Below are 72089 nucleotides of genomic sequence, written 5' to 3' on the forward strand. Positions count from 1 at the left end.
TCCATTGGGGTTACAGTGCTCAGCCCAATGGTTGGCTGCGTATATCCACATCTGTATTTGTCAGACTTTGGCAAAGCATCTCAGTAGACAGCTACATCAGACTCCAGTTAGCAAGCACTTATTGGCATCCACAATAGTGTTTGGGTTTGGTGACTATATATGGGATCGATGCCCAGGTGGAGCAGTCTCTGGATGGTCTTTCCTTCAGTCTCTGCTCCACATTTTGTCTCTGTATTTCTGCCTGTGAGTATTTTGTTCCCCCCTCTAAGAAGAACTGAAGCATCCACACTTTGGTCTTCCTTGTTCTTGAGATTCATGTGGCCTGTAAATTGTATCTTGGGTATTCCAAGATTTTGTACTAATATCCAATTATCAGGGAATGAAAACCATCTATGTTCTTTTGTAACTGAGTTACCTAACTCAGGATGATATTTTCTAATTCCATCCATCTGCCTAAGAATTTCATGAAGTCATTGTTTTAATAACTGAGTTGAACTCCATTGTATAAATGTACCACATTTTCTGTATTCATTCTTCTCTTGAAGGACATTTGGGTTCTTTCCAGCTTCTGGCTATTATAAATAAGGCTGCTCTGAACATAGTGGAGCATAGCTTCTTGATATATGTTGGAGCTTCTTTTGTGTATATACTCAGGAGGAGTATAACTGGGTCCTTAGGTAGTACTATGTCCAATTTTCTGAGGAACAGCCAGACTGATCTCCAGAGTGGTTGTACCAGCTTGCAATACCACCAACAATGGAGGAATGTTTCTCTTTCTCCACATCCTTGCCAGCATATGCTGTCAACTGAATGTTTGATCTTAGCCATTCTGAGTGGTGTGAGGTGGAATCCAGGTATGTTTTGATTTGCATTTCCCTGATGACTGAGGAAGTTGAACATTTCTTTAGGTGCTTCTCAGCCATTTGGTATTCTGCAGGTGAGAATTGTTTAAATCTGTACTTCATTTTTAAATAGGATTATTTGGTTCTCTGGAGTCTAACTTCATGAGTTCTTTGTATATATTAGATAGTAGCCCTGTATTGGGTGTAGGACTGTTAAAGATCTTTCCCCAATCTGTTGGTTGCCATTTTGTTCTTTGCCTTACAGAAGCTTTGCAGTTTTATGAGGCCCTATTTGTCAATTGTTGATCTTTAAGCATAAACCATTGATGTTCTGTTCAGGAAAATTTTCCCAGTGCTCATGTATTTGAGGCTTTTCTCCACTTTCTCTTCTATTAGTTTCAGTGTATCTGGTTTTATGTGGAAGTCATTCATCCTAATGGACTTAAGCTTTGTACAAGTCAATAAGAATGGATTGATTTGCATTCTTCTACATGCTGATTCCAGTTGAACTTACACCATCTATGGAAAATGCTGACAGTGGATGGTTTTAACTCCTTTGTCAAATATCAAGAGACCATAGATGTATGGATTCATTTCTGGGTCTTCAAGTCTATTCCATTGATCTAACTGTCTGTCTCTGTACTGATATCAGGCAATTTTTCTCATGGTTGTTGTAATACAGCTTGATGTCAGGGATGGTGATTTTCCCAGAAGTTTTTTTTTTTTATTGTTGAGGATAGATTTTGCTGTCCTGGGTTGCTTTCTTGTTTTGCTATTCCAGATGAACTAGCAAATGCTCTTTCTAACTCTATGAAGAATTCAGTTGGAATTTTGATAGAGATTGCATTCAATCTGTAGATTGCTTTTGACAAAATGGCCATTTTTACTACATTAATCCTGCCAATCCATGAGCATGGGAAGTCATTCCACCTTCTGTAATCTTTGATTTCTTTCTTCAAAGACTTGATGTTCTTGCTGTACAGATCTTTCACTTGCTTGGTTAGAGTGACAGCAAGGTATTTTATATTATTTGTGATGATTGTAAAGGGTGTCATTTTCCTAATTTCTTTCTCAGTCTATTTATCCTTTGAATAGAGGAAGGCTACTGATTTGTTTTAGTTAATTTTATATCCAGCCACTTTGTTGACATTGTTTTTCAGGCTTCGTAGTTGTCTTACAGAATTTTTGGGGTCACTTAAGTATACTATCATATCATTTGCAAATAGTAATATTTTGACTTATTTCTTTTCAATTCATACCCTTTGACCTCTTTTTGTTGTCTAATTGCTTTGCCTAGGACTCTATTGAATATGCTTTGAATGAGTGGGCAGCCTTGTTTAGTCCTTGATTTTAGTGGAATTGCTTCAAGTTCCTGTCCATTTAATTTGATGTTGGCTACTGGTTTGCTGTATATTGCTTTTACTATGTTTAGGTATGGGCCTTGAATTCCTCCTGATCTTTCCAAGACTTTTAACATGAACTGGTGTTAAATTTTGTCAAATGCTTTCTCAGCATCTCATGAAATGATCATGTGTTTTTTTCCTTTAATTTTGTTTATAGAATGGATTAAGTTGAGGGATTTCCATATATTGAACCATCCCTGCATCACTGGGATGAAGCCTACTTGATCATGATGGATGATTGTTTTGATGTGCTCTTAGATTCAATTTGCAAGTACTTTATTGAGTATTTTTTGCATTGATGTTCATAAGGGACATTAGTCTGAAGTCCTCTTTCTTTGTTGGGTATTTATGTAGTTATATAAGTGTAGTTGTAGCTTCATAGAACGAATTGGGTAGTGTTCCTTCAGTTTCTATTTTGTGGAAAATTTGAAGAGTATTGTTATTAGGTCTTCTTTAAAGGTCTGATAGAATTCTGCACTACAACCATCTTGTCCTGGGCTATTTTAGGTTGGGAGAGTTTTAATGACTATTTCTATTTTTTAGGAGTTATGGGAACTGTTTAGATGGTTTATCTGATCCTGATTTAACTTTGTTCCTGGTATCTGTCTATAAAGTTGTTCATTTCATCCAGATTTTCCAGTTTTGTTGAATATAGGCTTTTGTAGTAGGATCTGATGATTTTGAATTTACTCAGATTCTGTTATTATGCCTCCCTTTTCATTTCTGATTTTGTTAATTTGGATACATTCTCTGTGCCCTCTGGTTAGTCTGACTAAGTGTTTATCTATCTTGTTGATTTTCTCAAAGAACCAGCTCCTGGTTTTGTTGATTCTTTGTATAGTCCTTTTGTTTCTACTTGGTTGGATTCAGCCCTGAGTTTGATTATTTCCTGCCATCTACTCCTCTTGGGTGTATTTGCTTCTTTTTGTTCTAGAGCTTTCAGGTGTGCTGTCAAGCTGCTGATATATGCTCTCTCCAGTTTCCTTTTGAAACAATCAGAACAATATGGTTTCCTCTTAGCACTGTTTTCATTGTGTCCCATAAGTTTGGGTATGTTGTACCTTCATTTTCATTAAATTCTAAGAAGTCTTTAATTTCTTTCTTTATTTCTTCCTTCACCAAGTTTTCATTGAGAAGAGTTGTACATAATATTTTGCCAGTTAAATGTTCAACTATTGTTGTACTAGTTTTGAAATACAGAAACAATAAATTTGGTAAACCTTTGCTGTTGACTGTTGTTTCATACTGTGTATTGTTCCTTGATGTGGCAACTTTGTCAAACCCTTTCAAAAATTCTAATTATTCCCATCAGTAGTATTTTCTTATGATTAATATTTCACAATATGTCTAAGAGAGCAGCATTTTATCATTTTTGCCCTTGGGTTTTATTTTTGTTTTCACAGAATTTCTCTGTGAGATGATGGGATTAAAGACATGTGCCACCACTAACAGACATGAGTTTTATAGCTAAAATTTTAAAACCCAACAGGCTTTGTAAGTGAATGAATATATTATTTTTGTATATCTTTGTGTAGTATATAAAATCACTCAACATTTAGTCATATTTTAGACTTAATAAAAATATAAGATCTCTATGATGGAATCAGTATATAGAAAGTTATTTGATAGGCTTGGGAAGTATTACTTAACATTACATTACATGTCAATTCTCTGCAAACTTTGTATTATTCCCATAGACAGTAATTTAACTATAATGTAGTATGATTTAGTTAAAAATCAAAACAGAACCACAAGAGAGACCAAAGAACAACAGAGTTAATTTTGTGATACATATACATGAATAAAGACATCATAAATCAATCATAAATTGGTCCCTTGCAAATAAACAAGTACACACTATACATAAGCAAAGATGCTTGCGGAGCCTGGCTTAGATGGGCCCTGTGTTTGAGTGTGTTCATAAAGACTTGTGTCATGAGAAGCGCTGCTGGGAAGTCAATTCTGTTAGAGTTACCTCTTCTACGGAGCGAACATGGAGGTCTGGGCTGGAGTTTCATTCCTTGCTGGGGGCATACATGAGCTTGTCTCAATGGCAAAGACAGCCTAAAAAAAGTAAACATAAATAGTTACCAATAATTCATTGGTAATTTTAAAATTGTTTAAATCTAACTGTGAAGGATAAAACACTAATAAATGAAAAATATATTCTACTATCTAATAAAATGTGTTTAATTCTCCATGCACAAATTATAAGCAAAGAAATAAATTTAATTATATCTATTCAGAAGAGATATGTGCTGGTTGGTTTTATGTCAACTTGACACATTTTTTAAAAGTCATTTTGGAAGAGGGAACCTCAACTGGCATGTGGACAAACCTTAGGTACAATTTCTGGATTGATTATTCATCTAGGAGCTTACTGTGGGTGGTCTCATCCCAGGGATAATGGTCCTAGGTGCTTTGAGAGAATAACCTTAGTAAGTTATGAAAAGCAAGTCAGTAGAGTAGCACTTCTCAATGGCTTCTGCTCTAGTTTCTTCATCCAGGTTCCTACCCTATCTGTCTTTCTGCTCTGTATATGTGTACACACAAGTGTGCAGAAGTTGCTTTCAGTCCTGGTGCTTTAACACAGCAATTGAAACCCTGACTAAGACAAGTTATAATGGATACAACTGACAGATGGATGACACAATGACAGAAAAAGGATTTAATGTCTAAATCTTCCAAAGTTTTAACTGCTATGTTAAACATTTGATTGCTGAATATTTCAAAACAGAATTTCCTTGCTTTACTATATGTCTGTATTACTTTGTCAGTCTTCAATCGATTGTCAGGTGGGTTGTATGCATATGTACTACCTGTGGCAGGGCGAAGGGTGTGTGTTTGTGTGTGTGTGTGTGTGTGTGTGTGTGTGTGTGTGTGTGTGTGTGTGTACAAAGCATAGTTAAAGGCTGTCTCCATGAGAACATGGAGAATGGTTTAAAATTCAGATTTCTAACACCCACATCATTCCTATTTAAATTCACTTTGAAACAGGCAATTCTTTCCATCTTGTAAGATATTGGATTCTTTCTTTTAGCTGTGGTATGTAAGTAGAATTAATTTCTTCTTAGGAAACACCAGTGTTCTATAAATCCCTCCATAGGTCGATTCTAAAATTTACTCTATAAAAGTCTTTACTATGCTATAACTGTCAGTAATGATGGCCAGAGCTATGTAATTTCAGTTTTCTCTGTCCAGAAGAGTCAGTCTTCCTCATAGGACCATGGTTCTGTGGAAAGTTTCTATTATTGGAACTATTGCATTTCAAATATTAATGTGTTTCAAATCATAAAGTGAGAATTTGCTGATTTTCCTGTAAATACCATCCCCTAAATGGTATTTCTGATGCAAAGGTAAGTACAAATGTAGGTTAACTCAGAAAGAAAAAAATAACATTTGAAGAACAAACTGGGTAATTTTCCATACTCATGCTTAACATCTGTGGTTGTTCATGTTCGGGATTGAATGCAAAATGTCTCACATAGTCTGCATCTTTAAAGACTTAGTTCCCAGTTAGTGGCACTGTTTGGAAGCTATGGAATTCTTATGAGGTAGATCCTCACTGGAGAAATTGGATCACTGCCATGGGTCTTAGAGCTTAGTAACTTTATCTTAGTTCTGGGTTTACTGTCTACTTCCTGATTGTGAATGCAATTGACAGGTCAGTTTCCTGTTCCTGCCACCAGGCCTTCCCTGCCTTGGTGAACTGTCTCCCTATGGAGCTATAAGTAAAATTAAAACATTCTCTCTTAAGCTGCTTCTGTCAGGGTATTTATTGCAGCAATGAGCAAATCAGCCTATGTCTTAAGAATACATGTTACTTGCTTCTCTAGATTTTAAGATTTATAGAGAATCGTATTCTTTGATGACCACAGGCCAGTATAATCATTATTGACTTTAAGATCTTGAAGGAAATTAGGCATAGGCAAACTACTTCTGTAAACAGCTAGAGAACCAACCAATACTTTAGACTTTGAGGTTACTATGTTTTGTTTTCCAACAACTCACAAACAGTAGTAGAAACATTGTCATAGACAATACATAAATGCTTGTCTTACCTGTGTTCTAATAAAACTTTATTCATAAGAACAATCATAGAAGAGCTCCTTTCCAGATATCTGTTTTAGTTCTAAAACATAATGACATAGCTAGTTGTGGTGTGGAGTGGGGCTAGTTTCTTGTAGTTTTCATATCAACAGAACAGTTTTGAGGCAAGCAGAGGCTCTTGTGTGAGAAGAAAAGAAGTCAATATCTTGAGATGGAGATTTATTTCACAAATAAAGTGGAGACTTACCCAGTAAAATGTGTTTCTGATGACAAATGAGTACTTTTGAGACAAGCTTGCGTGTCTCCATTTCATACAATGTCTTTATGTCATACAATGGTCTTTTCACTAGGCCATTTTAAGGAATTACTGTTAGTACTCTGTCTATTAATTCAATATAATCAGAGACTGTAAAGGTCAGCCAGCTTTGTGCTGGATCCAATAGTAATATCTGTAATTTGTCCACATTTTATAATTGAGTTTTCTTGTCAGACTTTTCAATATTATATTTAGATTTTCCTGTTCCTACTAAAATAAAATGAAATTACTAACAAATCATCAGTATTAATTCATATTAAAAATTACATTTTGGTTTCAGGTTTTCATCTGTGTCCCAGAGCTAACCCTGTGCCACAGCTTTCTGTACCCAAATCTTGCTTGGAGAGAACTGGTCTCCCAGGAGTGCTGACATACCTATGATCACAGGTTCAGAGGCTCACAGGACGGACAAGCTTCAGTCAAAGATAGCAAGACCAGATAACACCAGAAATAAACAGATGGTGAGAGGCAAGCACAAGAACCTAAGCAACGGAAACTAAGGCTAATTGGCATCATCAGAACACAGTACTTCAACCACAGCAAGTGCTGGATATTCCAACACACTAAAAAAGCAAGGTTCTGATTTAAAAATCACATCTCATGATGATGATAGAGGACTTTAAGAAGGACACAAATAACCCCCTTAAAGAAATACAGGACAACACAGGTAAATAGGTAGAAGCCCTTGAACAGGAAACACATGAATTATATGAACATAAGAATTATATGAAACACAAACCAAACAGGTGAAGGAATTGAACAAAACTATCCAGGATTTAAAAATGGAAATAGAAACAATAAAGAAATCACAAAGGGAGACAAGTCTGGAGATAGAAAACCTAGGAAAGAGATCAGGAGTCATAGATGTGAGCATCTCCAACAGAATACAAGAGATAGAAAAGAGAATCTCAGGTATAGAAAATAACATAGGAAACCTTGACATAATAGTCAAAGAAAATGCAAAAAGCTCCTAACCCAAAATATCCAGGAAATTCAAGACACAATGAGAGGACCAAATCCAAGGATAATAGGTTTAGAAGAGAATGAGCCTCAATATGAGGGTCAGTAATATCTTCAACAAAATTATAGAAGAAAACTTCTCTTACCTAATAAAGTGATACCCATAAACATATAAGATGCTGACAGAACCACAAATAGATTGGACCAGAAAAGAAATTCCTCTTGTGACATAATAGTCCAAACACCAAATGCACAAGACAAAGAATAATATCAAAAGCAGTAAGGGAAAAGGTTAAGTAACATATAAAGGCAAACCTATCAGAATTACACCAGACTTCTCACCAGAGACTCTAAAACCCAGAAGATCCTGGGCAGATATCACACAGACCCTAAGAGAACACAAATGCCAGTCCAGGCTACTATACTCAGCAAAACTCTATTGACATAGATAGAGAAACCAAGATATTCCATGACAAAACAAAATTTACACCATATCTTTCCACAAATCTAGCCCTACAAAGGATAACAGATGGAAAACTCCAACAGAAGAACAGAAACTAAACCCTAGAAAAGGCAAGAAACTAATCTAGCAACAAATCCCAAAAGAAGATAGCCACACAAATACAATTCCACCCCTAACAACAAAAATAGCAGGAAGCAACAATCACTGGTCCTTAATGTCTCTTAACATCAATGGACTCAATTCCCCAATAAAAATACATAGACTAAAATCCCTGAATACCCATGATATAACTCAGAGATGATATGAAGATCAAGAAGAAAGAAGACCAAAGTGTGGATGCTTCAGTCCTTTGAAGGGATCACAAAATACTTACAGAAGTAGAGGGCAGGAGGGATTTGGGAGGAAGAGAGGACAGGGAGGGGAAAGGGGGGAGGATGGGAGGAGCAGGGGATGATATACAGTGGATAAGGAAATTACACAGAAGTGTACAGTAATGGGGAATGGGTTACTGGAGGTAGCCTCCAGCAAGTTCCATATTCCAGGAAAGCAAGAGTCTCCCAGGACCCAACAGGATGACATTGGCTGAAATACCAACAAAAGGGAATCTTTAGAGACCAAATCCAGAGGTTAGGCAAGGCTCCTGGTTGGGGGAATGAGGCCACCCACTCCTCTCCAAATTTTTAATCCTAAATTGCTCCTGAGTAAATGGAATATGGGGGGAAAGTATGGAGCAGATACTGAAGGAAAGGCCATTCAGAGACTGCCCCACCTAGGAATCTATCCTATATACAGACACCAAACCCAGACAGTATTGTGGATGTCAAGAAGTGCTTGCTGGCAGGAACCTGATATAGCTGTCTCCTGTTAGGCTCTGCCGGAGCCTAACCAATACAGATGCAGATGTATGTAGTCAACCATTGGACAAAGCACTGGACCCCAGTGGGAGAATTAGGGAAAGGACTGAAGGAGTTGAAGGGTTTTGCAACCCATAGGAAGAACAACAATATCAACCAACCAGACCTCCCAGAGCTCCCAGGGACTAAACCACCAACCAAAGAGAACACATGGAGGCACCCATGGCTCCAGCCACATATGTGGCAGAGGATGGCCTTATCTGGTAGCAGTGGGAGGAGAGGCCCTTGGTCCTGGGAAGGTTCAATGCCCCAGTATTAGACAATACCAGAATGGGAATGGGTGGGCAGGTGGAGGAGCAACCTCATAGAAGCAGGGGCAGGGGGAATATGATAGGGGATTTGAGGAGAGGAAACTGGGAAAGGGAATAACATTTGAAATGTAAATAAAACATCCAACAGAAATTATATTTTGTTTCACTTTACAAATTTACTCTTGCTGGTGTAATTAAATAAGAAGGTCTTCATGTTTTCTTCTTGGGGAGATTTAGGACGTCATTTTTTTTCTTGTTTGTTTGTTTGCTCAGACAAATCCAAAGAAGATATCAGATCTCATTGCAGTTGGTAGTGAGCCACCATGCGGTTGCTGGGAATTGAACTCAGGACTTCTGGAAGAGCAATTAGTGCTTTGAACTGCTGAGCCATCTCTCCAGCCCCTACATCATTTTTTTAAAATCTCAGTGAGGTTTAATAAGCAACTGCTACTTGTGAACAAAGCAAGCCTTTAGTCATTTCTAGCCTTCTCTTGCCAGTGACCTGATCCTGAGTCAATTCCATTTGGCTGGCAGAGTTGTCCTGTCCTGACAGACTGGGAGGTGCTTTGCTGTCCCAGCCTTTGCCTTAACTTATCACTTCATCTATATGGCATAATGACTAAACTATGATCTCTTCACCATCTCTGATCACCCTACCTCTCTCTTTTGTTTCTCTACATGTAAAATAAAATGGAAAGTTAAACTTTTCAAATAACACATGACACTAAGTAAGCATACTAATATTCATCTTTAAGGAAAATACAATATTTTTTCATAATGTTAGTATGGACTGCCAGTTTGAGAGATCACCTTTAGAGATCTTGGTGTTTTTTCCATTTGGTTTCTGTTTGACGCAGTGCATAAAGTAGGAGTACATAAATGCATTTTGAAATGCTGAAATAGATTGGCACTAATTTTGTGGTTGTTTGGAGGAATTGGGTGCCATGGTTTTGTAGATTTCATCACACTCATTCTCTTTAAGGAGTTGTGTACTCAGCATTACAAACAATTGAACAAACAGGTGAGACTCTCTCTGTGGCTGTTTTGACACCTGCAGTGAGACAAGTAAAGGCTCCTTGTCCTGATCCAAAGTCCTCAGAACATCACCATTCATCTGGGAGGCAGGATAATATTTTTACTCTTTCTGCTTTTTTCATCTGTTTTTCATTCCTTGTTTTCTTCATGTGTTCATGTATGTATGAGTGATTGGGTGCTCATGTTCTCCTGTGTGCATTTACAAGATGATGGAAAACCTGGGAGGTTGTTTTTAAGGAAACTTTTACTTTGTGTTTTGAGAAAATAATTCACATTTGCCCCAAACTTGCTAAGTAGGCTAGGCAGTGAGGCCAGGTATTTATCTCTTTTTACCACTCTACTGCTTGGATTATAAGCATTTCGGCACTTTCTCTCTCTCTCTCTCTCTCTCTCTCTCTCTCTCTCTCTCTCTCTCTCTCTCTCTAAAACATTGACTTTACATCCCAATGTACAGTCCCTTTCTCCTCCCACTATCCCCTCATGCAGATCCTGCCCTAATCCTCACTTCTCACCCCCACATACAGTGCCCATTCCACATCTGCCTCCTTCACATGCATACACATACGTCAAGTCACTGCTGTACTAGGTTCATCCTCTTCCATGGAAGCCAGATAAGGTGGTCCAATTAGGGGGACAGAACCCACAAGCAGACAATAGAGTCAGGGACAGTCCCCTACAGTTGTTGGAGAACCCAAATGAAGATGAAGTTGCACAACTGTTACATATCCCCAGAGAGCTTAGGTCCAGCCTATGCTTGCTCTTTGGTTGGTGGTTCAGTCTCGCGGAACCCCCAAGAGTCCATGTTAGTTGCCTCTGTTCGACTTCTTGTGGTGCCCCTACTTTTTTCAGGGACCTCAATCCTTTCCCCAACTCTTCCACAAGACACCCTAATCTCCATCTAGTCTCCACAAGAGACCTGAACTGTGGGTCTCTGCATCTGTTTCCACTGGCTGCTGTGTGGAGTCTGTCAGAGGACAATTTTGCTAGGCTTCTGTCTGTAAGCATAACAGACTATCAGGTATTGGTTCTTACCCATGGATGAATTTCAGTTGGGTCAGCCATTGTTTGAGTAGCCATCTCTGCTCTATCTTTGTCCCTGTACATCTTGTAGACAGGGCATACTTTGGGTGAAAGGTTGATGTCTTTATCTGTCCTCTGGAAGTCCTACCTGGCTCTTCAGGATCCATATCCCCCACTGATCAGAGTCTCAGCAAGAGTTGTCCCATAGGTTCACAGGGCCTCCATCCATCCCAGGTCTGTGATGTGGCCTAGTGATTGCCAGTTCTTACCACCAATTTCCATTCTCCCTTCCTTGCTCTATCTGATCCACTTCCCACTGCCTGACCCTGCTCATCCACTCTCCCATCCGGTTTCCTCCCTCCATCTACTTTCAGTATCTATTTTATTTCCTATGCTGAGGAAGATTCAAGTATTCTTCCTTGTGTCCTCTTTGTTATTTAGTTTCTTTGGGTCTATTGATTAGTGTGTAGCTAACCTGTACTTTATGGCTTATATTCACTTATAAATGGGTATATACCGTACATGTCCTTTTGTGTCTGGGGTTAGGTATACCCCATGGTATCAAAACAAGAGGTCCAGAATTCAGCAAAATTTTCTTGGAAAATCATCAAAAAAGTTTAAGAAGGGAAAATATTGAATTTCATGAATCTTCTCAGATTAAGCTCAGATGGTTTAACATACACAGGAGCTTATGTCAAGTCTGCTGATGCAGGTGGAATCCCTGTGATTGAAATGAGTGAACAGATTCGATCAAGTTTTATTCTGACCTTCATGGGAGTGTCATGGCACATGCTCACATGCACACAAATAAGTACTTAAGTAAGGAAGGAAAAAAGGAAGATGTTACAAGATGCCATATAGATTCCCTGAAGCTGACCCATTCCACCCATCACCAACTGTCATTGTAGGTGCTTTCATAACATGTCACCAAGTGATTGTGTTGTCATCACACCAGCTATCCTATAGGCTGAATGGCAGGCTCCAAGTTATTGTGTTTTTGTGAATATTGAACATCACAAATTAGAATGCCTTAGAACATACCCGTGAATTCATAATGCATAGGATGGAAAAAATGATGCTCCTCTGGGTGTTTGGGTAAATTCTAGTAGAATAAGACCCTTGAACAGACAGGGTACTGCCTGTGCTGTTTTGTTATTGTTTGTCCCTCACATTTTGTAATGCTCTCTATCTGGGTCTTTAAATGACATTTGATGTTGTAAGCCATGTTCATTTTGAGCTTTATCCAATCTTCTAGATCATATGCTTCTTCTGGTGACTAGTTTAGATGTTCTTCTCTGTGAAGTTAATTTTGTTTCCTGAGTACAAGAGAGTGTAGGTTTGAAAGAGCAGGCGTTGGAGTCAGAAAATGAGGATTTCAAAGCTAAATTAAAATATGATTTTGAAGCAGTACAAACAAGATTTAGCACTTAACAAAAGGTCATCAGTGATGTGGAAAATCCTAAGACTGGGACTGCTTTACTTGTTGTTGTGATTTGTGCTTGGACACAGGGTTCAATCATGAGCATACCATTTATTATCCCAGTGGGATTAATAAATTCACATTTTAAATGATTTATCTGTAATGGGCTTTAAAGCCTGGTTCTCATACATGCCCTCGAAACTCTACTACTGAGTCATATCCCTATCAAATCCTTTAAGTTTAATAAGACTCAATTTCTCATGTGTTTTATGTGTATAACAGTATATGCCATATAGGACATTTGTAAGATCCAATGAACATCATTCTGATAGATGTCCTTGATAGGACAAATTAAGAGATATTTTATTCTTTTGAAGCTAGCTAATTTTATTCTTATCTGACAAAATAGCTCTAAAAAGACTGACCCAAGAGCAGTCCTTTATAATTGTGATGATTTAATGAATTAGTTGTTCCTAATAATTCTGGGATAGTTCTACAGTTATAGAACTAGAGTCCAAAGTCCAAAGTCCAAACTTTCAGTTTGAGTTCCAACAAAGGGTGAAAGAAAAACATTGATATTAGAGCTTTCCATTAAATTTGTCTTCAGAGAGAAATCATTTGAAGGTTAATTATAATTAAAAAAACTGTAATGCTTCTGAGTAGAACTGAATTCTACTTTGTTATATAATTTTTATTTTATAGTAAATAAATTTTTAAGTAAGATAGAATTATATGACTTTTCATTTTTTTCTTTCTTCCTTTATCCCCTCCCAAATACTGTCCCTCCAACTCATCCCATGTGACATACTCTCAAATTTTTGGGCTTTGAAAATTTGATTATTGAACATTTCTTTACGTGCTTTCAACCATTTGAGATTTCTCAGTTGAGAATTCTCTGTTTAGCTCTGTATTCCACTTTTTAAGAGGGTTATTTGGTTCTCTGGACTTTAACTTCTTGAGTTCTTTGTATATTTTGGATATTAGCCCTCTGTCGGATGTAGGGTTGGTAAAGATCTTTTCCTAATCTGTGGGTTGCTGTTTTGTCCTATTGATAGTGTCCCTTGCTTTACAGAGGCTTTTCAATTTTATGAGGTCCCATTTGTCAATTGTTGATGTATTTTTTAATGGGTATTTTCATTATTTACATTTTAAATGTTATCCCCTTTCCTGGTTTCCCCTCCAGTAATCCCCATCCCACCCTCCCTTTCTGTGAGGGTGCTCTCCCACCCACTCAGCAACTCCCTTCCTCCTCCCATCCCTAGCATTCTTCTACACTGGGGCATCAAGCCTTCACAGGATCAAGGGCCTTTCCTCCCACTGATGCCTGAAAAGGCCATGCTTTGCTACATATGCAGCTGGAGCCATCATTTGCTCCATGTATATACTTTTGTTGGTGGTTTAGTCCCTGGGAGTTCTGGGGTGTTTAGTTGGTTGATATTGTTCTTCCTATGGGGTTTAAATACCCCTTCAGCTACTTCAGTACTTTCTCTAACTCCTCTACTGGGGATCCTATTCTCAGTCCAATGGTTGGCCATGAGCACACACCTCTGTATTTGTCAGGTCGGGTAGAGCCTCTTAGGGGACAGCTGTATCAGGATCCTGTGAGCATATACTTCTTGGCATCCACAATAGTGTCTGAGTTTGGCAACATCTTAGTCATCAGGATGATGTCAATCAAAATGACCCTGCGACTCCATCTTATACAAATCAGAATGGCTGAGATCGAAAATGCAGGTGACAGCAGATGTTGGAGAAGATGTGGAGAAAGAGGAACACTTCTTCATTGCTGGCAGGACTGCAAGTTGGTAAAACCACTTTGAAATCTGAGAAAACCAGAAATAGCTTTACCTGAAGACCCAGCTGTACCATTACGTGGCTTATACCCAAAAATGGTCTAACATATAACAAAGACACGTGCTGCACTACGTTCGTAGCAGCCTTATTTATAATAGCCAGAAGCTGGAAAGAACCCAGATGTCCTTCAACAGAGGAATGGATACAGAAAATGTGGGACATTTGCACACTAGAGAACTACTCAGCAATTAAAAGCAATAACTTCACATAATTCCCATGCAAATGGCCAGAACTAGAAAATATCATCCTGAGTTAGGTAACCCAGTCACAAAAGAAGACACATGGTATGTACTCACTGACAAGTAGCTATTAGCCCAAAACCTCACAATGCCCATGATTCAACCCACAGACCATCTGGAGGAAGGAAGACCGGGGTGTGCATGCTTCTTCAGTCCTGCCTTCAGGAGGGAACAGGATCATCGCAGAAGGTGGAAGAAGAGGGGAACCTGGAAGGAAGAGAAGATGGGAAGGAAATAAGGGAGCAGCATCATGTACTGGAGAGGACGGAAGAGAGGTACAGAGAGTCAGAAAATTGAGGAAAAGTATGTAGCAGGGGGGAATTAGTAAATGGGGATAGCCACTGAAGGATTCCAGGGAGAAGAAAGGCTCCAAGGACCCAATGGGGTTGACTCTAGCCAGAATGAGAAGAGAATTAGGAGATAGAACCTGTAGAGACCACTTCCAGCAAATAGGCATGGTGCCTAGTAGAGAGATGAGGGCACCCACCCATCTCAAAGTTTTTAACCCAAAAATGTTCCTGTCCAAAGAAAGAACAGGGACAAAAATTGGAGCAGAGACTGAAGGAAGGGACACCCAGGGACTGTATGACTTAGGCATCCATCACGTCTGCAGACACCAAATCTTTCACTGTTCCTGTGGTCAAGAGGCACTTACTGACAGGAACCTGGTGTGGCTGCCCCTTGGGAGGTCAGGCCAGCAACTGAGCAATGCAGATGTAGAAGCTTGGAGGCAACCATCAGACTGAGCTCAGAAACCCCATGGGGGGCGGGGAAGCTGACAGAAGGACTGGAGGAGCTGAGGTGGATTGCAACCCCGTAGGAAGAACATCATCAGCTGACTGGACCATCCCGTACTCTCAGAGACTAGACCATCAATCAAGGAATATACAAAGAGGGATCCATGACTCCAGATATGGAGCATATGTAGAAGAGGATGACCGTGCCTGACAGTAATGGGAGGTGAGGCCTTTGGTCCTATGGAGGTTTGATACCCCAGGGTTTAGGTGGATTATGGCAGGAGAGGGTGAGTGGGTGGGGAGCACCCTTATGGAGGCAAAGTGGAGGGGACAGAGGGTGGATGTGAGATGTGGGGGCTTGTGGAGAGGTAGCCTAGTACTGAAATATCATTTGAGATGCAAACAAATGGAATGATTAATTAAAAAGATAATGTAGAGAATGTAAATAAGCAAAAAATGATTATTATTAATATGCACAAAAACAAATACGTTTTTTGTTTATATGTATGAGGTCTAGGCAATGACTACTTTCTATTAAATAAGCATGACAAATTGGAAGAAGAGGGGAGACACTGGGAGTGGGGGTAAATCTTTTGAAACCTCAAAGCCAGACCCTAGTGACATACCTCTTCCAACAAATCCAAACCTCTTACTCCATCCCAGACAGTTCCACCAACAATTTAAGCTCACAAACCTATGGGAGTCATTTATATTTAAACCATCATGTTCTATTCCCTGGTTATCAGGGGCTGCTGGCTCTTTTATGATGAAAAAATGTAGTTAGTACAATTTCAAATGTTTCCATAGTCTTTTGCATTCAAGACTCTAAAGATCCAAAGTCTCTTCTGAGATGCAAGGCAATCTATTAACAGCTACCCCCTAAAGCCAAAGCAATCGCTGGCAACATATAATGGCACAGAATGCACATTACCATTCTAAAGAAGAGCTCTGGGCTCATAGTGAATAAATAGTAGCCCAAAGCAAGACTAAAGCCCCACAGGAAAACTTCAAATTCTTTAATTCCATATCTGGTGTCTAAGTGCTTGGATGGCTCTGTCCCTCTGCCTCTGCTATCTCTGTAGCACACGTCTTTTCTTGGGCTGGTTCCACCTCATGTTTACAACTCACTCTGGAAGATTTTTTTCATGGTTCTAGAATCTCTAGCATCATGAGTTTCCCAGTGCAATCCAGGTTTCACTTTCACAGCTTCGTGAAATGGTCTCTCAAGGTCTCCAAGGAATTCCCTGCCACATGCTTGGACTCTGAAGCTCTCCTCAACTGCAGAGAAAGATTCCCTTTGCGGGTATATCCCGCATGACTCCAAAGCCATGTGGGCAATACTATTAAGTTTGGCTAATCACTTGGATGGATGCTAACCCCTATATTTGCAGAAACTTTCCTTTGTAGTGTTATTTTAGGAGAAGAAAAGTCCTTTTTGCATGGTGGAAGCTTTCCTGGGTGGGTTCTTTCTCTCCCTTTATTCCATTTCAGAACAGAACTTTAGTCTTAACCTCTTTCAGCAAAAGCCTTGGCTGCAGCATTATGTTTCCTAGAGCTCTTTTTTTTTTTTTGCTTCAGACTCTATGCTGTATTTTTCTTTTTGTCCTGCTTGTTCTTTTCCTTGCAGACCCACACAGAAATGGTTACTAATAACCATATGACAGAATCAGTATTAGGCTTTCTTGGAACCTCCTCCAAGGAAATTAATTCACTATTTTCAATTTATCCTGAGGCGTATTTTTTTTGAAATGGACAAAAGACAGCCACATTATTTGCCAAAATATTACAAGAATGTTTGCTAGCCCAGTTGCTAATATTGTTCTGCTATGAAATCTCTTAAACTGAGTTTATATAGTTCACATTGCTTTTAGCACTACTGTTTTTCAAACTCCTACTAGGATTGTTCGTTAAATCCTGCTTATAGTAGTCAAGCACTTTCTTAGTCCCAAGTCCCAAAATCTTTCACTTCCTTTTTCCCTGAAAACACAAAAGAGGCATGGCCAGAGAGGTCACAGCAATACCCCATCCTCATGCTGTGTTAGTTACTTTTCCATTGTTGTGACAAGACACCATGAGCAAGGCAAGTTATGCTCACAGATTCAGATAGGTAGAGTCTGTTAGAATTATGGTGGGGAACACAGCTGCTGGCTGGTGTGTTACTAGACCACTAGATGAGAGCTTACATCCTTATCCACAAGCTGTGAATCAGGGGGAACTAGCTAGGAATACTGTAAGTGTTTGAAACCTCAGCCCCTAACCCAGTGATGCATTCCCTCCAATAAGGCCATACTTCTTAATTCTTCCCAAACAGTGACACCAACTATGCATGGACACATAGGAATCTATGGGATTAATTTATTTATTTATAATTTATTTGCTATTTATTTACATAATAATTATTTAATAATTCACAATTAAATTATTTATTCTTATTTAAACTACCACAGGGACTCATGGAAGGGAGGGGATAATTTTCCCTCTCCCGGCAGTCATAAATTATGTAGAATTCCTTGACTAGTGTTGGATCTCATGAAACTTCCCCACTTGCACAGTAGCATGTCTTTTGATATCAAAACTTCCTTCTGCTTGGTTAGTCAGGGTAGTCCAAGTGACTCCTCTTAGAATTTGAATGCAAATCCCCATTGCTGATTTAGGGACATTTAGGCACTCTTATGGTAGTAACGAAGAGTTGTCTAGTTGGGTGTAAGACCCACTTAACAGAAAGGTACTTGGAAAGCTAGCCAATTGCCTGAGAATAGTGAGGTCATGGACTTTAGAAAATAGCCTACTACCACCACTTTGCCAGACCAGCATTATTCTTTACTACATTCCAAATCTTATTTTTATCTACACAGATGAATATAGCTATCACACCTCCTCACAGAATCTTTGATTTATAGGAGTTGGAGATGATCACAGAAAACCACAAGTGGACACAATGCAGAGATCTGCAAATCAAGGGCAGCCCAGGCCCAGTGGATACATCTACCTCACAGCTCCTGCTTCTGTGACTCAGGAGGCATTGTGGAGGAGGGACAGAAAGCTTGTAAGGATCACAATACCCAGAAGCCTGTTGTGAAACAGTCTTTCCTAGAAATGGCTGCGTAAGCAAGACCAGAACAATGCTATGCAATTTTATACACTATTACATGGGCAATCTTAGCAATTCACAGTAATTTAAGGGCTTATTGACTAAAACATTTTTTGGTTAGACATTATAGAAATTCAATCCAGAGTGACTCAACAAACAAGCTTTTATTTTTCCTTGCATAAGGAAAATTGTAACTGTTCATTGAAGCTGTTAATCAATGTTTTGATTTTCTTCCTTTTGACACATGGTAGAATTTTGCTACATTCCTCCTGAATATGAGGTGTAGTTACATAATGTGCTTTAGCCATTGGTATGGGAGCAGATGTAGCTTGTGCTATTTTGGGGCAGGAAACTTTAAGAGTGAGTGTTTCTGCCAAGTTCTCTTCTCTGTGCCATGGTGATGGGCAAAGTTCCACGTGACTGCTGTGGAGTGCAGCCGTAACTGCCCACTATTGGTTCCAGGATTTTTCTGGTGGCATCATGTGTGTCCTCACTGACAGACACATAGCTCATATTTCTCTGTTTTTCTATCTGTTTTCATCTATTGGTCACCTCATAATTCCAAAATGGCTGCTGAAATTCCAGGGATCCTTTTTATGTTCAAAATAGAAAGAACTGATAAGGTAGAATTTGTGGGATTTACTTTACCTAGAATGAAAGATTTCTGGAGAAATCTCTTGCCAGCAAGACTGGATTAAATGGCCTCTACTTGTTAGGTGGGGAGTTCTGAAAGTGGACATAGTAATACTCCACAAAATCTAGACATATGGAGAAGGGACCTAATTCCATATTGACAATGGACAGTACTAGCATGGAAAGTCTTCAATTTTTCCCTTAAGATGAAAATAGTTGATACCATTATTTGGCCACACCATGCCTCAGCAGGAATTACCTAAAACACTTATGAATAGTCGGTAATGGACTGTAGAAGCTACGTTTTGATGTAATCCTCCACAGCACTGCATCTTAACTGAGCAGTTGCATGACCTGGTCCTTATTGAACAGATTCCTATTGGGCAGCTTATGTGGGTCACGATTTAAAACATGTTGGATGCCAGGTTTGATGTTTGTGCATCTTCCCCTTGGCAAGGCACCTCATCAACTAAGAAAAACTAAGTTGATCAGGTAATCACACTCTTTCACAAAAGAAAAAAGTCTCTGAAAATCTGAAGCAATTGCTGCAGATCACTCAACTGCTACCCGTGAGAGACAAGAAACTGACATGTGGTTTGTGCCATCATTTTAGAAGGCATTAGAAATTTGAGTTGTGCGTCTTAGCAGGCAATAATACTTCCACTTGTTCATATTTTCCAATTCGAGGAAATGACATGTACTGCGTTTGTCCTTTTTTGAACTTTTCGACGAGAATTCCATTTTTAGTCTGGACCTCTCGATGTGCACGATATGAAATCAGTATTGCTTTTTATATTTAAAAATACTGTTTATGATATAATGTGTTCAACATATGTATGGGGGTGGTGGCTGGGAAGACAGGCACTCAAATAACAGCTTTTCTCAAACTTGAGGGCTCTCTAGATTTGGTTTAAAAATATAGCCACTAGTCATTTTGTCACTTCCTTGGAGAGAGCTTAATGACGCAGATACTGCTGAGCCTGCTCATCCCACTCTTCTTTCTTTTCCTTTGGGGCTGATAACGCACACAGTCTCATAACTCTGACATATGTGAGGGTGGTCTAAAGAGACTGTTTCTGGCTTTGGCTTGGTCATTGAGGCTATGATTCTGGTTATATCCTCTGGTTATAATTCTCATTTTAACCTATAATCAGAAGACATGATTCTAGTTCACATTGCAGTTGCCTCACTTTAGCCAGGCATCCAACAGAGGCTTGTGTTGCAAACTCACACTTTTCCTCATCTTCTCCTTTGGTTGGAAAGTTTGGTACAAATGGCTTGACAGCAAGGCTCAGTTATAGATTGTGAGCAGGGACTGACCTAAGGGCCCACTTTGAAGTCCTCGAGGTTTAAGACATGATCTCACTCCTATGGAGGTATTATGCAATATGGAGCTATAAGAATCCCTCAAAACATAATTTTAGTCAATTATGTTCCATGTTAATTACATATTATAATTAAAATTTAAAGGTTCAGAATATCTCGCATGGTTCCTATAGCATGATCAGGTTGCTGGATGCTGTGAAGAAGATTAAAAATCTCACCTTTTTTAAAATGTTAAGCAAATACTAGAAAAACACCACCAAACTATTATTAGTTTTCTATCTATTAGTTAACTATCTATTAGTTTTCTGATACTAATAGATTCACCTGCTCAGTCTTCCATAAAATCTTAGTTTTTCCAAAACAATGACTTAGCCTTGTATTAGCTTCTACAGGATAATCTCTTAATTTCTTGGAATATTCTGCTAAATATACTTAGACTCTGTCTACTGTCTAGGGTAATGTATAATACTCTATGCTAGGAATATGATTCACAGTAGGGCTAATTGTATCATGAAGTACCCTACATCTATGTCTGAGGGGCTAGAGCCAGGATACTCAGACAGGAGGCAGTTAGATTTATGCTATACTTCCTCAATAAAACTCTGAGTACTAAAGCTTGCAAGTTCTTCTGCTTTGAAAATGCACGTTTTCACATTGGCTGAATTTATATTAAGTTGACATAAGCTAGAGTCATATGAACGGAAGGACCATCAATTGGGAAAATAAAATCTAAGGCTAAACTCATTAGGAGTGGTACTATCCCTAAGTTGGTGGTCTGGATTCTATAAGAACAACCTATACAGAGGAAGTCAGTAAGCAACACCCTCCATAGCCTATGTATCAGATCCTGCCTCTGTGTTTCTATCCTACCTGAGTTTCTGCCCTGACTTCCTTCCATGGTGAACGATGGTTTACAAATATAAACCAAATAAATTCGCCAAGTTGATTTTGATCATGGTGTTTCATTACAGCAATAATAACTCTAACTCGGACAGAGCCATTATTCAAGTTACTTTTCTAATTATGATGGCCAAAATACCTGTCAAGAAACAGCTTAATGTAGGAGAGGTTTATTTTGTTACATGGGCTTAGGTGATGCAGTGTTATAATCCATGATGAAATGAAGTTCATGGCAGTGGTTATCTCAGTGTTGGCAGGAGCCTGTTGCCATTTCTTGCTTATAACTCTGCAGATCTGGAAGCATAGATGTTACAAGAATTGACATGGGGCAATAAAACCTGAAAGCTTGCCCCAGTGATCCTACTTTCTCTAGTGAGGCTCTTTCTCCTAAATGTTTCACAAGCTCCCAGAACAGTGCTGCTAGCAGAGAACTCAATATTCATACACATGTGCCTATGGGAGCATTTCCCATTAAAACACAGCAGCCATCTGTATGACTCCACTGAGAGGAAGAACTAGAAACTGCACCTGGGACTCCCGTGAGCTCTGTGTGGTAAGCCTCTTCCCTTTGCTAACTTGCGGCTGGGTCCTTTCACAAGCATGCCCCGTGACTGAGCAGAATGACTTTCTGAATTCTGTGAGTCCTTTGGGGAAAGTGTTGCAGTGAAGGTGACCTTGGGGATCTGCCAAATTGGCATCTTATACTACAGAAATTCCAATGGTCTAGAAATATTTCTAATCAATTTCTATCTATGCCTTTCCCATTCCCTATCCACAACAACAAAACATAAAAGCAAGCAAGCAAACCATTTTCCCTTCACACAGGCTCAGAAATGTTGTTGGATATCTTGCATGGTGTTTTTGATGCTTTTCAGCATGCCCCACCCCCCAGCATGGCAATGTTGGCTAGTTTCCTATGTAAAATATTCTTTCCCCCAATACTAGTGAATCTAAACCTCATATCTAAGGTCTTTCACTAACACTTGCATGGTCAGCATTTGGGTAGACTTGGGAAGGAGACAAAGAATATGTGTATCCAGGTATTTTTTTTCCATTCAGTTTAACTATATTGCTTAAGGATCTCTTTTCTTAATTACTGAATTACCTTCCCAAAGCTTTAACAAATAAATCCAATGCTTATTAGCTAAGACTGGCTTAGGACACCCCTTTTAAAAGCATTTTCCTTCATATTAAAGATACAAAACTTTGACTTTCTGGAAACCTGTTTAGAAATTATTTTGAGGCCTAAGAGGTGCCTCAAAAGCTTATCACACTGTTTTTTTATTCCAGAGGACCCTGGTTCAATTCTCAGTACCAGAAGATAAGTTTATGACCACCTATAACTCCAGTCCCAGAAGATTAGATGCTGGTGGTACCCAGACTTACTGGCAGGCCAAGCACATATAAACATGTAAAACACATACAATGAAAAAATAAAATAAAACACTTAAAAGGTGTTAGGGAAACAGGTTCTTCAGTGCCCATTTCTAGAGTTCCACTGAGGATAAGAAAGAAGGATAGTATGCTTATATCATTCAATATTTTGCCTGAAAAGACAAGAGGATTAAATTGAATTGGAGTGAGCTTCTCTTCATTTGGACATGTCTAAGGCTTCTATTTCCAGATTTTGTATAAGCATGCACACTTAGTGCCAAGAGTGATTCCCATCTACTGAAGAGAGATTTCTGATGCACTTTATAATAACTCCCAGGCAGAAATTCTAGCCCCTCGGAAATGTATCAGGCAAACTTCCTCAATAAGCTGCTTGTACCATTTATGGAACCCTTGCCTTCTACCTGGTGTATGCTCATTACATCTTAAGTCTAGAACATGAAAAAACATATATCCCATATTCAGGAATTAAATTAGTGCTTACAATGCAGTAGCTGCTCATTGATCGATGGCTGTTGAGTCCATGAATATCGGAAAGCCTTATTCAGTATACTTTTATCCTAGACTGATCTTCAGGAAGGTCAGTTTAGGTCAGAGACAAGACATCTCCAGTTCTTGGCTTGAGCATTTTGATAATTTAGGTGATATAATAAAAAGACACTTTAAAAGACTTGGTCAATAAGAATACCATTAGAAGGTATTTTTTTCTAAGCAAGTTGCTAGCAAATTTTAAAGATGATTATATAAAATCAATACTTATCAGGAAAATCATAGGTAGAAAATATGCTACCTAACATATGCAACAGAAATTGGGCCATGTAAGGGGGTGAGTGTGCAGCAGAGAGACTTCTCACAGGTTGTCATTCTTCACTTAAAGGCTGCATTCTATTTTGGTAGTGTCTCTGCTGCGAGCATTCCCACAGTTTTTAATAGCTCAGCCTCAGCTGTCAGGAACATTTGTGTTAATTTTTCCTCTTCAGCACACAGGAATGGCTGTGCCTGTTTGCAGATACTAAAATCTGCTTCCTAATAATGTGACTGAAAGTGTCCATCAAGCAGATCTCTAAAAGTACCCTTCTATTTCTTGAGAAATTGGGGGTGCTGGATGACAGGAGATTTATCTGCTGCGTAACAGATCACACTAGAACTTAATCGTAACAATGGACTTATTTGGAAACTATATTACTGTTACTGTTGCTAGTAGTTACTGTTAATAATGACAGGATGATACCATGTGATTCTTCTTAGGCTTTCGTTTTGGTTTCATGAAGAGAAGCCTTTGTAGATCTGAAACCATTAGCTATATGTGGACAAAAGGCACGTTGAGGCTTAAGACTTATTTCTACATGTTCCAATGGATTAAAATGTTTCCTTTTCTCACAACATCGTTTGAATGTATTCTATAGTGGATATATTAATTCACTACTGAGGCTATCAGTTATCTCAAGTATTATAGATTTAGACAATAGTGATCTGTCACCACAGTCCTGTGTATTATCAATCAGATGCAGGTGTTATACATCCTTGTAGTTGGGTTCTACAGATCCGAATTCAAGTAGTTGAGAAGACTTTCTAGGGGCTGTAGTGGTGATTTTATTCATCATAGGTTGTTTAAAAAATGTTTTTGTCCTCCATTTGCTGCTTTGCTTCTGATTCTCAGCTTTTAGAGGGTATTTACATTTGTTGACATTTGTCCCCTTTCACTTCTCCCTGGGGAAGGTCTTTGTGAACACCAGAAAAATGGTGTTCTGAACTTTATTCCTGTAGATTCTTCCTTCATATTTAATGTCAGAAATGATGATATGAGTTGAGTTTTTTGTTTCAAACACCTTTTCAGTCTCACCTCTCTTCTGGTTCCCTTTTGTTGTTGGAGCTCTCCCATGGATCCAATAAGAATAATTTGCTTGAAATGTTTGCAGTAATGGACTTGCTTATATAATTTATTGTAAACTACATATCTTAATGTCCATAAGTTGAATTATATATGCAAAGTACATAGGTTGTGTGATTGACTAATCAAATATCGAGAATAAAGTGTTCATGTGATATTGGCTTGCTTCTCCAACTTATACAAGTTGATGAGAAGTGATTAGTAATAATCAATTGACATCCTATTAAGGAATTCATAGTTAATTGGACTCTTAAGAAATAGGAGTCAGAGGGTTGGCTAGCAAGCGCAAGGCCCTGGGTTTGGTCCCCAGCTCCAAAAAAAAAAAAAAAAAAAATGGAAAAAAAAAAGAAAAAGAAAAAGAAATAGGAGTCATAAAATGGGATAACATTTGAAATGTAAATTAAAAAATTATCCAATAAAATCATCATTAAGAAAGAAAAAAGAAAAGAAATAGGACATACTTTTAGGAAATAGGATACTGAGAATCAGTCATTGTAGACTGTGTTTATGGATCTTTCTTTTCTCTTCCTCCCTGCTTTCTAACTACTGAGGTGTTAGCAGCTATGCTCTGCTATACAGATGTTGATACTTTATTTTATATTCAAACTTGGGTTTTGTTAAGAAAATCTAGAATGACAAAGGAGCATGACCTTGGGCTGAGGGCTGTAGTAGGTACCATTCATGTGCAGGCTCCGGAATTGAGCAACAGTGTCTGGTTGTTTGGTGCATGCAGTTTTGATCATCGGAGAATAGAAAAAGGACCTGGCAGTTCCTGACTCCCAAGTTTTTAACTGGGCTCATAAAGGCACAGTGAAAGTTAGAAACACCAGAATAAGTAGTGTGTCATAGGCCATAGATAAAACAGAGAATATAGATGCCCTCAAGGGCAAGTGGGTTCGCCCTTGGTAATAGGTATAGGTATAAGGTAATAGCCATCATGAATGTGAACTTTGACTTCCAGGAGAGTATGTAATTACCAATGAACTTGACAGTAAATTATCATAAGATATTGGAAATTATAATATCAAAACTATTAAAATTCTGTGCTAAAATTCTCCAAGTTTCACAGTATTCTCATATTTTACTAAAAGTACCAGCCTACAGTTGGGAATTAAATTTAGACATCTTTGCCTTTGACTAAAAAGAATGTGATTCTTAACTTTTTAATAGTGTATCAAGTAAGCTAACTACATAGGAGCATAGCCAGGGTGCTGCTGTTTTTCTTGTTACTGAAGATATATCAATAGAAGGCATAGGATATAGGGGATCTTCAGACATTTACTCTTCCTCCTTTTCTCCAAATCCAATCTCTCACTATCATTCTCAGTGTTTGAGCAGACTTCCTGTTGCAGCATCCCCTTCTTCTTAGGCAAGACCTCCACCAGATCGCTAGTTCTTCTCCCATAGCTTCCCTCACCACACCATTTCTTGAATCTTCCACAGGCACTCCCTGAGATCTCTCTGGCTATGGGGCATGGAAGCAGATAGGCGAGGGAAGCATGTAGGTAATTTTGAGATATTCACTGTTCTCCCTTTCCTTTGACCTCAATCCTTTAGCTATATGCCCAAATGTGAAGCAGACATTACTGTTGTGGACTCCCCTTCATCTCTGCTCTCACTCCTAGGGAACTAAGTAGATTCTGGTAACACACTCTGATATCCTCCGTCTTGTGGATGCCCTCAGCCTTGTCTCTTTCCTAAGTGCCAGTTCCCAATACCAAGAAATACATTGTAATAGAAATCAGGCTAATCTGGCAGGATATCGGAAGGTTACCAGAGAACCTACAGGCACCATCCTGCCCTAAGACCAGAGAGGGCAATGACAAACCAAGGACCGGAAGACCCAACAAGATTATATATCAGCATCTGGATACCCAGACACCAGTGTATAAATGCAATTGATAATGGCCAAGACAACATGTCTCTATTAAAGACCAGAAACCCTACTGCATGGAACACTGACAAATATAGCTTCAGAACCACACGAGAATTTCTAAAAGGGATTTACTATCATGTTAGATATCCTTAAAGAGAAAATAAATAAGCTTCTTAAAGAAATATATGAAATCACAAGCAATGGAACAAGACAAGTGGACTTGCAGGTGGAAATAGAGTCAATAAAGAAAATCAAAACTGAGGGAAGACTAGAAGTGAAAAATTTAGAAATTCAAACAGGAACCTCAAAGGAAAGCTTTACCAACAGAATACAGGAGATGTAAGAAAGACTCTCAATCGTTGAAGACAAGATAGAAGAAAGGGGTACCTTGGTAAAAATAAAAAAAAATGAATCCATGCACAAAACATTTAGGAAATCTGGGCTTTTATAAAAACACAAAATCTAGGAAAAATAGGAATAGGTAGAGAAAAAGAAACCCAGGTCAAAGGCATAGAAAATATTGACAAAATTATAGAATAAAAATTTCCAAACTCAAAGAAGGATGTGTCTATAAAGGTACAAGAAGCTTACTGAATATCAAATAGACTGGATCAGAAAAGGAAGTCCACTGGACATGTAATCTATAACATTAAACATACTAGAACAAAGACAGAATATTAAAAGCCACAAAAGGAAAAGACAATGTAAAATGTAAAGGCCAACCTATTATAATAACACCTGAGTGCCCAATGGAGACTCTAAAAGACAAGTATTCTACAAATTCAAAGAAACTACAGATGACAACCCACTATTTATACCTGGAAAAAATTTTCTCTCACAGCAGATAAAGGAAGACATTACATGAAAAAAAAATTTAAGCATTATCTCTCTATAAGCCCAGTCCTAAAGGGGGAGCACCATCATAGAAGTAGGGGATTATTCCAGAGGGGAAACTGGGAAAGGGGATACAATGATATATAAATACCTAAAATATCCAATTAAAAGACAAGAGAAAGAAAAAGAAGGTGCTAGAAGGAAATTTTCACCTTGAAGAGGTGAACCACATCCAAGAAAACACAAAAAAACAAATATTCTAAGACTAGCAAGTCAAAGGGGGTTTAGAGAAGTACCTCACATCAACACAATAAAATAATGGAAATCAACAAACACCATTCACTGAAAAAAATCTCAACACCAATATTCTTAATTCTGCCATAAAATGATACAGACTAACAGAATACATTCATAAACAACATCCTTCCTATTGCTGCATCAAAGACAAAATAAAACCAAAACAAAAAACACCTTAACATTAAGTATAAACATCACCTCAGTGAAAGAGGATGGAAAAACCAAATATTACTGTTCTGCTAAAGGAAGATAGCAATGAAAGATTCCTAATGACATTTTGCTATACTCATAGACCAGAGCATTGCTTAGCCATCATCTGAGAAGCTTCCTTCTACAGCAGATGGGAATGAATACAACGATTTGCAACCAAATAATATGCATATTTGTAGACCTTGGAACATTCAGACCTAAAAGGTATGTTTTCATCTAATGCCTCCCCTCAGGGCTCAAGACACTGTAGGTAAGAGAAGATGACAATTGTTTAAGATCAGAAAGATTGGAGAACACCAAAGGAAGAAAGGTCTTCTAGACACAACAGTATTGGCACACAATACAGAGACTGGAGGCCATGAACACACATTGTGGATGGGTCTTTACCAGATGGATTCTTAGAATTGAAAGAAGAAGTGGACACAGGCCTTTATTCCTATCCCAGAGCCATCACTAACTCCAATTAATAATCACTGGCCTGGAAAAGGATGCACCAAGCAAATGAAGCTAAGAAACAAGCCAGTATAGCAATTTTATCATTTGATGAAGTGAAAACTTACGTGTTCTTTGGAAAGTCAGTTGTGTTAGATAGTGTTTTGCTGGGTCAAATATGTGAAAGTGTGTTTTCCTGAAGCAGACATAGGTGATAGGATGTTCTGCTATACCAAGCATATGAAAGGATGTGTGATAAAGGATTTTTCTTCGCAAATGATGCACATGTATTGGTCTGCCTTACATTGAATAGTTGAGCTCCATTTGTTGGGACTCCATACAGAGAAATGCACCAAAAATACTTCTGCTGGTATGCTGGTGACTTCTTGCCATTACCCTGGACTCATGTTGATTGGCAGAGTGATTTCAGCTGATACAGACTGATGTGCTAAAGCAAGGCCCCTCGAGGACATGTGATGTTTGGAGGGGAGTATAAATAGGACTCAAGGGACTGTGAGAGAGACTTGCTTGTAGAGCCTGCTGTTCAATGCTTGTTGGTTTTGACTCCTCACTGATCTTTGCTTCCATGACAGAGGGTCAGCAAAGAACTTCTTGTGTCCCTGTTGGTCCTGGTCCCTTGTTCTGACTCCTACAGATTCATCTGGGAACTGGCTGGCTGCCTCTGCTTGGTTATACCACCACTGCTAATTCAGGTTTACTATCTCGACTCTACTGAATTGGACTGCTAGTAAATTTGTGAAGTGTTTGCAAGTGCATTGAGCTGCAGCTGCTGACCTGTGAACTAAACTTCTGATTTCCTGATGATGCAAATGGGATTTGTTCCGAAGAATAGTTTCTAATTAGGTCCAGTTTCCCAATAGTTTTTCATTTCCACTACCTCTGGTACGTGGTGCACTAGAAGAGAGACTAAAGCAATTAAGAACCATCATTAAATGCCCCGTCCAGCGGGTCCAGTTATTCAGGGTCCCGAAGAGGCATTCTACCTGTAAGTCAAGGGGGTGGAGAGAAGAAGGAGACAAAGCAAAAGTTCCATTGTCAAGGTCTCATTTATTGAGAGAAATGTACAGTATTTAAAGCTCTGAGGCCGGAAAAGAAGCGGGAACTGAAGCTTAGGGTGGGGGAGTATTGGGAAGTGCCCAAGGATATAAGGTGAATCACTGAACTGCAAGATATCCTCCTATAACAAAGAGGCAACAGTCTTCTGGAGACATGTTCTTCGAAAAGGTCGAACCCTTCTCAGGAATCTGCTCAGGGACATCCGGTGTTTTGCTCAGGCTGAAACATCCTGTGATTGCTCCCAGGGTCTTCCTGGGAGAGGCTTTTGTCCAACAATCTCATAATCTTACAGCAGTCACCTTAGGGGTGAGTTTCTGTGGCCATACAGCCCAGAGTCATGTAGCCACCTTGAGCTATGCAGTCACAAAGTGGCCAGGCCCAAATCCAATACGGCTCCCTATAATTAAAAGTAGCTCTTTGAAAAAAATTAAAGCTACAATCTGACAAAATAGACTTCTCTTCACACAGTGATAGTGGGTAATTGATTACTAATAGCTAAATCATCATGACAAAAATTAAAGACTGAAATGTTTAATGATGTCATAACAAAGTGGAACTACCAGATATTTATAGAAAATTTCACTCAGTCACAAAAGAATGTACTTTTTATTAAATCAGCAGTTCCTTAAACTTTCTCCAAAACTGACCACACAGTCATACACAAAGCAAGTTTTAACAGAAGTGAGAAATTTGAAATAACACTCCTAATCTTTTCTGAGCGCCATGGATTAAAGCTGGTTATCAACAACAGAAGAAAAAACAGAAAGCTTACAAACTCATGGAAAATGAGCAACTCATCACTGAATGAAAAATGGGTTAAGAAAGAAATTAAAAAAAAATAAAAAAGCTTTCTTACTTGAATGAAAATGAGAATAAAGCACAGTTAAATGTACTGAACACAATGAAGGCAGTTCTAAGTGATTGCTGACACACATAAATGAGAGATGCATTAGTAACTTCATAGCATACCTCAGGAATCTCTAAAACAAAAGGAGAAAAATTACACCCAAAAGGCCTTGGATGGTAAGAAATAATCAAACTCAAGTTTGAAATCAATAAAGTACAAATGAATAAACAACACAAGAGATTAATGAAACAGAGTTCTTTGAGGAAATGTTTAAGCTTGACAATCTCTCAGCCAGATTAATTAAAACATAGATAAGAGATAAATTATCAAAGATACATACAAAGAGGGATATAATAACAAAGTCAAGGAAATTCAGAAAATTATAAAGAGATACTTTGAAGATATGTATACCACCAAATTGGAAAATCTAAAACAAATGGATAATTTGATCAATATGTGCCACTTACCAAAGTTAAATTAAGATCAGATAAGTGATTTTAGCAGACCTGTACACCATTGTGAAATAGATGTGTTAATTAAAAATCTCTGAACCAAAAAATCCCAGAGGCCAGATTTCTACCACACTAACCCCACCCCCTGACCTTACTGTCTACCTAACCTCTGTGGTTATATTGATTTTAGCTTGTTTATTAGTGAAATAACAGTTAGCATCCATATATAATGAATTTGCACCATTTTGTTTTTGTGAGTCTGAGTTATGTCACTAAGATAATCCTTGTTCTCCTTCCATCCACTAACCTGCAATTTCATGATTCAAATTTTTAAGTGCTGAGTAAGAGTTCATTGTATAAATGTACCACTTTTTTAATGCACTCATCTGTTAATGGGCATCTATGTTCTTTCCAACTACCGGTTATTACAAATAATGTTTTACTATTTTGAAAGACACCATGACCAAGGCAAGTCTTTTTTTTCTTCCAGGATATTATTATTATTATTATTATTATTGCTATTATTATTATTATTACTACTATTACTATTATTACCTTAGGTGAACAAGTAAACACTGACTTGGTTACAAACTTTTCAATGTACAAGAGTTTACTTGCAAGATACAGTGGTGCGACAGTTGCACAAACCTTGTGGAAGAAGGAACCGATATCTGATTTGACTGAGGCCCAGTTAGTTCATGAGCTGGAGCCTGCAGCCGACACTGCTCAGGTGGCCAAGTTCCTGAGACTTGATAGGAGAGGGAAATAGGAAAAAACAAATGCTACTGTTCTGCTAAAGGAACATAACACTGTAACGATGCCTAATGACATTCTGCTATAGTCATAGATCACTGCATTGCTCAGCAATTATCAGGGAAGCTTCCTTCTAGAGCGGTTTGGAATAAATACAACAATCTGCTACCAAATGATATGCAGAGATTTGGAGACTTGGCAGCATTCAGACCTGAAAGGGTGTTTCCATTAAATCCCTCCCCTCAGGGCTCAAGGAACCATGGGTAGGAGAAGATGACAATTGTTTAAGATCAGGGGGAATGGAAGACACCAAGAAATCAAGGCCCTCTAGACACAACAGTGTTAGTGTACGTGTGAATTCACGGAGGCTGAGTCCATATACAGGGTTTAGATGAGTCTTTACCAGATTGAGTCTTAGAATTGAAAGAAGTGGACACAGGCTTTCATACATAACCCGGAGCCATCACAAACTCCAATTAATAATCACTTGCAAATGATAATTTAGTTTTCTCCAAAGAAGTGTCACTGTGAAAACAACCTATTCTTAATGGTAGGTCCAGTGCTCAGTAGTAGATGGCAAACAGAAAATGAACTGAAGGACATCTTTGGATGTTCATTGTCTCATAATGTTAATTCAGTTTTCTAAAGAAACATCATATATAAGTATATAAAACACCTTCCAGTTTAGGGGGGTTATGAGTTTTCTGTGTGTACAAGCATGTGTGTCTGTGTCTATATGAATGTTTGTATTTTTTTCTTTGGATCTTTTCCTTCTTTGGTTGTTTTGACCTATTTTCACTAGTTTTCAAAAATTATCTTATTTAATTGTTTTATCATTATTCCTTAGATGACTGCTGTCTTGGTTAAGGTTTTACTATTTTGAAAGACACCATGACCAAGGCAAGTCTTTTTTTCTTCCAGGATGTTATTATTATTATTATTATTATTATTATTATTATTATTATAAATTATTTTATTTATTTATTTATTTATTTATAGTCCAAATATTGTCTCCTTTCCCAGTCTTCCTTCTGAAAGTCCCCCATACCATCCACCCTCCGCTTTGCATCTAAGAGGGTATTCTCTCAACCACCTACCCATTCCCACCTCACCCTTATAGCATCCCCCTTCACTGGGGCAACAAGCCTCCACAGGACCAAGTACCTCCCCTCTCACTGATGCCAGATAATGCAGTCCTTTGCTGCATGTGTGGTGGGAGCCATGGAAAGACTCATGTGATTTAATCTCTGGACATTCTGATGGGTCTGGTTAGTTGATATTGTTGTTCTCCTATGATGGTGGCAATCCTATTCAGCTCCTTAAGTCTTCCATTGAAGTCTCTGGACCTAATCCAGTGGTTGTCTGTGAGTATCTGTATCTTTCTTAGTCAGATGCTTGCAGGACCTTTCAGAGGACAGCAGTAACAAGCCCCTGTCTGCAAGAACTTCTTGTCATAGGCAATAGTGTCCAGGTTTGACGTCTGTGGATGGGATGGAACCCAAGGTGGGGCCGTCTCTGGATGGCCTTTCCTTTCCTTCAGTCTTTGCTCCAATTTTGTACCTGCATTTCCTTTAGACAGGGTCAAAAACCTTGAGATGAGTGGGTGACAGCATCCCTCAACTGTGGGTCATGTCTATCTACTGGAGGTGGTCTCTACAGGTTGTCTCTCCCATTTTTGGATATTTTGGCTAAAGTTCTCCTTGTTGGGTCTTAGGAGCCTCTTGTTTCCCTGGAGTTTGGGACTTTCTAGTGGCTACTCCCAGGTCCACACCCACACTTCTACATAATTCTATTCAATTTCCTGACTCTCTGTACTTCTCTTCTGTCCCTTCTAATACCTGATCTTGCCCCTTTTCCCCCCTCTCCCTCCTTTCCTTCTGCCAGGTCTCTCCTGCCCTCTACCTCCTGTGATTATTTTGTTCCCCTTCTATGTAGGATTGACGCATCTATACTTTAGTCTTTCTTCTTAAGCTCCATATAGTTTGTGGGTTGTATCATGGGTATCATGAGCTTTTTGGCTAATATCCACATAAAGGACAACATATATTTGGGGCTGGTTTACAGTTTCAGAGGGTCAGTCCATTATCATAAGGTGCGAGCATGGCAGCATATAGGCAGGCATGGTGCAGGCAGAGCTGAGAGTTCTACATCTTCATTTGATGGCTTCATTTGAAGACTGACTTCCAGACAGCTAGGTTGAGGGTCTTAAACCCACACCCACAGTGACATACCTATTCCAATAAGGCCACACCTCTTAATAAGTGCCACTCCCTGGACCAAGCATATACAAACCATCACAACTGCTTTCTAAGAAGAGATGAAAAGTGTGTAGATATGGATCACAGGTTGGCGGAAAGGAACTCAGAGAAGTAGGGGAAGGAGAGAACTTTAGTCAGAATGTATTTTATGAGAAAACTTATTTTCAATATAAGAAAAAAAGGCAAAACATGTTGAATTCTATACATATTTTGTTTTATATGATTCTGGAAAGCTTCAAATATTTCAAAAATATTTAAAATGCAGTATATATTTAAAATACATTTAGACTTGTCTGAAGCTATGTTTCAATATTTATTTTATACTTCACAAAAGTCATCAGCTATAGATATAGCAAAATTTTATAATAATGATTTATAAAATGTTTTGGGAACAGAGTCCCCATTGGAGGAGTTAGAGAAAGTATTGAAGGAGCTGAAGGGGCTTGAAACCCTGTAAGAACAACAATACCAACCAACCAGAGTTCCCGGGAACTAAAACACCATCCAAAGAGCACACATGGACAGACCCAGGGCTCCAGCTGCATATGCAGAGGATGGCCTTGTTGGGCACCAATGAGAGTAGAAGCCCTTGGTCCTGCCAAGGCTGGTCCTCCCAGTGTAGAGGAATGTCAAGGTGGGGAGGTGGGAAGGGGTTGGTGGACGGGTGGAGGAACAGCCTCATAGAAGGGGGAAGAGGGATGGGATAGGTGGTTTATGGAAGGGAAACTGGGAAGGGGGATAACATTTGAAATGTAAATAAAACATTTCAATAAAAAAATCTTAAAAAATATTTGACTCAACTTGTCACATAATTTTTTATATTTTTATTTATTTATTTATTTCATGTTATATCCCAATGACACCCAGCCACCCTACACCTGTCCCTCCTCTGCTTCCAGTCCCACCCTTACAAAATCCCTTCTCCTATTAAATCCTTCCCTTCTCCTTGGGAACACTTTGAACAAGATGCTGTAGGTCTAAGTGTGTCCTTTCCCACTGAGGCCCAACTAAGTGGTTCAATTAAGGGAAGGGCATCCAATGTCAGGCAACTTATCAGAGACAGTTCTTGCTTCAATTGTTAGGTGACCCACATGAAGACCAAGCTGCTCTGCTACAAATGTGTAGGGGGCCTAGTTAAAGCCTCTGCATGTTCTTTGGTTGGTGTTTCAGTCTCTGTGAACTTCCCCATGGTTCCTTGATTCTGTAGGTCTTCTTGTGGTGTCCATGAGACCAGGGTACTTAACTTTGTAGGTGTTCTTGTGGTGTCCTTGACGCCTCCAGCTTGCTCAATTCTAACCCTCACTCTTCCACAGTGCTCCCTGAGCACCGTCTGATGTTTGCCTGTAGAGTTCTGTGTCTGTTTCTATACACTGCTGGATCAAGCCTCTCAGGAGACTGTTATGCCGGGCCACTATATACAAGCTTAGCCGAGTATCATTAATAGTTTCAGGAATTGGCTGTCTTACATCATGGGATGTGTTTCAAGTTGGGTCAGGCATTGGCTTGCCATTCTCTTAATGTCTGCTCCATTTTGTAGGTATGACAAATTTTGGGTTGAAGGTTTTGTGGGTAGGTTGATGTCCCTGTCTTTCCACTGGAATTCTCCTGGCTACAGGAGATGGCCACTTCAGTCTTCTTATACCCAGCTTCTAGAAGTCTCAGATAGCACCACTCCTATAGAGTCCCCAGAACCTCACCAGTCCCATGTCTCCAGTTACTCTCAGAAATTTCCCCTATTAATTAGCATTCTCACTCCCAGCCCTTTCTCACACCCCCTCTGCCTACATCTGATCCCCATCCCCACTCTCCTCCTCACCCCTCCCACCCAGAGCTATTCCTCCATCCACCTCTGATGACTATTTTGTTTCCCTTTCATTAGAGAATATTTTCAGAAATAAAATCCAGAAAACATTTTCATCTTAGATTTTCATAGTTTAAGAGATATCATGTGTGATACTGAGTGAAAATGGAGTTTCCTAAAATTTTATTTTTTGTAATCTAAATTTTTTACGAAAGTAAAAAGTTAGAACACTTGTGTGGGTAATTGAAAAACAATATTAATAAAATAGTGCTTTTGCAAATATCTGGACTTGAAGCATTAGACATCTTTACTCTCTATGGAACTGTCATTTAATGTGACTGTATGTTTCCATTTCACCCTAATCATAATGGCCATATAGATGACAGCAAATACTGACATGATTGTACTGAAAGCAGGACTTTATACACAGTTTGTGGAAGTATAATCTAGTACACTCAATTTGACAAATCAGTCTGGAGTTTTCTGGAAAGGACTAAAACTATAATTTCCATGTACCCTACTATATCATTCCTGACCTAGGAAAATAACCAAAAGACTATACATTCTACTACAGAAACAGCTGAACATCCATTTTTGTCCCTAAAGTATTGAGAAGAGCTAAGAAATGGAATCAGCCTAGATATCTGTCAATTCATGAATGAATAAGAAAAGTGTGGTACATATACCTAAACTCATCTATAAAGGAAAACAAAATTATGAATTTTCCAGGGAAATGAATGAAATTGGAAAAAATTCAAGCTCAGAAAGACACACGCCACATACTCTTTCTCATATGCAGAAGGAATCATGAAATCTTTTGTTTTGTGCGTTTAACTTGGAATGCAAGCATAAACCATGAAGCTAGAAAGGGAAATTCACAGGAGAGATATTAAGTCAGAGGGATAGAGATTATAGGTAACCTCAAAATCATGAGATAGAATATTGGTGGTGAGATTGCTTAAACAGGGAGGGCCATGAGATCACAGATGACTTAGGGGTAAAGGGCAGATAAAACACAAAAGTAGCATGTCCAAAGAGTCATATAGAAGTTTACAACCTCACACCAAAACTGACAAAATAGAGGTCTAATGGAATACATAAATGGAAGAAGAGGAGGGAGTGCTGAACATTAAAATACTATGTGGGAATGGGAGACAGGAGGGGATAGTGGACAGCATCCAAATTAAGGACCTATGATAATGTACTCTGGAAACACACTACTTATTAGACTAATTTAAAAAATATAGTTTTAAGGAAAAAAGTGTTTGAGCAGAATTACCCTGTATGACCAGACAATGTAGCTCTCATAACATGGGCTATTAAACAAAAGCTGTAGTACAAAGGTCAGTAGTACTGAAACCTCACCATGAGTGACTTGTCAGGGAGGCCCCAAAGGTCTCCAAACCAGCATAGGCTACTATCAATGCTCCTAGTAACTCGCCATTAGAAAACTGAGCTTGCTGGAAGCCGAAGCCACAATAGATTTACGACTTACTTTTAGTTTATAAACTCTTTAAATTTTGAGACTAGAACTCTACTTCTATAAAATTTTGCAATTATTTTTCTGGAAATATAAATATAGTAAATAAAATGAATGTGTAAAGATATAGTTGCATCACTATGTTTTAAGGAGTTAGCTGAGATATTCATGATTGAAAGAATGGATAAAGGTATTTATATATACTTATGCTGAATTGTTTTTAAGGAGTAGATTCTTTTAAAAATGCTTGATTTTTATTTTATGTGGACTGCTGTTTTGCCTGCATGTGTGTCTGTGTGAATGTGTCTGATTCCCTGGAACTGGAGTACAGACAGTATTGGGCTGTCATGTGGGGACTGCGAATTGAATCTCGGTTCTCTGGAACAGCAGCCAGTATTCTTTACTGCTGAGCAATTTCTCTAGCCCCTACAAAGAATGATTATTTGTCTTCAAAGATAATTAAATTTTATCCTATATGGCATTCTGTCAAGTAAACTTAATCAGATTTAGGGAGACAAAGAAAGACAGATTCCTAGAGAACAAGAAGGGAAGAGTTTGCAGCATCCGGATTTAGGTAAATGATTGAGATAGAAAAGCTGAATACGTGGATTTGATTGTCACATATCATATACATGCATCTGATATTCATCCTGTACCACCAAAACATACAGGTTTTCTATGTCCGTCAGTAAAGCTTGAGTGGATGTTTTAACAATGATGACTGGATCAGATTACTTATTTCAAATACCTAGCTTCACTAGTAATTAGCTATAAGATCTTGGAAGAATGGCTTAATTTTCTGAAAAGGGGGCTACATCTTTCTGTTTCCCAGACTGATTGTTCAAATATCAAGATTCCACATAAGCTTCTCACCTCTCATTCCCCTTACAGGCTGAAGAATGGGCTGATTCATGTTTTACTGTATGTGCAAGGCTAGGTTACAGTTGAAAGAGTTATTATAGTTTCTATTCTGGGCATTAAAATTGATTTCAGAAACTTTGTAACATTTGATATTAATTTGTGTCCTTAATCTGTTTAGCAAAAAAAAATGGTGTTAAAGCTTTTAAATTTCACACTCCTATCATTCTGATAAAAATAACACTGCATTATAATATCAACATTGAATTTCGGGTGGATTTGAGTCAATTTCAGGGCTTTATTTTTCCTGGATCTATTGTTTTCTTGTCTTGAATACCATTTCGTTTTTCACCCTCATGCCCTTGCATCTGGTAATGTGAACACTATTGAATATCCTTCCTTCTTAGAGGTATAGGAGTGACTCTTGTTTAAATTTACTCTGTATTAAAGAAAGTTTGTAATCATCTAGTTTCAAAAACTTTCTTATGATATTTTATTGGAATTTAATTAAATTTATATTTTATTTTAAATAAACAAAAATCTTTGATATGATGTTTTTAATTAAAAAAATGGCACAGATTTTCATGTTTTCAGAGAGCCTTTGTACTTTTCTGTGCCGTAAACAGTTTTATATAACTATTGCACAGTATGTGTCGGAGAACCTCTAAGAATTCAATCTTTGTAGATTGTGCCTATTACTGTATGTTTTCTTCATAGAATCATCCTCTTAGCCTCATTAAATTGCATTTATCAATTTTCGAAGTAGTCTTGAGCCCAGTACCTTAAGATCTAAAGGAAGGCACGAGTTGCTGGTGAATAATAGAAAAAGTTTAAAATAATTGCTAGAAAAAAGCATCTTGTAGCACACACTCAAAACTATTTTTCTTTTGAGACCAGAATGAAATCCCCAAAGAAAACATGTATTGGCATGCTATATCACCTGCTGTCAAATTAACAGGAATGTGTATTTTCCTCATTCTTTATTTTTGACACTATAATCAGGAGGAAAAACATCATTGCATGACTGATTGAATATAAAAGTAGAAAGTTTACTTCATGCTGTTCCAAGCAGATATATCTCCCAGCTATTATTCTGTCACATCCATGAAATTATTAGATGTTAAAATGTCTTTAAAAATTACTACAAGGACCAACCCATCAAACAGCTCAGTTTGGATTTTGACAGTTTTTCATAGATTATTTTTCAGAGCTACCTTGTGTCAGCTGATGAATAGTTCCTTAGTGAACAGTTTGAGAAACTTTGTCCAGGTTAAACAGGAGGTTCAATTAAGGAAATGCAAACCATTATGATGGTTTTAGCTGTCATCCAGTATGTGCAAAGTGATAAGAACTTTTCAACAGGTTTGTAAGGTCTGTGGTTTCAGATGGACGCGGGTAAGTCATACATGGGACAGAAAAACATACCATGAACAATAGTGTTGCGTGTGGAATTAAAACATGACTCTTGTAGATGTTTGAGTGAAATAAGGAAGTACCAAGAACATAAATATCACTTTGACAGTGTTGTTTGTAGGGAAAATTTTGTGGCATATTTCATCTTCTCATTAATTGGAATATAGTGATCACAGAAAACAAACAAACAAACAAACCTAATCATAGCAAATTGAATGGGACAAATGGCTATAATGTCTGCCCAAAAATAAGACCCAAACCATGATAATCTCTAAATAGGTACTGTTGTGAATCAGTTAGAATAAGAGCTAAAAAATAGGATGACTAGTTTAGTTCAAAAATTATTTACCCTTATTTTATTTTCTATTTTATTTTATATGTGTGGTATCCATAGGCTCATATACTATAGGAAAGTGTGGCCTTGTTGGAAAAAGTGTGTCACTGGGCTTTGAGGTCTCAAAGTTCAAGCCACGGTTAGTGTGTCTCGTTTTCTTCCTGCTGCCTGTGGATCCGCATGTAGAACTCTCAGCTGCTGAGTGTCACCATGCTTCCTGCTATGATAATAATGGAATAAATCTCTGAACTGTAAGCCAACCCCAATTAAATTTTTGTTATGGTTATTATTTTTGTTTCTTTAAATAAGAGTTGCGGTTCTTATGTTGTCTCTCCACAGTGATAGAAATCCAAACTAAGACAATGTGTATGGGTCTTTTGCCTATGTATCTGTCTGTGTATCACCTATATACTTTCAGAGATATGAAAAAAATTGGAGGACATGAGATACCGAAAGACTGGAGTTAGAGATGATCATGAGCCATCATGAGGGTTCTGGGAACAAAACCCATGTCTTCTGCAAGAAAAATCTTGTTCTTAACTTCTGAGCCATCCATCTCTCAGCCCCTCTTGCTTTATTTTAATGTTTTTCCTGTCTCTTTTATTGTACAATCTGATTATTTTTTGCAAAGTTCATTTTCTCTGTAAATGTTATCATAAGAGTTAAAATAAGTTACTAGCTCTGACTAGGTTAACGTGCAACTTCAGTATTAAAACTTCAAAGTGAAATAGGATATTCACCATTTTTGTTGGTTTTTGGTGCTGGAATTCAGTCCCAGGTTCTTTCATTTGTTAGATTGTTCATCATTGAGTTATAACTCAAGCTTATCTGGGTATCTTAATTTAAAAATCTAATAATTTCTCAATAATAAGTTTTTCATAAGGTAGACAATAGAAGATGCCTTTAGTAGCAAAAGAAATGATATGATCTTATCTTTTTTGTATTCCCTCAGTATTCATGACGGTCATTGGTCAGATAAGCAGGTAGAGGATGGAAGCATTTTATCTCTTATTTTAAATATGAGATTTTAAAATTGACTTGGCACCTGTGTGTATGCTGCAATATTTTCTATGAAGAATTTATTGCTACTTATTAATAGGAAGATTTCAGCGATTGTTTCTAAAGGACCAGATGATGATTGACAGCCACATGAATAATAATGACACTATAATTTGTTATGCTGTTTGCACTGTATTATTCTGTGAAAAAAAAAAAACAAGCCTAGAATTTTCATTTAAAATACTCTGTAAGTGAAGCCAATATTTTATCAACTTGGTTGAAGTGACATTTCCTTTCTGAAATGCTGCCCCCAGGATATGTTGACTGGCTGACTGAATATTTGAGGGTGGTCTGTTTTCAATGCTAATACCTAAATTAAAATCTCAAATGAACTCTGTGCCAATAAGTACTGAGTATACATCAATTTCGACTAAGCAAAAGATTTCTTGTAGTCTTAGATTTCTTTCAAAACCCACTTTAATAGGGTTCTCAAAAGCTTCTACACCCCCCACCCACTTTCTAGCCTACTGCCCAAAGGTAGGAGAGAAGAGATGGGAACGAGAATAAGGAGATGTGGACCCGTTTAGAAGTAGTTCTTTGGGGCAATTCCAAATTCTTTTGTCAGCATACCAGCAGTCCATTTTCTGTAGTGTCAAGATACCAACAGTTCCAAAATTATCACCAAACGTGAATCAGCAGCAACAGTGGCACGATCCAGCAGAAACTGCCAGGTTGGGCCAAATTGGCACAAGTCAGTGGGAGTGACCAGAACTAGGCTCAATACCAGGAGAATTTCTTTGTTCTGTCTCTCTCAGTGAAGTGAAGATCAGTGAAGAAATGAGACCAAAGAAGTGTTTGCATGGCAAACAATGCGAGCACCCGTCACTGTCCGTGGATTCCTACTTCTCCTCTCTCTAAACATCATGTGTCCTCTCATATCTTGCTTCAGCAAAAACATCATATGAGTCTGCATCTCATGATACAACCAGAAGTGTCCACTTCAGTCTCCAGCGCACAATCCGAAATAACTACTGTCACACTGCTACACGGAAGGGTATTTAAGTCAGTTTTCTTTTTTAACTACAGAATACAAAGCTTTTGTTACTTTTCATTTTCATTAATTATCTTCTCACATTGTGGTTTTATCATGATAATTAAAGATATTTACATAAAGTCTGAGCAACCACTTTTCTCTCTTTCCTTTCTTTCATTTTCTCTTTCTTTTCTTTTCTTTTCTTTCTTTCTTTCTTTCTTTCTTTCTTTCTTTCTTTCTTTCTTTCTTTCTCTCTTTCTTTTTAAATCTTGTGACAAGGTTTCACCCTGTAATTCAGGGTGATCTTTAATTCACATCATGGTCCAGCATGACCTCAAGTTCACTGTAATCTTCCTGACTCAGCATTTTAAATGTTGAAATTATAGGTGTGTAGCAGTAGTATACTCAGCTCCATTTGAACTTAAAAATAAATAAAATTACTGGGATTTTATATAATATCAGTTCAGTTCACCATTTTCTTTTCTTTAGATAGCATCCTTTCATTAGGACAAATAAGCTGCACTGTGAAAACCCGGATCCTTCAGATGCCTGCTATGCTTCTGAAACTGAATTTTATGTGACTGGATGTGCCCTGTGGACATTAACAAAGAGTGAGAAGACAATCACCTTCAAATTACAGTTTAACTCCTTAACTCCCTAAACACCACTACACTGTAGTCATTAGAATATGTGAGAGAAATAAAGGGGAGAGAGAAAAGACTGGAGTGTGGTGTGCTAAGGGCTGAATATACAGATGGCCATCTCTTGATCAAATGAAGTTTCTAGTACTGGGATTGGGTTACATATACATTAGTTGATAGCCAAATGAGATCCCATCCCCAAACAACACAGGACATTCACAACACTATGTTACCCTTTGTAAACTGACAGCAAGTACCCATTGCTGAGGACAACAGCTATAGAGCTCACTGAACACGGAGAAGTCAAGCTGATGTCTACACAGAGCTTTCACCACTATATTCTAGCATTTTTGGTCCCTTCAAACTAGCAAAAAGGATGTGTAGACACAAACCCTTTTATCTATTGTAATATCCTGCCACCAACCATTCCCCACACTGCTTGGATGACCAAGAACCTGAAACTAGATAGACCAAGGACCTTGGGAGAAAGAATACTACTGTTCTTAAGAAAAAAAGTAAGAAAATGAGTCTTAATGGTATTTTGCTATATTCATAAATCAATGCCTTGCACAGCCGTAATCAGAGAAGCTTTCCCTTGTAACAGACAGAAATAAATACAGGGCTCCACAGACATTATGCAGAAAGTGAAGGACTTTGGAACACTGAGTCCTAAAAGGGATGTTTCCGTCAATTCTTCCCACTTAGGGGTCAGGGAAACCTCTGGAAAAGAACATAAAAAGATTGTTAAGAACAAGAGGGGATGGAGGGTACCAAGAAAACAAGGCCCTCTAAATCAACATAAATGTCTTGGTTAGGGTTTGAATTGCTGTGAAGAGATACCATGACCAATGCAAATTGTATAAAGGGAAACATTTAATTGGGGCCCTCTTATGGGTTCAGAGGTTCAATCCATTATCATCAAGGTGGGAAGGATGGCAGCATCCAGGCTGACATAATCTTCTAGAAGGAGCTTGAGAGTTCTACATCTTGATTCAAGGCAGCCAGGAGAAGAGACTGTCTTCCATCCATCTAGGAGAAGGGTTTCAAAGCCCATTTCCAAAGTGATACACTTCCTCCAACAAATCCACACCTTCTACAACAGGGTCACACCTCCTAAAAGTGCCACTCAGTGGGGGAGCGAAACATCAAAACTACTACAATGACCAACATATGAGGCATGTGGATACATGTATTTATAGAGACTGAAGCAACATTTCGGTTCCTGCATACATCTGTACCTGGCTCTCTACTTCCGGTTTAGAGTTTTTATGGGATCCCTGAATGTGAAGAAGAGTGGGTCTTTGATTCTTGTGTTGTATTTTGGGCTCATTGACTTCTGTTGTTTCATTTTCCTCTATTCTAATGTGTTAGATTTTATTTTATTGTACTAGTGTCCCTTAGAAGCCTTTTTGCTTTTTAATGAGAGACAGAAAGGAAGTAGATTGGGATGTGACAGGTAAAAGGATTTGGGAGGAGTAGAGGGAAGGGAAACCGTGATCAGATTATGTTTCCTGAAGAGAGAAAAATCTATTTTCAATTAAAAAAAGAAGAAGAAATACTTACCTACATGGTCCAAGCTCTGAGTTGAGGATTTAGGAATAGTTGTTAAGTAGGTCTTTGTTCATTTCTCCCTTACCAAAGCTTCTCTAATGCAGAGCATCCAAACTAAGATGTGTATCAGGCCCACCAATGTGGATTTTAACAATAGTTTTACCCAGGCTATCCTTACCCCCTCTCCTCCTCCTCCTCTTCCTCTATCTCTATCTCTCTCTCCATTTTTCCCTCTCTCCTCTTCCTTTACTTCTTTTTCTTCCTCCTCCTCCTCTTCTTTTTCTTTCTTTTTTTTTCAGACAGGGTTTCTCAAGCCCTGGCATTCCTGGAACTCAGAGATCTCCTGACTGTGCCTCCCTAGTGCTGGGATTAAAGAAAGGCACTCACCACCACTGCACTCACCTCCAACTGGTTCAGGCTCCATTTTTTAGAAATGCTAATTTTCCTAATGTCATCAAATCTAAGGTGTCTTTAGATAGTTGTCATATCTTTTTTGTATAATTAAGCACAAACATTTGTTAAATTATTGCACAATGATTTTCTTTAGTAAAGTGATTACAAAACAATACTTAAAATGTGTAATTAGATCTTATGAATCTCAACAGGTCTTAGAGTTTTTTCATCTTCCCAGCTTTGCTAACTGACCCTGCCCTTTTGCTAACTGGCGTGTTCCTTTAAGAAACCTTCCTTTTTTCTTCCTCTTGGCAGTTTCTTTTGTAAATTCATACTGTATGAGATCTAGTTGTTAAAATATAAACCTGCTTCATTTTATGAAGTACTTCAAAGTCCCTATGGCTCCCTGCAGTCTTGTAATAGAAGCTGAGCCATTTACTACTTGAGCTCTACATTCCTCATCTAATCTGTCATTGAGCTCTGTTATGCTTATGTCTCCTTTGTTGTGGGCATGCCACACTAGCTCGTAGTCACTTTATTTCAAATGCCTGATTCTACTATTGCTGTACATAGGAATTCTAATAATCTGTGAGACTCTGTCCTGATTCCCTACTTCTCTAGCTAGAGGCAGTTACTTCCTCCTCAATAATTTCACAATGTTCTGATAATGTCTCTGCTACCCATTTATTGTGTCACATTGCAACTTTTTGTTCATTACTCTGACCTACAATGTGATAAGAAGAGGGATTTATCTTAGCCCTTCTTCTTCTGGTTAAATGGTGATGCTTGGTCTGTTATTCAGATGTAGGATTCTAATCCATATCTAGGATTTCTGACTTGATAAGAGATTTGCTTGAAGGTCACCATTTATGAAGAATTAGCCTCCTTCAGGGATGAGCTCTCTTACTGATTGACCAACATAGATGGGGTAGCCTGAAAACATATACCCACAAACAACAAAAATGGACTCAGAAGATTATACTTACACACACACACACACACACACACACACACACACACACACACACACGCACATGTATGGGACAATAATAAAAAACCAGAGCCTATCAGCTCAACAGTGAGGGAGGGTAGCTTAGAGCAGTTGGAGAAAATAAAGGAAGGAAGAGAAAGTGATGTAACTTTATTCCAAATAACAACATAGTAATAATAGAATAATTTTAAAAAAGGTTGTATGCCCATGTGTATGTGTGTAAATCTGTGTGTCTTTGTATCTGTGTGTGTATGCATGCATATGTTTGCATGAATAGTTAAGTGCTCCAAAAATTGTGCCAGGATATTTAATGCCTCATCAATAGGAAGAAAGGAATTAAAAGAATGGAAAGTTAGGTGACAATTATAACTACAGGTATATAGGTCAAATAAAATCTAACAAATTGGTAAAGATCCAATATAATTTGCTATGACCTACTTCTCCAATTCTTTTAAATTGCCTTACATATCTCCACATGATTATATTTTTCTTTGCAAATTCTTTATCACACTTATTTTCTTTTAAATAAATGCTTAGCCTTTATTTCCCCCAAATTCTGTTGTGTGAACATCATTTGGCGTGAATGGCTTTAAGGATATAGTGCTTGCAACAGTAATAATAGAAGGAGAGTTTAAAATTTTGAAACAGCAGGGGTCATGGGGGAGTTTTAAGAGGGAAGGGGTAGAAATTATATGAATTTTATAAAAAAGAAAAATCCAGTAAATTACAGAGAACTTAAACTATGAGAAAAGACAGTATACAACATGTATTAAGAGGCCAAACCTATTTCATCTTGGGACAAATTTTTACATGATGAAGAAAACATTCTTACAATGACAGCTTCTTTCTTCTGTTTCACTTGTTATTTTGCTGTGATTATTCTGAGTCTTGCATTCCAAATAAGTAAATAGCAGAATTTTTACATTTATGTTTAAAAATAATTCCACAGATGGTCTTCAAACTTTCTAAGAAAAAAAAATCTTGAGAAACAAATTCAAGAGAAAATTTCTTAACCTAAAAACATATCCATCAAGATTAACAAAGTTATAGATATGTCATAGCTAGAGATAATTAGACTTTGGTTAATTAGTACTCTGACTGTCACTAATATCACTAATCAGAGAAAAATTAATTTCCTATTTTTAATGTACAAACTCAGTACACTTAGTTATCATTAAATTTTTAATGTTTATTTCATCATCCTCATCAAATATACATAATTTTGAAATATAATATTTTGTTGTCAATACTAATGTTGTGCCTTTGATTGTAAGCCCAAAAGACCAACCAGGAGCTGACTCTGATGCCATCACATTACGGTGTCTTTATTGCGAACTTGAGTTTGCGCTTACTCACCACCAGCCCACAGGAGAGTTTGGTGAAGCAGCCTCGAATTCTCATCGGGACAAGGTTTTATAGAAAATGAAAGCAAGTGTGTTGGGATTAATCCTGGCAAGCATCTAATAGAAAGACTATAAGCTGAGAGGTGGGCACTCTGAAGCAAGACTGTATGCAATCACAAAATATCTGAAAGTACAACTGAAACCATCAGACTGATCTTTGATTAACTGTTGCTAGTAACTCCCTAGGAAGTAGCCAGGGAGTAACTCTAGCCAAGGACAAGGTGTGCGGTCCTTCCTGGTACCTCAGGTACAGCTTGGGTATAGCTGCAGGCCAAGTTCTCAAGCTTTTTTTTTCTTTTTCTTCTCTTTTTCTTTCTTTTTTCCTTTATGTTGAAGGTCGGTCCCATGATGGAGTAGGTGTGGTCTCTCAATACATCTTTTATACCGTCTGTTCTCATAGTTTAAGTTCTCTGTAATTTGGAGGAATTTTTTTTTTACAAAATTCATATCATTTCTACTCCCTCCTTAAAACTCCTCCATGACCCCTGCTCTGTTTCAAACTTTTAAACTCTTCATATATTATTACTGTTGCAAGCACTATATTCTTAAAGCCATTCATGCCAAATGATGTTCACACAACAGAATTTGGGGGAAAATAAGGCTTAAGTACTTATTTAAAAGAAAATAAGTGTGATAAAGAATTTTCAAAGAAAAATATGATCATGTGGTGATACGTAAAGCAATTTAAAAAAGAAGTGGAGAAGTAGGTCATAGCAAATTATATTGGATCTAAAGGAAATCAATCAACATTCCTGTTCTTTGAAAGGTACTGTATTGCTTGCTGTGTGAATACAGGGGATCTGTATGAAAGGAAACTTATGGTTGCTTGAGCTGAAATATAGCCCTCTGGAAACTATTATAAAAACTTTAATTGTGAATGTGGTCAAGCTGATTTTATCTGCCTTAGAAAGTTTTACTTTGTTGCAGTACTTTTGGATGTGAAGTTATTTTAGATAGAATTAGGATGTGAACTAAAGTTTACATAATGCTGTGTCTGTTTGTGGATGTGTGTGTGAGAGAGGGGAGGGGGCCGGAAGGGAGAGAGAAAGAGAGGGAGAGGGAGAGGAGAAAGAGAATTTTAGAGTTGGGAACCTAGTCAGCCATGGGCCCTGATCATTTCGAACATTCTTGTTGGAATTATAGACCTCCGTGTTTGTCTCCTGACACCCAGTCACCTTGTAGTTAGACACACAGATAACAAAGTAGGTTACATCAGCAGCAGGGTTTCTGTGTAACTGGTTTCTCCTTTGGGAGAAGGAAGTGACTTGTAATATGATAGCTACAATGGCTTTTTCTCATTAAAAAATGTGCTGAGTCGGCTGTGGGACATGCTGACAGTGTTTGCAGGTGTCATGGAGACCTTTATGAAGCAGGGCAAATATCGGCTATAATCGTCCTGTCAGAGGAGCTGTGACAATTGACCTTTGGTTCAACCTAGAGAACTCATGTTCTTCTCACAGCACTCATGGCATGTGAGTAGCTAATTTCTTAGACTGAATATGAAATAATAATATTTTAGGTTCTTCCAGCTCCTTAAAACTGATGTTCTCTAGGCATGATCTATCTCAATAGACAAGTAAAACTTGGTATAAAGGTCATGTGATTTACAAGAAGTTATCTTTAAATACTGCCTTCTTAAAAACTGAAATTAAATATGAAAAAATTCTTCTAACATTTTAAGATACAATGGCTTTCACATTTTCATCAACTTGTAAGATTAATTTTATCACACTGAATCATTAAATTCTCTTACTTATGCTAAGTTGATATTTGAAATATGTAGGTCACTTAAAGTATAAGAGTTTAGAATACGACTTGCTGACTAAAGTGCAACTGACACTAGGCGAGGATCAAATAGTTACTGGAACTTTCAAGAAATTATATAATATATTCACACACACGCACGCACACACACGCACGCACGCACGCACACACACACACACACACACACACACACACACACACACATGTAAGTAGTTTATTGAAAATTCAGAATTGTGCTGAGGAAGTTCCAAGTAAGTGATGCAATAATGTAAATGCGTTTACAGATTTGCGGGGTGCATGGAAATCAATCTTGTGAAGGAAGCAGTAGGACGAAGAGCTGGAGAGCAAGAACCACATCTTCTCAGAGTCCTGACTGAAGATGCCTCCAGGAACATTGACAGTAAAAGAACTGAAGCCAGGACAGCGGCTGCTTCCTTTTTCCTTTTCTTTTTTCCACAGAAGTCCTAACAGGTCCTCATTATCCCCTCCCCTGTTCCTTCTGAGTAACCTTGTCTCACAGAGCTTTCATTGGGGCACTGTGATGGTGTGGTGAGACACGATTGACTGAGGGTTTAGGGGCTTGAGATTGGCTCAAACACTATATAAGCGTATGTGCTTTGCAATAAACTCAGATCTGCATCCTGATGTTGGTCGCTTGAGTCTGATTCCTGGGATTCATCATGTGACTACATCACCTCTCATCCTCAGTCCAATTTCCACATAGTGTATATATGTATTATAATACATATATATATATAATTATAAATAGTTCTATTCAATGATCCTGTATTTAAAGGCAGTAAATGAACAACGCAGCACCATGAACTTTTTATAGACACTGGAAGCTATAGTTTTTGTTAAGTGTCCTGTATTCTTTGTTAACTTTTTAGGAATTTTCTCTCCTCTCATATGTTACATAAAGTAGTCTACTATGACAAAGTGTATATGAACAAACAAAATACATTGGGATTACTGACTAAGAAAGAAGAATTGGAATTAGGGAGCCAAAGAAACATAAAATGTAATTTAAGTTTTATATGTCTATAAAATGCTCCAAAAAAGCACATTAATTCAGTAACATTCACAGTTTTGAAGAAATATCACAGCGTTGGCATAGCTATTTATAAACATTTAAGAATCTAGAAGCAATAACTATCCAGGGGTGTAGAATTTTAATTAAATGCCTAGAGGCAATCTTATCTAAGTGAATCTAAATTTAAACCGGAAGCAATCAGTTATAATTACATATACCACTGCAGATAAGGAGATTGCATTTCAAAAGTGGTGCAATAGAATGAATGGCAAGCCCCTGGTCTCCAACTCATTTGGTCAATTATTGACCTCGTTCAATACATCCCTCATTAGCCTGTTTTAAGGCACTTGCTTTTGAAGAAGGAGCGGGGGAATGCAGACTGACTAGGATGTCTGATTTAGTTAACTAGTCGAATAGAAGATCATGGTTGTATTTAAACCGATTTCTATTGAAAGTAACCACCAAGCCTTCAAGGAAGAGTTAGGGTTGCTGCTAACTCTGTATACTCATCCAAGTCATAACATCAAAGAACTGGAAAGAGCAACCCGAGCAAGAGGCACGAACCCGTCAGGTAAGTTCACAGACTCCGAGGTAGTCTGACCCTTCAGGTAAGTTCACAGACTGTGAGGTAGTCTGACCCTTCAGGTAAGTTCACAGACTGCGAGGTAGTCTGACCCTTCAGGTAAGTTCACAGACTGCGAAGTAGTCTGACCCTTCAGGTAAGTTCACAGACTGCGAGGTGGTCTGGCCCTTCAGGTAAGTTCACAGACTGCGAGGTAGTCTGGAACAGAAGGAAGCTTTAGATTTGAGTCTTTAAGGCAAGAATTGTGTTTTCCCTAAAAAATGTTGTCAGATTTTAGTTGTGCAAGGTGAAGCTGTTCTAAAGCTCTACATCCTGTACAGCATAGTGGCTGATATTGAATCCCCTCTTTGGGAACTTAGTCTCATTATTGAAAGTATTTACGGACAGGTTCAAATGGAAACTCAAGGAAAATTTTATTTAAGTTTAAAAGAAAAGCTCCAGCTTGGGTAGGTTGTAAACCTTGGCAGCTGCTGAGTGGAGGAAGATAAGGGGGATAAAGAAAGACCGTGCCATTTGAGCCTAGTCAGAAAGAGAGGTCAGCCACATGGTAGGCATGGGGCCATGTGGTCAAGAGGGCAGCATTAGAGAAAGAATGAAAATGGCTACATTACCAGATAAAGCCTATGTAGGCTGTGGCCAGAATCTGAAAGATAGAAGGGAGAAAAGAAGAAAAAGGGGAAGTTATGACTTTGCAAATTAAAACTCATGAAATTTGTAGGCAAGTGAATAGAACTTGAAAGGACTATCCTGAGTGAGGTAATATAAACCCGAAAGAGTATACATGGTATGTATTATTATCCATATATACAGTATACCCATGCTACACTCCAGAGAGCCAAAGAAGGCAAGTGACAAGGAACTCCATAGAGAGGACGGTTGAATCTTTCTCAGAAGGGGAAATAAAATAGATATTGAAGATAGATGAATGGAAGGAACTGGGTGGGAGAGGGAATAGGGAAGGAAATGGGTTGTGTGGGGGATTAGTTGTACAGAGAGCTGGGGAGAGAGGGTCAGGCAAGAAAGTAAACAAAAATTGGCAAGGTTGTGGTGGGATTTATCTCTAGGACATGCCAGAGCCCTGGGATGAGGGTAGATTCCAAGGAGTCTATAAGGGTGTCTCTGACTGAGAATCCTAGAAGTAGGGGATATGGAGACTAAAGTTCCTCCTCCCTCAAAGAGTGAGACACACATCTATTTCTGAGTATGTTAACTGGTTTAGTAAATACATTTGGGCTAAAATATGCCAGTTAAAGTTTATAAGATGGGGCGACCCACCCACCTCGAAAATATTAATCCAGAATTCATCCAGACAAAAGGAAATGCAGGGACAAAGAATGGAGCAGAAACTGAAGGAAAGGCCATCCAAGCTACCCTACTTAGGGATCCATCTGCTAACACCAAATCCAGACCCTATTGCTGAGACAAAGTGCTTACTGACAGGAGCTCTGTATAGCTGTCCCCTAAAAGGTTGTGTTATAGCCAGACCAATACAAATGCAGATGTACGCAGCCAAACATTGGACTAAGCAGGGGGATCCTGATGGGGACCAGATCCCCTAATGCTCCTAGGACTAAACTACCAATCAGTGAGTACACCAGGGATACCCAGGACTCCAGCTGGATGTATAGCAGAGGACAGCCTTATCTGGCATAATTGGGAGTGGAGCTCTTCTCCTGTGGAGGCTTGATAGTGTTCCCAGGATAGGGGAACACTAGGTTACTGAGGCAGGAATGGGTGGGCAGGTAGGGAGCACCATTATAGAGGCAGTAGAAGGGGGGCTTGTGGGAAGGGGAATAACATTTGAAATGTAAATAAACAAAATAACCAATTAAAAAAAGAACAATGGTTCTTAACAGCAGATACCATGTACACACACACACACACACACACACACACACAGAGAGAGAGAGAGAGAGAGAGAGAGGGGGGGGGGTTCTAATCTTTCTTTGCTTCATTTAGTCACTCTTTAAGTAATTTTTTCACATTTGGGGATGATGTTTTATTTTAAATCAATGATTGTTTTGCATTTGTGCATTTGTGTAATGCCTTTAGTCTATCACTTTTATCTCCTCTTCACTCCTCGTACCATTAATTAATCTGAGCCATCTGTGATTACCTAATGCTGTGTTGTTCTTCCCATCCCTTCTCCATCCTCATATACTTTTATACTATTTCAGGCAATATCATTTCCTTTCAGTTAGTATCTGTGTTGCTATCTTACTTTCAACTAGTGCACCGAATGAGTTTGTTTCGCTTTTCAATATACTCTTGATTGCCTGTCACTTTTGATAATTCCAATCTTTGTATGTTTTCATATATAGATGTTACCTATTAGAATCATCTCTTTATTTTGTTAGTATCTGAATTTTTCCTACCAGTATTTGCATAATTCCTGTTACTTCACAGAATTCACATTTACCTGTAGTTTTTGTACTTGGATAACAGACAAGTAGGCCATATTATTTTTCCTAGAATTGAAAATGTCTTTGATTTTTGAGCTTAGAAGAATTATTGTTGAAAGTTAAACAATATAACAATGTTTTTCCGACACTTTTTAGAACATGAATGAATTTGGTATCATGAAATCCTCATGGTTTTAAACATTAATGAGGTTTCTCAAACCCTGTTTGTACATATGGAGTACAACCAATGATATTTACTACTTTGAAAATTAAAAACACAAATTTTAAAAAGAGTCATTAACTCATTTAAAGACAATGCAAAACAGTTGTAAATAAACAAATGTAATGGGTATTAAGTTAAAACAGAAATTTTATGCAGCAAAATTCCAAGAATAATTATTTGGCAGTTTAACAAATCTCTACTGTCTGAGAAAATAGATGGCAATATCTTAATATGTTATATAGTCAGTCGTTGAAATTTATTGTTGAGCTGGATATTGGTCTAAAAATATTACTAGTAATGGTGATAAAGTTTAGCAGCAACATGAAACCTAACCATATTAATTTTTAGGTCTCAAGTACATTTTTAATGCCATTTCTACAGTCAAAATATTGTTCATTTGGGAGACAGGTTTTCACTCAGTTGTTCAGACCTTTTGAATATTATTATATTATTTATAGTTTTATTATTATAATTATAATAATAATATAAAAGATGTTTTATTAATGAAATACAAAATCTACATATATAAAGCTACTATTGATATTTTTGAGCAAAATCTTTGAGTATTGGAAAGTTGTAAATCACAATGACAGATAAGTTTTATTTAAAATTCTAATTTGACCAAGATTAAATATTTTAAGTATATATATATATATATATATATGTGTGTGTGTGTGTGTGTATATATATTAGTGTAATACATTAACTTAAACCATTCCATTTTAAAATATATTTTTATGTTTTAGTGTTTATATGTAATTTTGTTATAGTAATTTCCCGCTAAATCTTTGCATGCATCATATGTTGATTTGCTACTGTGAATGATTTTTTTCCTAGAAAGTTCCACCACTATGGTATAGCCCTCTATGTAGTTTTTCTTCTTTTTCTTTTTTCTTTTCATTATTTTATTGGATCTTGTACAACTTTACCAGTTTTGTTTGCTGTTATTTTTATTACATTTGAAAATTCTACTGTAGGAATATTACAAGGCCCCAACCCATAAGAGTTTCTCATATTATGCTGTCATCGTGACACAGCTGTTAAAAGCTGGAAAACATCTGTAAACTCTTCCTGTTGGCAGTTGTGGAGACTAAATTTTTCACTGTGCTCTCCTCTATACTCTGTCTGGGATAAAATCTAAACCTTTTATCTATATTATATATTATTCATTGGATAACATGTCATATGATTACATGGGAGAGCATGTTTACTCTTATAAAATGATCTGAGGAGAGGCTCATATTTTTGAACCAAACTGTGCTCCAATACAATCTGGTTATAATTTGACTACGTTCTACACTAATGTTCTGCCTGAGAAGAAGTTTATTATTGTTATAGTAGTCAAAGAAGAGAAAGAAGTAATAGGAAAAGCAGGTATAATCAACTCAAAAAAGACAAGGTATAGAGGTAGCTATGAAGTAAGCTAGTTGAAAAGAAAACCTTTAGTTCTTCAAATATTATTCATCTCTAAAAATAAACTTTTGAACAAGATTAGTATACAAGTGCTTTCCATTGCAAAAATATGAAATTCAAAACCTATCTGACATATACATGATTTAGATGTTTGCATACAGCATTCTACTGATGTGCCCTCAGGGACCTAGTAATTGCTTATAACATGACTTGGCACCATCAGTTGTGACAGGTGTGTGCTGCATACAAAAGTACTTACCTGCCACTGCCTTTTCTCTCTGCCCCTCGGCTCTGCTCCTGTCTGTCTGCTTCTCTTTATAATCGTTTGTCTGCCTCTATCCCTATCTCCCTTCTCCCAATAAACCTCTTTTACCCCAGGTCTGTTGCATGATATAATTTCCCAGGGCATACCTTCCAAAGGTATCCCCTCACCACATTAAATTTTATAACAATAAGAATGGAGAAGATTAACAGTCATTAAACAACAATTTGGTGTTAAAATCCTGTGTCATAATACAAAGATATAGTCCTGTGGCAGCTTACAATATTTGGAAGAAGTAGAAGGAAATATGCCCTCTGTGTCAAGGAGCTTGACATTCACAAAATGGAGGAATTCAAAACCTCCGACCCACCAAAAGAGATGAAATTAGGACTCTAATAAATGTCTCCCCAAAAGCTGATGTAGGGATTTTTGCTAATTGAGTCTGTAAAAACCTCTACCACTGAGGGCAGCATGAACCTTCTTTTTTCTGATAATTGGACAATAAAAACAAAAAGAATTAAAAAACCCCAGTCCACTATGGACAATAAAATTATATCTGAAATCACCATTCACAAATGGGGAAGACAGCTCTAAAATGAGATGGCAAGATAAAACTGATCCCATTGGGGTGCTGATTCCAGAGCAGTAAGAAACAAGATGAGTAAGTCTATCTTGAAAGTCATTTCCTACAATAGAAGAATGACTTGTTAAAGAAAGCTGTTTCTTCCCTTCAGAAGAAGAATCACCCCTGAATCATGTAACTCAACATGGAGCCATAGACACAGGACAGAAAAGCAGCAACAACAACAATACCACAACAGTAACAAAATTCCCCCAAAATGTGGGGTTATGGACAGAGATGACTAACTAAACAATTGTTGACATCCCCTACTTAATATGATTAGTTTACTAAAAATACTGAAAATGAATTTTTATCTAATAAAATGATAACTGGAAACATCATTTTAATACTTTCACTATTTTATTATTTATATAATATTTCACACATTATATAATTTTCATTATTTTCATGGGAAAATATACTTCTGTAATCCTTAAGCTTCACATTAATATAAAAGATTTAAGGCATAGAAAAACACTTAAATATAAGGAAGTACATAAGGTATGTTTTCCTGTGTGAATAACAGCTATCAATCTTTTTTTTGCTCTATTTGTAGTAATGTGTGAATGAGTCACACATTATGCTGTAGACACTGACTTCAAAACAAAATATACGTATACCACAATGGTAAAATGTTTAAAGCAAAGACAGACTTGTAGAAGTAACTTTTTTTCAAAAAGAGGAACTAAACTTTAAAGTTTGAAGAGGGTGAGGGAGAGAGAAGACCACTGAAATGATCACTCTGTGTCCAGTTACAAAACTGTTGGTACATATAGACAAGTGGCAATAAACAGCAATTCCAAGTAAAATATCAAAGTCTAACAAACAGATATGAATTCACTATTTTTGTTTTTCTGGAACAAATGCTTTAAAAACAACTTTCAGAAGTCCAAGCTTATCAAGGTAAAGTTTCTTAGAGTCTATAATTCCTTACACATGCTTTATCATCCAGGGTTCCATTTGTGTGAAGGTCATCCGAGAGACACAATTTAATAACGTTTGGCTATGTTTAATAATATGAAGACTGTGGTGCTTACTTTTTCCTATGTCACCACTGTCAGCATCATAATGATAGAAGCAGGTGGCACAAGTTGCTCATCTCATGGCAGTCTGGAAGAGTATGAGGACATACCTATGCTGACAAATTTTTCTCTTTCCCATTTTATTTAATCTGGACAGCTATGATATTGGATATTATGATATTATGATATTGCAATTTATATTTTCCATACATTTTACAGTATCTTAGGGTATTCCAGTTAATTGTTGCACATGTTTATTAAATACATAAACAAAACAAAACAAAGATATGTTTTTTTCAAGTATAACAAGAGTACTGGACCAGAGTTCCAACTAATAATTCATATCAATCAACTGCCTCTGCTGACCTCTACTGAACTGCATGAACTCAACTCCACTGCATTAAGTAGTAGTTAACTGAACTCAACTCAACTACCTCAGCTGACTGAACTGAAGTGAACTCAACGCAACTCCACTGCACATTTTGTGTTGATTCTGTGCTTCTCATATGTAACCTCTTTCCTGTTTGTTCTTGTGAAAGTTGGGCATATCCCAACTCTGCCTCATTCTGTCAAATCTTTCTCTGATTCATTACTTTGTCTGACCCTAAATTAGATGGCTGTTTCCTTCCACAAACTAACCTTACCTTCATTTTTTGGGATTAAATGTGCGTTATTCCAGCCAGATCAAACAGACTTAGAATGTGTTTGGATCTGATCCCTTGCCCGAGTAGCCATGTTGCTATATTAAAATTCCTCTACACCGATGAGATAGAGTAGTAAATTTAGGACTAATCTACTATATCTGTGTTTTTAGACAGTCATTCTTGAATGATTGACATGCTTACAACAGGGTTTAGTAGGAATCTGACCCAAAATTTCAAGACAAAGGAAGTAGATATAAAATGGAGACCCCTAACTTTAGTTTTCTTTTGGTTAGCAGCGTCTTCTCCTGGCAAAGCACCTTCCGGTACCTGTTGTACTTTCAAGATACTCATAATCTTGACTGGCACACACTATGATTTTTTTTCCTCAAAACATTCGACATATCATTTTACCAATTTTATTTGTACTGTAGTGTGAAATTTGCTTTAAATGTCATTTTGTGAAGATGTTGAATTGAATGCTAGAGATATAAATACAAATTTTCATACCTCTATATCAGCCAAAATGCATGGTATAAAGAAATGTATTTTTAAAAAGCTTAAGTATAAAAAAAAAATGCTACCAGGAAAAAATGTTGATCAGGAAGTTTTCGTGGTATGGACTTACATAATTAAATAATTCGATAGATTGTAGAAATAAAATTCATAAATAAAGAACATTCTTATATGTGAGGAAAGAATTTATAGAAAAAACTGAGAAAATGATCCAGTCACCATTTCTTGAAATAACATTTACAGTGAAGTAATAACATTAATGAATAAGTTAAAATTAATATCAAAAAAGGCAAAAAGAGAGATTTTGATAACTCTATTGAATTTTCATTGAGTAATTACAGTCAAAGAATTTGAGAAGTAAAAAGTGTTTTCTCCCCTTCATTCTTAAAATGGTAGATTTTCATCAGATTGCTAAAATACAGAATGAAAGAAAAGATGACCTCTTCAGTATAATATATAACCTCACACAGAATATACAAAACAGGCCTTTTATCTTACATCTTATATAAAAGTGACTCAAATATGAGAAAAATCTAGATGTAAGACTGGAAACCAAAACCACAAAAATAAATTCTACAGAAACAGGGTTCCAGGAATTATTTGGCCAATGACAGTTTTTAATCAACAAATCCAAAAATAGACAGATGGGATGTATCAGGCTAAAAACATGTGTATAGAGAGAAAACAAGCTGCACTATGATGACAATTTGTAGAATAGAACACACTTCCAAACCACATAACAGAGCAAGGTCTAGGATCAAAATGTATAGTTATTGCTCCATCTTTTATCTATTAATTTTATTAACTAATCTGATGGGAAACTGTTCTCTGCATAATCAGCCAATCTAATAAATGACTATTTGCAACTAAACATTATATTGGCTTTCTTTCTCTAGAGAACCCCAATATATTCTGATATTTATAAAAACCTGGGTAAACACAGAGGGCATAGAATCAAATGAAATAGGCCAGGACTAGAAAGAAAAATATTACATAGCTGCCAAAATATATGGATCTACCAAACTTAAACTCATAAAGAGTACAATGGTGACTATCAGGGGTTAGGGCAGGCATGGTGATAAACACATTTTGGCAAAATGTGTTTGGAAAAAGAAACCCATCTAGATAAAAGGAAGAATTTCAAAATATTTATTTTATGCTGTGCAAACTATAGTTAATACCTACTGTATAACTGATAACAGCTGATCTTGGAGCTAAGCCTGAAGTGAGGACTGTGGTCCTGGGCAAAGGCAGGAGCATGTTTTTAAAATTACAGGCTACATGTAATAATCATCCTTACCCAGAAACATTATCAAGCCATACTAAAACTCAGAAATGGATAAATATGAAAATCTTTCAGAGATATAAAAGGTAACATCTACAGGAGATTGCATTAAACTAAACAGAAATTTAATAATGGTCAGATGACCAGCTTTTGGGACTAATATGGTAACGGTCCATGATTCGCCAGCAAATGATGCCCTGGACTCAGAGAATATGTAAAAGCAAAGAGCGTTTTATTTTGTAGGCATCTAGTATGTTGGGGTCTATCACCTACCAAGATGGAGGCACCCAATTTAAATAACATTAGGGGAATTTCAAGGAGGGGTAGCTGACTTTTATCCTAGTTGGCTCTATATCTAGGGATATTCCAGAGCCATTGTTCGGGGTTGGAGAGGAGCTGGAAATTGTTGCTGGAGAAGTCTGGAGACTGTTATTGACCCATTGCCCAAGCTTCAGACCAGGTCATGGGGCAGCTATTGATGTTGGGGCAGTTTCTAATTGCCTGTCTTAGTTAAGGTTTTACTTCTATGAGTAGACACCACAACCAAGGCAACTCTTATAAGGACAATGTTTAATTGAGGCTAGTTTATAGGTTTAGAAGTTCAGCCCATTATCATCAAGGTGGGAGTATGACAGCATCCAGGTAAGGAAGGTATAGGAGGAACTCGAAGTTCTACATCTTCATTTGAAGGCTGCTAGCAGAATATTGGCTTCCAGACAGTTTGGATGAGGGTCTTATGGTCCATACCCACAGGGACACACATACTCCAACAGAGCCACACCTTCTAATAATGTCACTCCCTGGGCTAAGCATATATAAACCATCATACTTCCTGAGGCCTGGGGTTTTTCCAGTAATTGACTTGTCTGGACTTGTCCAGTTTTTGGAAATAGTCATGTAGGCTTAGTCTCTTGAACTGTTAATTTGAAGCCTGTCAGAGGGGCAGCCTGTTTCAGTCCTCTCAATATGAATGCCTACTAGTGAATGGGACAAAAAACTGTGAATGAAAGACAGGAATGTAGTAATTGGACTTAGGACCAAATATTTAAATGTTTGTTTTATTCTAAAGAAATATATACCAATTAATTTCAGAATGTATCCATAGTGATGAAAACTACAAAAAATTTACTAGAAATTATAAAATATTGCTTCGAGATGGTTAGCATGACTGTCACCTTAGCAGGATTTAGAAACATCATGAATGGTTAAATGAAAAGCCCACTCTGGGGATGGCACCTGTGATAGGATGGAATGGCAGACGGAGGAAGCTGGTATCAGAATTTATATCCTTTGCTTCTTGACTGCAGATGCAACATGAGTAAGTGTGCATATTCTTCTTGCCTTGTCTCAATTCTGGGAAGAAGGCCTGTGTTTCTTCAAATTGTGAGCCCAAATAAAGTCATCTACTCACAACAATGGAGACAGTAACCAACATAGCCTTCATGAATAAAAAATAAACAGGATGTGAAAAATGTCAGAGTGAGAATAAATTCAAAATTTTTTTTGGTAATATTGTATTTCTTCAGATTAGAGTAGTTCAAACTAAGATCAAATTGTCTACTATTTTCTAAAGACATGTCAAAAGTATAAGAGAGACTAAAGTTTTAAAATAATGGGATGAAAATAAAGTAGATGTAAATACCTGAACAAAGTTGATATATGTATATTATAAAATACAACATAATTTAGCAAAATAAAAATTATTTGAGATAAGAAGTCACAATCAGATAAACAGTCTCATAACTCTTAAAGAAGTAGAAGCAGTTTTTAAAAGTCTCCAAACCAAAAAAATTCCCAAGACCAGATGGGTTTCTCAGAATTTCATAGAAAACTTAATACGAGTACTGTCCAAACAATGCCACAAAGTAGAAACAGAGGGAACACCCAATCCCTTCTATGAAGCCACAATTATGCTTATACCTAAACCACACAAAGTCCAAACAACAAAAATTAACTTGAGACCAATTTCCCTTATGAATATCAAAGCAAAAATACTCAAAAAAAATTCTCGCAAACCGAATTCAAGAACACATCTAAATGATCATCCATCATGATCAAGTAGGCTTCATCCCAGGGATGCAGGGACGGTTCAATATATAGAAATCCATCAATGTAATCCATTATATAAACAAACTCAAAGGGAAAAAACATATGATCATCTCATTTAGATGCTAAGAAAGCATTTGAAAAAATTCAACACCCCTTCATCTTAAAAGTCTTGGAAAGATCAGGAATTCAACGCCCATACCTAAACATAGTAAAAACAATATACAGCAAACTAGCAGCCAACATCCAACTAAATGGAGAGAAACTTGAATCAATCCCACTAAAATCAGGGACTAGAAAATTCTGCCTAGTCTCTTTCTACCTATTCAATATAGTACTCAAAATCCTAGCCAGAGGAATTAGAAAACAAAAGGAAGTAAAGGGGATACAAATTGGAAAGGAAGAAGCCAAAATATCACTATTTGCAGATAATATGAGAGTATACTTGTGACCACAAAAGTTCCACCAGAGAACTACTAAGCCTGATAAACAACTTCAGCAAAATAGCTGGCTATAAAATTAACTCAAACAAATAAATAGGCTTCCTCTACTCAAAAGATAAACAGGTTGAGAAAGAAATTAGGGAAATGGCACCCTTCATAATAGTCACGAATAACATGACTCTAAACAAGAAAGTGAAAGATCTATATGACAAGATTTCAAGTCTCTGAAGAAAGAAATTGAAGATTTCTGAATATTGAAAGATTGTCCATTATCATGGATTGGCAGGATTAATATTGTTAAAAAAGCCATTTTGCCTAAAGCAATCTACAGATTTAATGCAATTCCCATCAAAATTCCAACTCAATTCTTAATAGACTTAGAAAGAGCAGTTTGGAGCATCATTTGGGTATATGCCCAGGCGTGGTTTTTAGGTAATACAATGTCCAATTTTCTGAGGAACCTCCAGACGGATTTTCAGAGAGGTTGTACCAGCTTGCAATCCAATCAACAATGGAGGAGTGTTCCTCTTTCTCCACATCCTCGCCAGCATCTGCTGTCACCGGAATTTTTGATCTTAGCAATTCTGAATCGTGTTATGTGGAATCTCAGGATTGTTTTGATTTGCATTTCCCTGATGACTAAGGATGTTGGACATTTCTTTAGTTACTTCTCAGCCATTTGATATTCCTCAGCTGAGAATTTTTTGTTTAGCTCTGTTTTAATAGGGATATTTGGCTCTCTGGAGGTCTAACTTCTTGAGTTCTTTGTATATTTTGGATATTAGGCCTCTATCAGATGCAGGATTGGTAAAGATCTTTTCCCAATCTGTAGGATGCCGTTTTGTCCTAATGACATTGTCCTTTGCTCTGCAGTTTTATGAGGTCCCATTAGTTGTGTTTTGTTCCATTTTCCCCTGTGCCCATGTTTTCGAGGCTCTTCCCCACTTTTCGTTCTATTAGAGTACTACTCAGCTATCAAAATAATGATTTCATGAAATTCATAGGCAAATGCATGGAACTACAAAATATCATCCTGAATGAGTTAGCCCAATCTCCCCCCCCCAAAAAAAACCCACACATGATATGCACATGATATGCCCAAAAGCTTGAATCACCCAAGTTACAAGCCACAGATCACATGAACTCAAGAAAGAAGACAGCCAAAGTGTGGATGTTTCAGTCCTTCTTAAAAGGGGGAACATGAATATTCATAAAAGGAGATACGGAGACAAAGTTTGGAGCAGAGATTGAAGGAATGGCCATTCATATCCTGCCCTACCTGGGGATCCAGCACATATATATACAGCCACCAAACTAAGAGAATATTGATGAAGTCAAGAAGTGCATGCTGACAGGAGCCTGATATAGCTGTCTCCTGAGAGGTTCAGCGAGAGCATGACAAATACAGAGGTGAATGCTGACAGCCAACCATTGAACTGAGAATGGGGTCCCCATAGGAGGAATCAGAGGAAGGATTGAAAGAGCTGAAGGGGCTTGTACCCCATAAGAAAACAATACCAACCAACCAGAGATCCCAGCATCTGAACCACCACCCAAAGAGTACACATGGACAGACCCATGGCTCCAGCTGCATATGTAATAAAGATGGTCTTGTTGGGCACCCATGGGAGGAGAAGCACTTGGTCTTGCCAAGGCTGGTCCCCCAGTATAGGGGAATGTCAGGACAGGGAGTCGGGAAGGGGTGGGTTGTTGGGTGGAGGAACACTCTCATACGAGAAGGAGGAAGGGAGATGGGCTAGGTGGTTTATGTACAGGAAACCAGGAAAGGGAATGGCATTTGAAATATAAATAAAAAATCCCCCCCCAAAAGAAAAAGAAACAGTCACAGTAGAAATAATTTCCACTTAAGAGGCACTGATTCTAAAAAAAATCGTATAGGAAAGCATAAGAGAATTAAAACCCTGATAGAATTATGAGGCAAAAATAATCTTTGATCATACTGGTGTGCTTATCATAGACATAGTCTAGAACTAAAAGATAAACATGAAAATAATATAAAAATAGCAAACTTGAAAGGCAAAATGAGCCACTTGTTCATTTGCTTAATGGATATGTCTTTGAAAGTGCAGATAATTTTCTGTCATACTTGAGAAAATTATAAAATAACTTTTAGGTCAAAGAGAATAACAATCAACTTAATACTAATTTTAGATCTAAGTAAGAAGGTCTGTGAGTCCAAATAAGTGGAATGGAATAAAAATGTTGAATGAATATTAATATTGAATGAATATTAATAAATAATTCCAGCCATGGGCGGTTTCACCACCTGTTCCAATGCTTTATGTTCCTGAATGGAAGACACAAACATGGCCTTTGTATTTTGATATGCCTTAATCAGCGCAATAGCTAGGCTACTGCCTAACCTCCACTACTGATAGAATGTACCTCCTGCTGATAATTCCAAGTGACAACTTACTAAATTCTGTGTTCTCTCTTGGCTTCTCTGGCCCCAGAGGGCTGCCCTACACTCTGCCTCTTCTCTCATAGCCCCTTCACATGGTGGCTATGCCTCTCTGCCCTTCACTCTTCTCAGGTATGGTATCTCTCTTCTCCACTATCTTGGGACATGGCAGATATCCTCTCACATCTCTTCCTCCCAGTCCCAAGTCTGGGAATCCTAAAAGTGCTGCCTTTGTTTTCCCTGCCCTGCCATTAGCTGCCAACATATTTATTTACCAGTCAAAACCAACTGGGAACAGGGCCCCTCAATATCTTACATGTGAACATGAGGACTATCTTATGCAAACAATTTTTGAGACCCAAAATTAACATTAGAATATAAACATCATTAGGCCAAACCTATTATATTCCTCACCTTTTCTCTAGTTACAAAGTTTTATCTTTTCTCTCAGATATATATTGAACACAATTATAACAATTATGAAAATTAGAAGGTATGATGTACACTTATAATATCAAGTCAATTATATTTGTCAATTTAGATATTCTATCATCTATCCTAACTTGAAGAGCTTACAATTCTGTACCTGAATTATGTTTGATTTTAACTTGTAATACCATCTGAAATCTTTCCTTCCAGATCTAGAACATCTTCTTTAATGTTAATTAACTTAAGTTCAATTATGATACGATAGCCTTCAACTCTGACAGAGATCTGAGAAAGAATTATATATTTCCTGAATCTGTAGGAAGCACAAAGACATAACTTCTAAACCTTATATGATTTGTACAGACAGATGACTGCCTAAACAGTCCCCAGTATTCCTCATGATGTTGGAGCATCTGTCTTCAATCTTCTAGCCCAGAACCATCTGACAGCCCTTAAATAAAGCAGGAATGATAGACTAGCTTCCTTTGCCCTGACAGAGCTTAGCAGTAGACTCTTCTGTATCCCTGTGTCCTTTTCTGGACAGTAATTTTCTGCAGAATGAAATTAGGGTATTTCTCACCCAGTGATTAACTTGTCACAATCAAAGCAACTCCAATTGGAGGGAATGATGCTCAATATCTTCTTTAAAGTGGGATTGGGGTATTTTCAGTAACAGACATGTCTGCTGGTCAAAAGATCTATTAATAATGAAATGATTTTTAAATGATTTATTCTGTGGATTTCTGATTCTTTTGAACACTCTCTATATGTAATATATCAGAACTGTTAAAGCTTAAATAGTCTTAGCTATTTACTAATTGAATAATATCGAAAACATTTATTTGTAATTAAGTCAAGATCTAATATTGCTGTGAGTTTACTATCTACCGTTTAACTTGTAGTACTTAATCATCCTGAAGAGTTTGTAATATCAGTTATTGGAAGCCTTGTATTCTTAAATGGATTTCATAGGCACAATTCCTATCTAAGAGTAACAAAATTAATTTTAAATTTTGTATCAATATACAAATATTTATATCAAAGAAAACCTTAAACCTATATCAATATATAAATTATCTATCAATATAGGAAAATATAACTTCAATTCTGCATCGAAGTGTAAAGATTTCTACCAATGTAATATTATGACTATAAAATGGTTTGTTAAAGAGTAATTTAGTAATCCATTCCCATATATCTAATTTATTGCACTATCCCCCCTTTTTCTTTTCAACCCTTTTCCTTTACCTTAGAAATAAAGGAAAGATAAGAGGAAAGGAAAGATAGAAATCCCTGAGTCTCAGCTCTCTATTTAGTTTTCATCCTGTCCTTAATTATGACCATTTCCAAGTTATCCCTTAAAATGACAACCTATGTATAATTTATAAAATAACCATAAACAAATACCCAAATCCAAGGAATTTGGATAATGGCTATCTATAGTTTTTTCCTGCTGAATTGTGGCAATGAATATTTTTAAGGGGTGGGGATGGGGTAGGAAAATTGAAAAAAGTTGGTTAGATTTAAGAAAGCTAGCTTTAGCATTTGTTATCCAGTTTCTTATGTTTTGAAAGTTCAGGGGTTAATTGAAGTTCTGACTGGATATATCTGAAAGGTTGGATGAATTGAGCTCATTGAGAATCAGCAACTCTTTCCGAAGCTTTTCTGGGAGCTGTCTCTGGAAACAGCATCAGGTGAGTCAGGGAACTGGAATAGAGGGTCATTTCAGCATCCCTGAGGATGAATCTTGTAAGAGCTGCAGCTGAGTCAGGGAACTGGAATAGAGGGTCATTTCAGCATCCCTGAGGATGAATCTTGTAAGAGCTGCAGCTATGTGTTTCATTCTGTAATATATGAATCTTACAACCAAATTTTTAGTTTTATAAAGATATTTGTATGCATTGTGCAAGGTACACAGATCAGTTCAGGATGAAATTTTGCTCCTTGTTTGAGAAGGTAAAAGACAACTGTCTTTCTTAATGAGTTAGTTTGATCAACAACCAATTGTAATAAACCTTCATTCATGCCATGTGAAGGATGGCATGATTCTTCAGCAATGTTACCTTTCAGTTTGTTTTAATTTTTCTTTCCTGTCCATAGCAAAGATCTTCAGGGGGTCTTCCTTATCATATCTGACCCATATTACTTTGTAAGGGGTCCAAAGCCTTTTTTCTCTTTTCCTTTTAACACAAATACAGAGCTTCTCACTCTAAATAGCCTCTCACTCTTTAGCCAAGCAACACAAAATTGATTGGTTCCATTTTGTAGCCTCCCTTTTCCCTGGTCTACTCTGACCTCTCTTCCAGAAAATTAGTAATGTCATTAATACTACCAAACTTATAATTACCTTCTTTTTGACAATTAAAATAACTCAAAGCAATTAACAATTCAAACAATTTCAAACTATTATTATTTGTTAAGTAAGGGTTTCTCTCAACTTCTGTGCCTTTGTTTCTACATTTGAGATAAAGACCTGACTATCTTTAATTCTTCCCTTATATGGAGATTAGTATACGTGGATATATTTATATCCCCTTTCTTTTTATATAACTTGGATTTTTACGTAGCTTGCTCAGGTGAATGACAGCTGTCTTTTTATGAGTTAGTTTGATCAATAACCAATTGTAATATATCTTCATCCATGCCATGTGAAGTATAGCATGATGAATTTTAAGGATTTCGTAGTCAACAATACTTATTGGATAATTTTAGCTGACATTTTGGCTAGAGACATTTTTATGCCTAAGCAAGTTACAGGGCTATTCCTATGTGAAGGGATCCTTTCCCTATGTATTTAACTTCAATTAAATCCCCTTCTATTTTTTATGAGTCTATTTTCTGGCTATATAAATGAATGTCATGCTAGGCTATTCCAGAATTCCTGAGTTTCAAAAATCTGGTTGCTTGTGAAGCCTTGATTTTAAATTTTCCATCAACTCCCCCATTTCCATCTCATTAAAGGCTGTTCTCTGTAGTCTGCCCTGTCCTAGCAGGATAAATCTGTTCTCTGTGGCCTGTGTCCTCTCAGCAGGAAAAAGCCTGCTCTCTGCCATCTGTCTTTTTCCAGCAGGAGCTGCCAGCAACTAAGCTGGGAGTGAGGGCTGTGATCCAGGTATGGCAGAAATCCTCTCCCTTCTCCTTCTCCCAGTCCCAAACTGGGGAATCCTGAAAGTCCTGCTTCTGTCTGCCTTTCCCAGCCATTGACTGCCAGCATCTTTATTTACCAATCAGAACCAACTGGGAGCAGGATCCCTCAGTGTCTTACATAAGGACTTGAGTACTCTCTTCTGCAAACAATTTTGGGGACTCACATTAATATTAGAACATAAGCAGCGTTAGGCCAAATCTATTACATAAAAATACAGTGATAAGTAAAAACTCACAAGTAGAAATATTAGGGATAAAGAAAAGCATGAGACGTTTTCACAAAAATCTACTTTTAATTGAAATATATTTATATCTCTTTCTCAAATTCCTTCATGCCCCCTAAAGTTGATAGCCTCTTTTTCATATATATGTTGTTTGTGTGTTTATCGTTTCATGGCTGACCACTCTTCATTAGACAACCACTACAGGGGTTCATAGAAATATATATATAATAGGCAGCTATAAATTATTTTAAGACAGCAGAAGAAATGAATTACAGAAATAGAGGAGCATAATAAAAACCAACAAGTGGTTTGTTGATAAGACTAATAAATTTAATGATTCTAGAAATTCTTCTATGCAACATTTTTTGTTTGATTTTTAAACTATTTAACAATTTTATAATTTAATAGTTGTTTAAGGATTTTTGCTTTGTGAGAGAAAATTTCACTACACATCTCCAATACACAACTTTCCTGTCTCAGCTGCTGCTTCTTCCTCCTCGTCCTCGTCCTCGTCCTCGTCGTCCTCGTCGTCGTCGTCGTCCTCCTCCTCCTCCTCCTCCTCCTCCTCCTCCTTCTCCTCCTTCTCCCTCTCTCCCTCTCCCTCTCCTTCTCCCTCTCTCCCTCTCCCTCTCCCTCTCCCTCTCCCTCTCCCTCTCCCTCTCCCTCTCCCTCTCCCTCTCCCTCTCCCTCTCCCTCTCCTTCTCCTTCTCCTTCTCCTTCTCCTTCTCCTTCTCCTTCTCCTTCTCCTTCTCCTTCTCCTTCTCCTTCTCCTTCTCCTTCTCCTTCTTCTTCTTCTTCTTCTTCTTCTTCTTCTCCTCCTCCTCCTTGTTATTATTATTATTATTATTATTATTATTATTATTATTTGAGATGGTCTTGACATGTAGCTCATGTGAACCCACAACTTATTTCTCAAGCCAAGTGAGCCTTGATCTCCTTTGCAATCCTCCTACTTCAGCCTCCTGAGTGATAGGTTTACAGGTATGAACCACCATGTCTAAGTGCACATTTTAATAATAAGAACAAAATATTTGTGAAAATTAAGCATGAAAGATATCAAGGACAGAAGTAAGTGCTAAACAAACATTACCACAATTTACTGTTTTTATTCTTAAAACCATTTCTTCATTTCTACAGGTCTCATTATGGCTACTCATTCATAAGTATTGAAATCTTATTCATGGGGTATGTCTAGTTGTTCTGGTTGTTGCATCTTTTGGTATAAGTAATAGCATTGATCAGTAATATTTATGTTAAATGTAAGTTACATTAAAGAAATGGTTGTATGATAAGAGTTGGATCAAACAGGATTTTCTAGAAAAAAAGAACTAATTTATATATATTATAAAATTCTATTTTTAAATTATGTTATGCAGTCTGTGTAATTCTTTTTTCTATTTTTATTGGGTATTTTATGTATTTACATTTCAATTATTTTATCCCCTTTCCTGCTTATCCCCTCTCCAATTCCCCCTCCCCATGCTTCTATGAGGATGCTTGCCCTCCCACCTACCCACTCCCACTTCACCGCCCTGGCATTCTCTATCGAGCCATTACAGGAATAAGGGCTTCTTGTCCTATTGCTGCCAGACAATGCCAATATATATGGGGCTGAAGCCATGGGTCCCTCCATGTGTACTCTTTGCTTGGTCATTTAGTCCCTTGGAGCTCTGGGGTTGTGGTTGGTTGATATTATTCTTCCTATGGGGTTGCAAACCCCTTCAGCTTCTTCAGTAATTCTATAATGACTACATGCTGAAGTGGCAGAACCTGGTAGTTGCTGATTCAGCAAAGCTGGATACCTCATACCCTCAATGTGACAATGGAAGCTTAGCAGATTACTGAAAAATTGCTGATGTCCACTGCATGTGAGAAAGGAGAAAAAAATTGGAGTCTTAACTCATTAGAGGCTGGGAATGTCAGTAGCAATAGATTGAGTCAGGAAGAAACAGTGACAGCAGACGAGACTCTCTTTCTAAATATATTTATATTGGGGGTATCTTTTGAATGCCCACTTTGAGGGCAGGTCCTCACCTTCAGTTACTCCTCCTGGGAAACACCCTCATACACATTCCCAAAGGTGTATCGTCTAAGTGACACCATCTCTTATCAAGTTGATAATCAGAATGGAGCAAAACAATTACTAAAATATCTTTTTACTCTCAGTATTTTTTTTATTAACTTGAGTATTTCTTATATACATTTCAAGTGTTATTCCCTTTCCCGGTTTCCGGGCAAACATCCCCCTCCCCCCTCCCCTTCCTTATGGGTGTTCCCCTCCCAACCCTCCCCCCATTGCCGCCCTCCCCCCATAGTCTAGTTCACTGGGGGTTCAGTCTTAGCAGGACCCAAGGCTTCCCCTTCCACTGGTGCTCTTACTAGGATATTCATTGCTACCTATGGGGTCAGAGTCCAGGGTCAGTCCATGTATAGTCTTTGGGTAGTGGCTTAGTCCCTGGAAGCTCTGGTTGCTTGAAATTGTTGTACATATGGGGTCTCGAGCCCCTTCAAGCTCTTCCAGTTCTTTCTCTGACTCCTTCAATGGGGGTCCTATTCTCAGTTCAGTGGTTTGCTGCTGGCATTCACCTCTGTATTTGCTGTATTCTGGCTGTGTCTCTCGGGAGAGATCTACATCCGGTTCCTGTTGGCCTGCACTTCTTTGCTTCATCCATCTTGTCTAATTGGATGACTGTATATGCATGGGCCACATGTGGGGCAGACTCTGAATGGGTGTTCCTTCAGTCTCTGTTTTAATCTTTGCCTCTCTCTTCCCTGCCAAGGGTATTCTTGTTCCCCTTTTAATTTTTAATGATTATACAAACATTACATTTGTAGCTAATTTATATGAGACTTCTGTTTTAATATAATTTTAGGTTTTAAGAATATAAGATAATCAGTAACACTCTTATTACTATGATTTTCATGTTTTTACTAAAGAAAAGATAGAATATATATTTGTTTCATAAGAAACCCTGAAGCCCTAAAGTAAGTCTCTCTTTTTTTCCTAATCAGACTCCATTAACTATTCAACTTAGTTTTATGTCATTACCAGTGTCAATCTATACTTTTGAATACCCTATATTGGTACTGTTTTTTCATTATTCTACATGTATATCATCTTATGACTATTATTTTATTTTATAATTCTCTAAAGGTATATTGATTTTGAACTCCCTTAATTAAATTAAACGCTAAAACTATAATACCACAAAGTATCAAAGATCTCTAATACGTTAATAAGGAAGCATGTACCCAACTCCAAAAGAACCAATGTCTAGTAATTAGTTTATTCAGGCAGTGAAATTCTGTATATGAAAATGAAAGTGTATAGAGGAGTCAAAAATTGAATGGTTTTTATTTTCTGCCAATTTAGACATGGTTATTTAGAGGGTTAGGTGATGATCTTGATATTGGATATTCTAATTTAAAAGACAGATGTTTGAATGGCACTTGATGACTCTGTAATGGACTTACCTCTCTTTGACAGCTGGGCCTTGTCTAGGCATCACCTGTACATGTTGGTCAGTGGATGTTGCAGAGCTGAAGGGGAAAGAAAGTGAAGATATCTGACAACAGAATGCTAAGGCTGATTGCTAAATAAAGAATAAATGATACAATTTTGAGTTGAGTTGATTTTTTTTAAAAACAGTGGCCATGTCAAGCATTTTTCCTAGTTTGTTATACTGCTGTGACAAACAGCATGACTACATGCAACTTGAAGAAAAGAGTTTGTTTTGTTGTTTTATGTTTAATCTTACATAGTTACAGTCCATCATGAAGAAAAGTCAGATTAAAAATCAAGGCAGGACACAACACAGGATGTGAAACTAAAACTGCCTCTTACTGGCTTGCCTGCCTTGTTTCATTACACACAGCAGGTCTACCTGCCTAGGGATAGCACTGCCTACAATTGTTTTGGCTCTCCCATGTCCATCAATAAGCTGCCTCACAGACTTGCCCAGAGGCCAATCGGATGGAGGCAGTTTCTCTACTGACATTTACTCATTTCAGCTTGTGTCAAGTTAACAAAGCAAACAAACAAAACACTCCAGCAGCATAGCATCTCTGTAGAACTTGTCTTGTCTTACTAAGGTCTGTGATCCCCTTGATCAGTCAAAACTATATTATAAGATTCCTTATGTTCCTGGAGAGTAAGAAACTCCTTAATGTCCAGTGAGAAGTAAACCACAAAAGCTCAACTGTGCAGATAAAATCAATAGTGGCTAGGCTACAGATGAATGAGGCTCGTAGTTTATAAGGTTGGCACAAAAGCTTAATTTAACATGTAATTACAAAGATATATTTCACAGGTCTGACTACATATGAGAATCTTTTCCTTGAAGTCTGACATTCCATATAGGACCTGAACAGCTTAGGAAAATATAGCATCCTTCTTTTTCAATACAAGCATTTTTAGTGTGGAAACCACTGAGGTACTTATTATAAATACAGCAGTTGTGCTCATCAGCGGATGAAGCTCTATAATTTGAAGGCAAATTTTGTTTAAGATGAAGTAAATAACATTTTAGTAATTTCATGTATTTCTATGTGAGGCAAATGTTAAGGAAGTTAAATTTATTCTCACACTACAACCTATTAAAATTGAAAGAAAGCAAGTAAATTCTCTCAGGTATAAATGATTTCATGGAAGGCTATATGTAAGCATGCAATTTCAGCATGTGCACTGCTCTAGTTAGAGTTTCTACTGTTGTGATAAAACACTGACCAGAGAGAAAGTTTGGGAGGAAAGGGTTTATTTGGCTTATACCTCCATTATCCCTGTTCACTATAAAAGAAAAACAAGGGAGGTACCCAAAGACAGGAGCTTGTGCAGAGGCCATGGAGGGGTATTGTTTACAGTCCTACACATCATGGCTCAGGCTGCTTTCCTATAGGAGCCAGAACCACAAACCACAGGATGGCACCACCCCAGTGGGCTGGA

This window comes from Rattus norvegicus, chromosome 7 (genome assembly GCF_021556685.1).
Source record: "Rattus norvegicus strain SHRSP/BbbUtx chromosome 7, alternate assembly SHRSP_T2T, whole genome shotgun sequence".
Classification (NCBI taxonomy): domain Eukaryota; kingdom Metazoa; phylum Chordata; class Mammalia; order Rodentia; family Muridae; genus Rattus; species Rattus norvegicus.